Consider the following 70,094-nt stretch of genomic DNA (forward strand, 5'->3'; position numbering starts at 1 on the left):
TGGCGCAAGCTCTGGTCCGATCATCGTAACACTAAATTAGTAATACTAAATTTCTTGATTCATGCTACTTCTACAAAATTAGTTGACAAATTGATTTACAAAACAACATCTAAATCAATCATTTCAAAAATACATTTTTAAATCATTTGAAATTAAATGCCAAGATTGTACCAACACTTATTTTGTCAACCATTTTTGTCAACTTGTTTTGTACAACTAGATTAATTGAAATTTCTTTATCCCTTTGATATCCATGCAATTGGTCTGAGTTTTTTTTTTTTTGTACATGACGGAACAGTTTGATACCATACTGAGTTTTTCAAAACTATTGAAAATTGTACGGTGGAAACAATTTGGATTGCTGGTAGAGGTGGGTGCGGGTCGGTTTGAACCGTACCAAAATTTTTGGGTATCTAATAAATGAAATCGTCGGGTTCAAATATAATTCTGGAACCACTCGGGTTCGGTTCCGTTTGGTTCAGTTCGGTTTGGTTCGGTTCCGTACTAGAATTAAATTTTTTTTTAACATTTATAACAACATTATATAAATACAACTAATGACACATTCAATGATTTTGGAATGTCAGAGACTAGTAGACTACCTTGTTCAAATTGCTTCGGTCAACGGAGGTCACAGTGTCGGCTGACGATTGTATAGGTTTTAAAATGTCAGCGAGGCTACAAGAGTGAGTGCGAGAGTCGAGACAGCGTTATACACTTTAATGTAGGTGTTTAGAGTTATTTAGTGGGTTGGATCTTGTTAGGCTAAGAAATGAAACAATAAAATGGGTAATTGGGCCAAAAATAAAAAAAAAATTAGAAATGAAACAAATTATTGAGCCAAAAATTTGGATTTAGAAATTGTTAATTTATTTAGAAAAAATTAAAATTAAAATAATTTGATTTATTCAATATAAAAAAATTTATAAAGATTCGGTTCTTCGGTTCTTGGTCTAGAACCAAGAACCGAACCGTACCTGTCGATTCTTAATTTAGATACCCGTTCAGATATTTAATTTGACAAGAACCGTCGAGTTCGATTCGATTTGATCGGTTCGATTCGAAAGATTTGTCCAACCCTAATTGCTGATATGGTCGTTAGAAGTCAAGTGCCTTTACTACATGTTAAGATCTGGATGACGAAAAAATTTGATGTATAGCAGGTAAAATTGATGCATACATGTTATGCTGTTTGTATACAGTCCCTGTACCATCCTTTTATTTTCTAAAATAAATAAAGACTATGTGTTTTGCTTTGTCAACATATTTAGGATTAAAGTTATAAGTATATTGTTGGAGAGATATTGCTTTCAAAGGTACTTTAATAGCTTTTAGTCAATTAAGTTAAATAGTAATAATTGATGACTTAGAGAACTCCAAATGCTAACGGAACTTTTAGATTTTAGGGTTTAATGTTTTATTCTTTTCCTGAAACCACTACTGCATTATTGTCAATTTGTCGGTTTGTTTGTAACTCTTCAAAATGCCTATGTTTGTTTGTTTGTAACTCTTCAAAATGCCTGTGGAATTTCAAGCTTGCTATAGGTATACTTGCTTTGACAGCAACTATAATAGCTCTCTCACATTATGGGTTGGCGCCCATGATTAAAATAATCGCATGTCCCACATTTTGTAATAGCGCTGTATTTTTCATGGAATTTTTGCGTTTAATATTTTATTCTTCTTATCCCGAGAAGTACACTATGAAATGGGAAGCCACAACATCCTATTTACAAAAGAGACATCAAACACTTATTTTAAAATAAAATATTCAAATTTTACATGGCATAGAAAGTGTTGATTGTTTGATTAGATTTATTTTTTTATTTTTTTTCTATGTTGGATCTAGATAACATTTAGTGCAACATGACACACGGTTACATGTCCTCTTTTTTGAAATGTGAAATGTATCTAATGGGGCCATGTTCATTAGATTATTAACACTACATATTCACATTATTTCGTTCTATGCTATTTTATAGATATTATGCCATAGGACCAATCGATTTAGATTATAAGCACTTTAATATGATCAATGCTTTTAATTTATGACAATATCTATTATTTAATTGAATTGTTATTTTGATAAATTATATTAATAGAGTTCATATAGATTCAAGTTTTAGTAACTTGTTAATCATAATGAGTTGTGATAGCGAGAAACATAGTACGTGTTACTAAATCTTTTCCTAAATCTAATCATTAAGGCAACACTTCGATCATTTTGAGTGATTATAACTATGTTCCAAATGTGGGATCTCATGAAAACTGTGGCAGCATTGAATGGTGTCCAAATGAAATTGAAAGTTGAGCTCCCTCTTGTAGCGGGCGCCGTTGGATTTTCAGTTCCTGTAAGAAAAGTGAAAATTTAGTTAATGAAGTAAAAATCATTTAAAGAAGATAACGAAAGGTGTCACTTGCAACCCTGCCATCAGCCATCGTCTCTTTTGCTCTTGCTTGTTCTATTGTAGCTGATCAAAGACTTAAATGAAAACTTGATGGTGGGCAGGTGGAGAGAATGAAGGAAAATATTTTTACGAGCATGAGTGAGAATCCACAAGGGGGATTTAAGTTTGTGGAATCCGACAATACAGCCACACACTAAAGTAATGAACAAAATATTAATCAAAGTTTCCTCGTCGCTAATCATCGAAGACTTTTTCATTTTCTGATTAATGTGCATTATGAAATTGAAACATTGTGGGATGATTTCAAACTAAGATCCTATTTACAACGAGTAATGTTGATTCTAAGTTACCGAAATTGTTCTCATGTCCACAGCGAGTAGGTTAAGACTATCCAATTGCTGATATGACACGAAAACTTTACTTACGATTCTCTTGAAATGTGAAAGCTATAAGTAAAGTTATCTCCAAAATGGGTAAGATAATACTTCCCACCGTGAACAAGAGAATTGGAGTGTCTAAGTTACATCACTAATAATATTAAGGACCGACCTACACTGCTAGAAGAGACAGTGATAGGCCAGTGCGGGGTCGGGCCCACAATTTTTTGGCAATATTTTTTTCGTGCGGGGCCCACAGCACAGAGAGGGGTCGGGCACCGTTCGATCACCAACACCCTGGCCATTTGGATTTTTCCTAATATTAAATATAGGTTCAACAGACATCTGCTCTTCATCCAGTTTAACGTAAATACATACTGGTGGATTAATTCAACTAAAGTTTGGCCTAAATTTAGCCCTCCACAAAGAGCAACTCCTATAAATTCCTGGCCAACAAAAGAGTTTGACCCTTTACAACAAAAAAGGAGGATAACTAAAATCTGGGATTCAATTATAGGGCCTTCTTGGAAGTTTTGACGTACGGGTTATCAGCATCTTGCAAAGTCTCGATTTTGAGATTTTATAAGGGATCGATTTTGAGTGGATTTTCGTAGCGATTTTTAAAATTGTCAAGCCAATACTTAGGAATTTAATATTCACCGTTTTTGAAAGTTTGTAAAAACAATAAAATTACATATATGTCCCTTAGTAAAATTTTCATTTTATAGTTTTTTATATGAGATTTTTTTTACTCATAAGTGATATTTTATTTATAGGTAAAAAAAATTTTTTAACATATAAGCTAATATTTTTTACTTGTATGTAATAATTTTAAGTTACTTTTATAATTTTTAAAATATTTTAAGTGAATTTATTTATTAATTTTTTATTTTTTATTTTTTTAACTTTCAAGTAACTTTTTATATCTTATAAGTGAATTTTTGTCTTATTAGTAGTAATTTTATTTTATAAACAATTTTTCTTTTTTCTTTTTTAGCATAAAAGTGATTATTTTCTTATAAATAATTTTATAATTATAATGATTTTTTTCTCATCATTTTCAATTTAGAAAGTGAATCATATTGATTTGCGAAGAACATATGTATTAGTGGAAATCATGTTGTCAAATACAGTGTTAAGGAATTTTTGGATGAAAGAGATCAGGAGTATGATTGAGCTCCGTTTTCCAGTTACCAAAGTGTAATAGTGCTGATTAATCGATATCATTTAGCAACTTTAAAGTCGAGTAGATCGTGTTGGAGTACTTAAAAATTATTACTCTTTAAATTTATAAATGTTTTATATATTGCAAAAATATGCTCTTTAAAAATAAAGATTCTTTTGAAAATGTTCTTTAGCGTATGATACTATACAAAATATTAGAGTGTTATCGAGAAATAAATTTTTTTATTAAGATTTTATCTTCACTTATGTATAGTGTTCTAAAAGATGTAATGCGTGGTGATGCGTGAAGGCCGGACTATGGGCTATGCGAGCTTAGACGAGGTTTAGGCATAAAAAAGCGTAAAAAGACGTTTTCTTATTTTAATATTATTTTAATTTTCAATAAATCATAAAAAAATATTTAATAATTAAAAATAATACTTACTAAACATTCAAAACAAATTTATAAGAATGTTATACATTTTTCAAAGTTTCCAACAAAAATATAAGTTTCAAATTTAAATACAAAATAATAAATAAATAGTATAAAAATTTAAAATCTTATCTAACTCTTTATTGGACTCCAAATCAATATCCTCTTCTTATCCAATTCGTCCTCCGCGTCTTCTGATACAAGTAGTTATTTTAAATTAGGCAAAATGAAGAAATTAGCCATTAATAATTTTTTAACAACACAAAATTAAAAAAAAGAAAAAGAAAAAGAAAAGAAAAGGATGACAATGCTCGCCAATGCACACATAATTGCACGCGGTAAATGATTGCCATTGACCACCAAATAAGACGCAAATCCACTTGGTTGGGCGTTTTGGCCAAGATCACACAAAGGCGCCGCCTTTTAAAACACTGCTTATGCATCTTAGTTCAAATTTTCTTTTAAGATGCAATACATATGGAATTTTCATAATATATGGCAAAAACATTTAAAATAGGAAATTTATATGGTTATACTTTCAATACCTTATTTTTCAGTTTATTTAAAGAATAATGCTACAAGTACAAGGTTCACAGAATTTTTTCAAGATTTCATTTGGCATAATTTTATTGGCAGTTAGGAAAAGAAAAATCTGCAAATCCTTGTGAGAAAAAAATCATGTACTTGTGTGGTTATTTCCTTATTTAAATCATATTTGAATGGATTGCTCGATGACATTTAAAAAAATTTGTTAAATAAAAAATGAGGGGAAAATAATAAATATTTATTGAAAAAAGTGAAATAAAGAATCAAAATATAGAGTATTTTTGGAGTTACTAAGAGAATTAATTTTTTTTTTAAAATTTTGAATATGATGTTTATTATAATCTTTATTATAAATAAATAGTTTTTGAAGATGTTAATCGAAATTGAATCTTCCAAATCGAAATCAAAACAGAATCAAAGGTCTCGATTCGATTCCCGAACAAATAAATTAGAAATCAGAACCAATAATCGATAATCGACTGAGTCTGATTTGATTCTTGGTTCCTGAACTAGAACCGTGGGTACTCGAGTGGAAGCTATTTTCACATATAATTTTTTATTTACAATTTATATGTTGGATAAAAAAAAATGTAACTTAAAAATCCTAATTCGGGTAGTAATTAGTGATTTTTAGTACAGATTTTAAGCCAATTAAAATCAATTTTTGACCGTTATTTCACTATTACAATCGTCATTTTTCAATTCTTCTCTCACAGGTAGAATCCACTTTATATTTGACGATCAAAAATCAATTATCAAAATCCCTACCAAACAAGCTCTTAGTTTAAAACCCTAAACTCTAGCCCTAAAAAATAAGATTGGCTCTTACTTTTTAACATCTCGCTTCCCATTAGATTTTTGGATCTCAAAAAGTCATTACATGTTAATGTTTACGATTTGGGTTTTTTATAAATAAAAAGTTTCAAACAGGTTGTGGTGTAAATTGATAAGTCAAAGCGTTCATTCTTTACAATTCAAGTTTTTTAGTTTCTTGTATTTGTTTATAAACTTAAGTGATTTTTTTTTTTTATATAATGAATGGCAATTGAATTTCATATTTGCATTGCTCGCCCTGTATTGTTTCTTTTTTTATTATCTTGAGTTTGTGATTCTCTTTTTAAATATAACTTTTATTTTTTATTCAAACAGAACGAGTTCAATATGGAATCATAATTCGTTGATATTATATAGTTATGCCTCTAGGTAGTATTTTTTTTTTTATGTCAATTCGTTTTAAGAATATAAGAATTTAAGCATTGTTCATAATTAAATTATATGCTCTAGTATGCCTATCTTACGGATCGTATCTTATTAAAAAAATTAATTTTTTTTTGTCAAATTATAATTTAAATTTTGATTTTTTTTATTTTCTCCTATTTTTGTGGTTTTTACCATCCAATATTTGACTTCTTGAAGATTTTTTTATTTGAATTTTCTCCCTTGCACAAATACTTTCGTGTAGCAGCGTATTAAGTATGTGTACAAAAAGGGTCTGATTGAAATATTTATTAAATAAATTTATATAAAAATATTATGGGTAGAACCGAAATCGAATCGAAATCGATTATTCGAGTTTGGTTTTAGTATTTACAAGATATCTGAATGGTTCCATTTGCATTAAAGAAAAAAAAAAGGAAGTATAATGTGTGGTTCCAAGTATTGAAATACCCAGACCGACCTACCCGACGCCCAGGCATAGTTGCATTTGTGGGAAAGAAAGCTGATATGGAATTCTCTATTATGGAATGTTTGTTTGTTTGACATCCTTTACTTTAATTTAATTTATTTTTCATACTCATTTAAAACCACATATTCACAAAATAAAATATGCTACACATAAATTCAACATTTTTCTTTACTTTTTGACCCAAATTCTCTAAAAATACTTTTCAAAAATATATTTTTTAATTTTTAAGGCCACCAAACAGTGGCTTATAGAGATTTTTGCACATTCAATCATACAATGACAGTACACTATTAGAGGAGAGGGTACAGATGTTCGCCTTGAAATTAAATTTTACTTCATTTCCTTTTTCGAGTTATTTGTAGCCTAAATATGATTTTCTGTATTTATAAAGTTTTGAAAATTATAATTTCAACAAGGGTAATTAGCACAAAATATTCTTGCCTTTCAATGTTATTGTGCAACACATCCATATTTTTCATTTTTTGACATTTTCATCATTATTTTCACCTTTCATTGCGAGAAATGATATTTTTTTAATAAAAAAATTTAAAACGATAAATATACCCTCCTATTTAAATAAAATAAAAAGAACAGAAAAGAAAAATTAAAGAACAAATTGCAATTATTTTCCCAGACTTTTTAAAAAGCTGCAAATGAGTCCAAATAAATTATTAAAATAGTAATTAGCACAAAATGTTCATATCTTTTTTTTTTTTTTTTTTTTCACATTTCAATACAGAAATTATCATTTTAATCCATTTTCTCATTAAAAGATGTAGGGTTGGGCAAAACTCCCGAACCCGAACCAAATCCAACGATTCTTCTCAAGTTAAAAACTCGAACATATATCTGAATCGAAAATCGATGGGTACGATTATGTTCTCGGTTCTAGACCAAATCGAATCTTCTTAATTTATTTATTTAAATTGAATAAATCAAATTATTTTAATATTTTCTAAATAAATTAACTAATTAGGCGATTGATTGATTCTCCATCTCCCAAGCCCTAGCCTAGCTAATTTGTCCCAACTCTGCTAATTTCTAAATCTAATTTTTTGGCCTAATTATTTGTTTCATTTCTAATTTTTTAGCATTAATATCTACTTTTTGGTATTTGTATATGTTGATAAATTAATCTTATTGGACAACTTGTTATTTATATATTTTTGAATTGGATTTTTGTTAATTTTTAAAGTTATGATTGAATATGTTATTAGTTGTATTTATGTAGTATTGTTGTAAATGTTAAAAAACATAATTATGGTACGGAACCGAAGGGAACCTAACCTGAGTGGTTCCATAATTATATTTCGACCAGACGATTCCACTTACTAAATATCCAAAATTTTCGATTCGGTTCAGTTCTAAAGAGAATCGAACATGAACGTGCCCAGCCCTAAAAAGATGTAAAATGACGAATATACCTTCATATTTAAATAAAAATAAATAAAGAAAAGAAAAATATAGAAAAACTTGCAACTATACTCCCAAATTTTTCAAAAAAAAAAAAAATACAAATAAATTTCAAATGAATAATTAAAAAATGTGATTTAAAGAAATATAAATCACATTTTTAATTATTTATTGGAAATTATTTGTACATTTTTTTAAAATTTTGGGAATATAGTTGCAATTTTTTCTTTATTTTTTTTATTAAATAGGAGGGTATATTTGTTATTTTATAGTTTTTAATTGAGAAAATTGATGAAAATGATGATTTTCGCAATGTAACGTGAAAATAAGGGTAAAAATGTCAAAACAAAATGAAATGTATGGACGTTTGGCACAATAATATTGAAATGTATGAACCTTTTGTGCTAATTACCCTTTTAATAATTTATTTGGACTCATTTGCAGTTTTTTAAAAAGTCTGGGAGTATACTTGTAATTTTATTTTTTTTTTAAGTAGGAGGGATATTTATCATTTTACATTTTTTATTGAGAAAATGATATTTTCTGCAATGGTATGGACATTTTGCACAATAACATTAAAATGTATGGACGTTTTGTTGTAATTACTCTCTCAACAATTCTTGTGGTTTCATTTCCACTGCACAATTGATTAACATATAGGAGTTTCGAAGTTGAAAACACAAATAAAATTGGAAGTTTGATAGAGGAATTAAATTGGTGTATTATCACACAAAGAAAATTGGAAATTTTGATGAATAGTTGTAAAAAAAGGATCAATAGATAAGTTAAGATAAAGACAATCGTAGAATTTGATCAATATTTGTTAAAGACATTAAATCGAGTATTTGTCAAAGACAGAAAATGTTTTATGAGATGAAGCACAAATAACTGAAATTTATAGCTCAACGATTTAGTTTAATGGACAGTGTTGCGTGATTGCACTTATTCATGTATGGCAGTGAACATTAGGTACGGTTTATGCTATGTGGTTACATACCTTCGCTTTGTATAAATAAAATCGGATAGAAGTGAATGTTAAACCGATTAATGTGGTCCAAGTAATATTATTAATAAATTAATTAAAGTAGTTTATTATTGCTAAAATCGAAAAATCCTATCAATCCATTGAAAAGTGGCAATTTTATAACTGTCAATTTTGATGGAAAGTTGGAAGTTATTTTTATAGCCTATGAAACCACCTCTCTCTACCTATAAACATGAATAAAACCCATAAAATTAAATACATTCAATTATAGAGAGGTAAAGGGAAAGAACAATTTCTTTATTTCACTATTTTCTTTTTGTAGATTTAAATCTTTAAATTATTACCATGGATCAATGTATATTTCTTAATAAATTAAATTTATATTTAAAAATCACGAATTCTAAAGATCTTGATATTATGGTTTAATTGCTTACATGTGATATCAGAGCCAAGTTAGGGAATTCTTATTTTTCCTTTTAAAGATTAATGTTTTTCACTAATCGATCCTTAATTATTTCTTATAGAGTTATAGATCAAGGTTTTTGTTGAGAATAATGAAATTAATATTGTTGAAATTCACAACTTCATTCTTTTCGGCTTCATGAAAATCCGTTAATCAATAGCGTTAAACTATGAAATTGACTTGATCCATTTAAAGGAATGAACACACAAATGCAAGTTTAAACAGTAAATTGAATGACGAGTGGGCCTTGCTATTATTACAAAGAAAAAGGTGTAAAGTGCGCAATTGGTATGTGCAATAATAATTAGGTTTTTATGTTTATATGAATTTTCTTATAGATGGGTGGAAATCAAGTGGTGAAAATGATGTGATTTACTGCTTTGAACTAGATCTTTTTTAATTAATTATTACTTCAATAGCCTGCTATAAAGTGTATCCTGTTTGTATATAGAATCAAATTACGTGAAATAAAAGAATTCTTATAGTCAAGCGATGAGTTTATTAGGTTTTTTGTGGTTAAAGAAGAATATGTAAATCTGTAAATAAACATAAAGTGATAAATGCTTTATTTATACAATTAATGTTTCGATTAATGTTGTTTTTTACTCACCAAAGTTGCCAAATATTATGGTATTGTGAACACTAAATTACATAATTTATTCGTTAATTACTATTGATAGTTTGATGCTTATAAATGACTATGACATTATGATTATTGTTGTCAAGAGTATATTGACGTTCATAGATTATAGAATTGTTATGAATCATCCAAAAGTTGATTAGTTAATTTTATTAATTTTGAACTTGATCGTGGTTAATTGATATATTTAATTAGATATATTTTGTATATTCAAAGATAACAATATGTCTTATTAGTGTATATTTAATTACTAATAAGTGAAATTAAATTAGCATCATTATGTTTATTACGATAGTATAATGTAGTATCACTCAAAGAAGAACTACGGTATACATTTAATGTTATTTGAATATGAACTTAAGTATTTAAGTCAACGGTTTAAAATAAGCAGTAGCTGCGGTCAAAAGCAACAGTTGTTGCTGTCGGATTGTGCTGCTATTGCTGCGACCCTTGGCTGTAGTAGTTTGCAGTTGTTGTCCCTTTGGGGGTAGTGGTTGTTGTTGTTGTAGTCGCAATCAACAATGATTCTCAGCTCCATCCTCGTAGATGGGGCTGTAAAGGTGATACCATGATGAATTTGCTAGGGTTTGTGAAATTTGATTAACTTTAATTTTTTGGGCTTTTCTTTTAAAATTTGGGTCAATCTTATTGGATAAGGGCATTTGTTTTAAAAGATTGGAACTCAAAATTAAATTGACCCATAATGTTGGAGTTTTCATGGGTTGGACTACAAGGAAATCGAAGAATTGGACTGTAATGTGGTCTAATGAAATGCTTTAATTATTATCATTATTTAAATTATTAGGATGGGCTATAAGTGATTATAACTCATTTAATTATTACTTTTATAGCGTTCATGTAGATTAAATAAAATACCACTCCATATACTAAAATCATATGCATTAATATTATATAATTTTTCATCACTCTAAGTTAATTAGAAGTGGTTGAAAAATTATATTTAATAATTTGGTCCAATTAACTATTAAATGAAAATCCAACGATTTAAAATAATAAGTGGGAGAGGGTTTATAGGCATGTATTTACCCAAGACCTCCTCCATTGTCTGATTTGTTATTGAAATACGCATGTCTAGTATCAAATTACATCGGTCTTCCTATAGGAAGGCTACATTATTTTAGATTAATTGAAATTGTATCTAGAAATAAAATATTTTAAAATAGAATAATGGGGTGATTATCCCATAGATAACATCTTATATATTTTTGGATATATTAAAATTATTAGCGAAGGTTATTACACTTATATATGAAATTTTTGAAGGACTTCCTATAGAAAGTTTCAACAAAATTATTTATAGGCCAAATAATAATTAATATTCTTTTTTATTGGTGTGAGATGCCTAGTTCAATAAAATGAGTGGAAGTGTTCCAACTCTCCCACAACTACATTGACTTCCTATGGTAGGCGTGTTAAAAGTTGTAAAGATTTAAGATCTTTGATTAAAAATATAGTTTTGGATCTATATTTGCATACTCGTATACATGTATCATACAAAGATTATTGTTCATTTTATTAATACGCGAATCATTAATTTTATAGAAAATATCGCTTAATCCATTATTAGTGATACTTAACAAAAATTAACTTGTGGAAGAAAACTATATTGACTGAAAAAGGAATCTTAACATTGTTCATATAGTTGAAAAACACAAATTTGTGCTGATTGAAAATTGTTTTGGAGCCCCTATAGATGACTCCCATTTGTATATAGAATCAAATTGTGTTAAATAAAAGAATTTTTATGGTCAAGTGATGAGTTTATTAGGTTTTCTATAGTTAAATAAGAATATGTAAATATGTAAATAAACATTAAGTGATAAATGCTTTATTTATACAGTTAATGTTTCAATTAATGTTGTTTTTTAGTCATCAAAGTTGCCAAACATTATGGCATTGTGAATACTAAATTACATTATTTATTCGTTAATTACTCTTGGTAGTTTGATGCTTTTAAATAAATATGATATTGTGATTATTGTTGTCAAAAGTATATTGACGTTCTATGATTATAGAATTGTTATGGATCATCTAAAGGCTGATCAGTTAATTTTATTAATCTTGAACATGATCGTGGTTAATTGATATACTTATTGCATATGTTTTGTAAATTCAAAGTAACAGATATGTCTTATTAGAGTATATTCAATTACTAATAAGTGAAACTAAAGTGGCATCATTATATTTATTATGATAGTATAATGTAGTATCATTCAAAGGAGAATTACTGTACACATTTAATGTTCTGAATCTAAACTTAAGTAATTAAGTCGATGGTTTAAAATAAGCAGCAACTGTTGCTGTGAACCCTGGCTGTAGTAGTTTGCAATTGGTGTCCCTTTCGGGATAGTGGTTATTTTTGTTGCAGTTGCAATCGACAGTGGCGCCCGGCTTCGTCATCGTAGATGGGCGGTGAAGGTGATACCACGATGGATTTGCTGGGGTTTGTGAAATTTGGTTAATTTTAAGTTTTTGGGCTTTTCTTTTAAAATGTGGGCCAATCTTATTGGATAAGGGCTTTTGTTTTAAAAGATGGGAAAAAATCATGCATACCTGATTAATTTATATTAATTCATTTTATACTACTTAATTGTTTTAATAACCAAAATTACTACATAATCCCATTACAATCCCAATAGTACAGTATATGAAACTTTCCATTTTGGATCTGTAACTGAAAGTTTTCATGGACAAACAAAACGAGTGACATTATCTCCATAAGTTGAATATATGGCAATTCAAATTCAAATTGCAATTGATTGATACGATACAATTAACCGCACAATTGAGATTACTCAAAGTCGGCGATTGTGGAATTCAATGGATTTATGTTTTAAGCGTTTCTTAAGTAGGGATTACTGGTAATTGTAACAATTTGTAACATATCCTAATCTACTTCAACTTCGAACATTCCATTCTATTACTATTTGCGAAATCTACTTCAACTTCGAACATTCCATTCTATTACTATTTGCGAAATTGATAAAAAAAAAAAAAAAATGGGTCGTTTGTAGTTGATTGTGATTTTTGTCTTGAAGTCTTCCGTTCTTTCTTAGTCATCCCAAATTATTATTTATTTACTAAACATAAATGGTACGTCCAATGGATTTTATAGCCAGGGCTGTGTATGTGAAGCAAACTTTAGCGTTCAATTCACCACTGTATTGTGCAGACGAGATCACTGGAAAAGTATACAATCAATACTATTGGACAAATGGAAGAGACATATATGTTAGCACTTTGTCTAATTTCCCAGTGAAAGTTTTACATCTTATTTAGGTGTTATAAATTGATTCATTTGCATTTTGTCCATAATATTTCGGGTGAAATTCAATAAAAAAATGCTCCAATAATGGAGGAATTATTGAGGGGATTTTGCAATGTTTAACAGCTAGACTAATTTAAATAAGTATTTCAAGACTTAAGTTGATTTTTTTAAAATCAATAATTTGTACTATAGTTACCAACCTATTGTCAATGACAGGAGTGTCTAAAACTTCTTAGTTTTGTAGTGTCACTGGTCCTCAATTGACATATTGCATCCATTTGGAAGTTAACAACACACATTTTTCAGGATAAATGGATAAAAACTTGGTATGGAATTGCCTAGTTGAAAAAGAAAGAAAAACCTCATACATAATCTTGAAAATTTTACATTATCCAAAAATTTCTAAATGTATTTGGTTTGGATAAACAAAAAGTTATAAACTATGATCTAAATATTCACTAGTTGCACAAGAATTAAATTATTTTTTAGAATAAAAATGAGATCCAAATGTATCAACAGGGCAAACAATTGAGAGCAGTAGAGAAAAATTGCAGGTGTTGTATGGCTTCCATCCTCAAAATTCTGATTTTGAGATATAAAACATAAACGTTTATTGAAAATTACAAATGCTACTGAAATAAACTGGTTTTCACATAGTCAATATAATGTCTATTGCCATTCTGTCAATTGTAATCATCTGGTGGTTTCAAATGCACATCTAGAATAATGTAACATGAGAAACAATGTTTAAATTCTAAAATGAGATCTAATCTATTAGAGCTTAATCTTGAGTGTGCTTAGATGAATTTGAAAATTATGATCGAACCTAACCATTGAGAAACTTTTATCTATCAGGAAAGGATTTGCTTTATGCAATAGTTAATTCTTCAAAGAAATCATAATGGCGATTGTCAGACAAGTATGCTTCAAATGTGGATTTATAGATGTGATTGCAAGTGATCTTAATATCTCGTAATGGGGGTTAAGGACTAAACATGGGGGATAGAGAGATCCGCTCAACTTTATTTACCCCTATATTGAACAAATAACATAATGGCATGAAATCACACGACTATTCAATGTTATGCCTCCAATACACAAAGCACAATATGGATAGATTACAGATAATGATATGTCGGGATCAAGTCAGCCATTTTTAGATTCATTGAACAACATTACAGTACAAAAATTCCAATGCCATCCTTATTGTAACACTCGTGTATGATAAAGAAAATCATTGTAAACTGCATCTATTGATATCACATGAATGAATACTGTTGCTTGTTTAATGAAGTTCGCATGATAAGATACATTTCACTTTTAAAATAAAATAGAGAACGTAATGATATATTATGTTCCACTAAATGTTACATAGGTTGAACATGAAAAAAAAATATAATCCTAGATAACAAAACTTGTGTTCACTAATAAATGGTGTCAACACAAAAGGACCTTAATGAAACTGAAGCATATTATAAACATCATCTAGTATGATAAAAATCATTTGAAACTCCAACGTCAACACAAAACAGTGCTAAAATTATTTAAAATCAGAAGAAGTGTAACTGTGATTTTAAATCATTGTCTTGAAATTCTCCAAATGCATTATAACAAACAGGGTGACCTTCTTAATCTACACCATGCATATACATAATGTTTTCATGCCCTCTTTCTAGTGGTTTTTTCTTCCAATAGTTCTCCAATTTCAAATTCTTTTCTTTAGGCTACAATACTTCTCAGCATTGATAAGGCTTTCTATGACTTTAAAATCCCTGGCTCCGAGGAATTTAGGAGAAATACAATGCTTCTTTCGTCAACCAACAGTGGGCTACCCCAGATAGAAACCTCCTCCGTGGTGGTGTTCGTATTAGTGCTACTGTTTCCTCCTTCGTCGAAGGGGATGTTCTTCACCGGCTATTTTTCTTTATAGATGATGGGGATGGAAATTTTTAGTATAGAGTGGATTTCAAATTGGTTGAAGATGATTTTGTGGGTAGTTGAATTACAACAAAAATGGGGATTTGTAGCAATGATTATGGGATTTATGATATGTACGGTTATTTTAGAGCAATAAATGCAATCTAATTTGATGTTCATTATTTGGAGTGAGGTTATATTAAAGATTTAATTTTTACTCCAAATATTGCAGTATTATTTGAAATAAAAAAGATGGATAGTAAAATTTGAATACTTTATTAAAATGAGGTATATGGTGCAATTTCCACTTAAAGAATTGGAACTCAAAATTAAATTGACCCATAATGTTGGACTTTTCATGGGTTGGACTACAAATAAATTGAAGAATTGGGTTGTAATGTGGTCCAATGACATGCTTTAATTATTATCGTTATTTAAATTCTTAGGATGTACTATAAATGATTATAATTTATGCAATTATTACTTTTATCACTTTTATGGTTGATAAATGAATGGAGAATTATCACATGTCATGTAGATCAAATGAAATACCACTCCATACACTAAAATCATATGCATTGATATTGTATGATTTTTCATCACACTAATTTAATTAGAAGTGGTTGAAAAATTATATTTAATAATTTGGTACCATTATAATTTTTTTATATTGGCTGATTAATTATTAAATGGAAATCCAACGATTTAAAATAATAAATGTGAGAGGGTTTATAGGCATGTATTTACCCGCGACCTCCTCTGCTGTCAGATTTGTTATTGAAATATGCATGTCAAGTATCAAATTACATCGATACCCCAATAGGAATGCTACATTATTTTAGATTAACTGAAATTGGATTTATCAATAAAATATTTTAGAATAGAATAATGGGGTGATTATCCCATAGATAACATCTCATATATTTTGGATATATTAAAATTATTAGCGGACGTTATATGAAATTTTTTAAGGACTTCCTATAGAAAGTTTCAACAAAATTATTCATAGGCCAAATAATAATCAATTCTCATTTTTATTGTGGTATGAGATGCCTAGCTCAATAAAATGAGTGGGAGTGTCCCAACTTTCCCAACAACTACATTGACTTCCTATAGAAGGCGTGTTAAAAGTTGTAAAGGTTTAAGATCTTTGACTAAAGATATAGTTTTGGATCCATATTTGCATACATGCATTATACATAGATTATTGTTCATTTTATTAATACATGAATCATTAATTTTATAGAAAATGTCGCTTAATCCTTTATTAGTGAAATTTAACAAAAATTAACTTGTGGGAGAAAACTAAGTTGACTGGAAAAGAAATTTTTACATTGTTCATACAACTGAAAAACACAAATTTGTATTTATGCTGACGAAAGATTATTTTGGAGCCCCTAAAGATGATTCTACGAAATCTCAAAAGACCATATATGAAAAGTGGTGTCATTCTTAATCCGTTATATTTCGGCATCCACGCCAAATATATTGTAACATAAATATCAGAATATGGAGACTATTTCTTACATAATGAAAAGTCTACAAGAGATGTTTGGACATTAAAGCCGACATACTAAACAAGTTTCTATTACGGCGATTATAAACACGTGCATGAAACTAGGCACGTCTGTGAGGGGCCATATGTTAACCATGATTGGCACTTCAATGTCGCGAAGGTTTTAAGAACTGACATTGATTCCGAGAAGCAAATTGACATGGTCCTTAAGAGTTTTCCTGAGATGCTATCACAGTTTATAGTTGATTATAATCTACACAAGATGGATATGTCTATGATTGAATTATTGAAAGAGCTCCAAAATGTGAAAATTGGTCTAAAGGCTAGAAGTAAAAATGCTTTAATTGCGACAATCGAATCCTCTTATCCTAAGCCTTCCAATGGCAAGGGGAAAAACAAGAGGAAGAGGCTAAACAAAAAGAAGGATGGCAAGTCAAAAGAGAAGAAAACTATTGTCGATGGGAAACTAAAGGAAAAGTGTTTTAATTGTGGACAAAAGGGTTATTGAAAGAGGAATTGCCCAAATCACATAGCTAAGGAGAAGCAGGGTGAAGATAATGATCTATCCATTGAACTATGCTTAGTGGTTGATTCTACTAATGCTTGGATTATAGATTCTTAAGCCACTAATTGTGTTTGCAATTCTTTGTAGGGATTCCAAGTAACCAAGCACCTCAGTGAAGGAGAGTACACTTTTAGAGTTGACACAAAAGAAGTAGTGTCTGCCAAAGCTGTTAACACCTTTACTTTATATTTTGAAAATCATAGACATTTGATTTTGGTAGACTGTTATTAAGTTCCCAAAATTACACGAAACTTGGTTTTTGTTGCACTTTTATATCGTGTTGGTTACTTGGTACTTTTTCTCGTTCTATGAGGGTTATTAAGTTGAAACATGTTCATGTCATATGATCAATAGTCTCTATGTCTTGAGTTTTATGATTGGCTCTATATGCAACACTACTACTATCAGGAAAAGAAAGATGTTATATCTAGTCTTAATAAAACTCTCTTATGGCAACTTAATCTGGGTTATATTAATCTAACTATGATTCAAAAATTGGTAAAGAATGGACCTTTAAATGAGTTAGAGGGGGAATCCAAACCAACTTGTGAATCACGTATAGAAGGAAAGATAACCAAGAGGCTTTTGAAGGCTAAAGGACTAAAAGCTAAAGAAGTTTTGAAATTGGTATATTCCGATGCTTGTGGACCCATTAGTACTCGAGCTAGAGGTGGATATGAGTACTTCATTACCTTCACCGACAATTACTCTAGATTTGGATACATATACCATATGTCTAACAAACCCAATGCTTTGGAGAAATTCAAAGATTTTCGGATGGAGGTTAAGATACAATTAGGTAAGAGTATCAAGGCCTTTGATCTGATTGAGGTGGTGAATATCTATCCAAAGAGTTTAAGGTCTACTTATTGAATAATGGAATATTGTCACAATTGAATCCACAAAGGACTCCTAATAAAATGGTGTCTTAAAAAGAAGAAATTGAACTCTTTTAGATATGGTAAGATCAATGATGAGTTATTCCTTATTGCCTATTTCCTTTTGGGGATATGCACTACAAACAGCCATTTACATCTTAAACTTAATACTAGTTATGTCAGTTTCCAAGATACCACTTGAATTTTGGAATGGGCGCAAGCTTAATTTGCATCACATTCGGATATGGAGGTGTCCAATACATGTGCAAAAGGGAAATATGTATAAGATGGAAACAAGATCAAATGTATATCTCCTTGTAGAATATTCGAAAAGGAACAAGTGGTTACTATTTCTATAGTCTTCTAGATAATAAGGTATTTGTGAGTACAAATACAACTTTCTTAGAGGACAAGTATATAGAAAAACACAACTCAACTAGTAAGATTCTATTGAAAGAGGTGTTAGAAATTGTTTCAAACAACCGGGTTGCAAATTTTCACATAGAATCAAATAGTGATAGACTTGGAACATATTATAGAACCAATGGTTGCTCATGAGGTAAGTGAACAAGTGATGTCCGTAGAACCTCATGGACAAATCAAACTAGAGGTAGTAGAGAATTAGGCGCCCACTTTCACACCTCCACATACTTTTCATGATAGAGATAAGGAGGAGATTTGTCCCAACCAAGGATTCAACTAAGTGGTGGAAGGAGAAGAAAGACCTTTGGTCGGATAGGACGATCAACCATCTTCAACCATTACTTGTAGTGGGAAGGATGTATGTCCACCTTCAAGGTACTTGCTCTATGGAGAATCCTATCGAGCAAGATCCCATTTTGTTTAAAGAAGTAATGCAGAATGTAGACTTTAAATCATGGAAATTAGAACTCAGAGATGAAATCTATATATTCCAACAATGTTTAGGATCTTATAGATATACCGAATGGGGTCAAACCTATACAGTGCAAGTAGGTCTATAAAAGGAAACAAGGTATAGATGGGAAGGTTGAAACTTTCAAGTAAGGCTAGTGGCTAAGGGTTATATCTAAAGAAAAGTTATCGAATATGAAGAAACTTGCTCACTGGTTGCCATGTTTAAATCTATTCGAATCCTTTTATCTATTGCCGCTCATTATGATTATAAGGTTTGGCAAATGGATGTCAAGACAACATATTTTAATGGACATCTTGACTAGACCATCTATATGATGCAACCTAAAGGTTCACGAAAGAAGTCTAAATTTAAGATTTGATCAAACAATTAAAACCTATTTTGAACAAAATCTAGATCATTTTTGTGTGTAAAAGTGTATGCAAGGAAAAAAAGTAATTTTTCTAATTCTTTGAGCAGATGGCATTTTACTCATTGGAAATGATGTAGGGACATTGTCGTCTATAAAGAAATTGTTGTCACAGTAGTTTGATATGAAGAATCTTTTGGGAATTCGTATCTTATGAGATAGGAAAAACAAACTGATAGCATTATCCCAAGCTTTATATACTGATAAGATATTATTTAAATTCACAATACAAAATTTCAAAAAGTGACAACTTTCTTTTAGACATGGAATCAATCTGTTAAGGATCATTATCCCAAAACTCCAACAGAGATAGATTACAAGAAGAACGTTCCTCATGCTTCAGTTGTGGGAAGCATCATGTATGTTATCACTAGACACAATTATCTAAGGTTCCATGATCATATGTAATGTCACAAATTGTATACTCGATGGTACGAGTACAGTTAGACACAATTCGTGACGTGATCGAATCAGTACATAAAGTTTGGATACTTTTTGTTGATAATATTGCATTATTCTTATTGAGATTTGTTCAAATTTGGGAATCAGAACAATAATGTTTTTTGATACGGATTGAACGAGATTGCATAGATGACTCATTTGTGGCCACTCGAAATGAGACTCTACTCGATTATCAAACGAATCACCTAAATCTTGACCGAGTAATGTACCTTTAATTGCTAGTTCAAAATTTTTGAGGCACCAATAAGTGAAATCTTAATTACAAGATTGATCTCGGTTCTTTAGGAATGGGGCGAAACAGTTAGAGATCACATTCTTGCAATAATGGAATCCGTTAATCATCATGATGAAACGATCGATACTGCGAGGATTTTTTTTTATAGGCATTTGAACTTGATGATTGGATCATTGGACTCTATGTTATGATTAGTTTATAATGGATTAGCCTTATGAAAATGAGACTTGGAGGGCACTACATGTTGAAAGGGCAAAACAGTTATTTTGCCCATTTAAACATATTGATGATCAAACGGTGGTTGACTTGTGGAATGATGATCGGAGAATATTTTTATCAGATCATAATCTGCTTCCATAATTATCACTCAACTCGAGAGTGCAATTTGACTTTTTAGTAGAATAAGTTGAAATTAATAGATATATCTTAATTGGTCAAAAGTTGGCCCAATTAGAAACATCTATGGAAGCTTGGATTTTGTAAGTCCGATTAGATCCCTCTTTTGGCTGTAATAAAAGTGTGTGACTTAATTGGCCTATTACAATAAAGTTCTAGAAAAATTGTGCAATTATGAAACCCTAATTGAGTATTATAAATATTCCATTTGTGGGGACATTTCTCAAGGTTTTAAGGCTAGCGACAGTCTTTCATATTCCCCAAAAGGGAGGCACCTAAACGAGAAGATAAGATCAAAGGAAAGAAGTATTTGACTAGGCCATTAAAAATGCCTTCAAGGTTAACATATCACCCTTATGTGTGAGGATTTAAAAACAAGATCCAATTACCTCAAGGTGATCTAAGATCCATTATTCACTTGGGTTTAATCTTTGAAGGCAAGTTGAGTTTCTCATCTGAGATTAAATCAAATAACTAAAATTTTCAGGTCCAAATTTTGGATCCTTTGAAAAACAATCTTTGTTGCTTCGCATGTATCCATGTTTTATTTTAGAGGTTGGTTGTAGATTCCACGCCAACCTCCAAACCTACCTTATTCTTTCAATCACTAGCTACTCTTTCTTTGAGTAAAGAAAGACTAGAAAGAGCAAATAAAAAAAATTACTTCTTGTTTCAAAATAAAAGCTTGCAAACTAATGGGTGGTGATCTTGTTGTTGGCCAACCATTAAATTTCAACAGAGCAAGCACGAGCGGCCATGCCCTTTCATCGGGTGTTGCTCCACAGTGGAGGAAGCTAATTCAATTTTTTTCCAGCAATTTGAAATCAAGTCCTATGTTGACTTAGAAAATATTAAGAGTAAAGGATCAGATGTTTAATCGGGTTGAATTAAAGCAAGTAATAAACTTCTATTTTATGATAAGGATAAATGTCCCAAATAATTCTTTTCATTTTTACTTAAAAAATTTGGAAATCAAGTTGGATAGATCTCCCTTCACCACCTTGATGAGATGGTCTACATGTTCATAATTACTTTTCTTACTATAGGATGCTTATCTAGCCAGCTCTACCTAAACTTTTTTGTTCGCCCTAACATTTTCCTCACTTGTCCAACTATTATTTAGTTTTTGGATATCGAAAAGACCTTCCTTTCGGTAATTTTAATGTGTTCGATTTCTTTTATGTAATCCATTTCACTACAAAACCATTATTTAAAATTTTGAAGAGAAAAAGGTAAAAAAATTCCTAGCATTATTACTAACTCCATACTGTTAGCTTGATGCCCATTTTTCGAGTAGTGTTCTGTAAAATCATATTATGAATTGAAGTTCATTTATTTGCGTGTTATAATTTAAAGTGATTATCTAAGGTTTCATGATCATATAGGATGTCACAAATTGTATGCTCGATGGATCAGGTATAGTAAGACACAATTCGTGATGTGATCAAAATTATGTCGTTCATAATCGATTCATAAAGTTAGATGCTTTATGTTGATAAGATTGTATTGTTCTTGTTAAGATTTGTCTAGATCTGGAAATAGGAACAATAATGTGTTTCGATGCACATTGAACGGGACTGCGTAGATGACTCATTTGTGACCGTTTGAAATGAGACTTTACTTGATTATCAAACAGGTCACCTAAATCCTAAGTGAGTAATGTCCCTTTGATTTCTAGTTCGAGTTCTTTGAGGTTACAATGAGTGAAGTCTTAAATAGAAGATTGATCTCAGTGCTTTGGGAATCGGCCCGAAACAATTAGAGATCATATACTTACAATAGTGGAATCCATTAATCATTGAGATGAGACGATCGTCACTCTAAGGTATTTTTTTAGGCAAAATGAATGTGAGCTCAGTAGGTCAACGATGAGATCGTTGGACTTTACATTGTGATTTGGTCAAAACGAATTTACCGTATGAAAATGGGACTTAGAGGGTACTACACGTTGAAGGGCAAAACGGTCATTTTGCCAATTTCAACATATTGGCGGTCAAATGGGGTTGGCTTGTGGAACGATAATCAGAGGATATTGCTATTGGATCATAATTTGCTTTTACAACTATCATTCGATTCGAGAGTGCAATCTCGATTTTTTGGTAGAATAAATCGAGATTAATAGATGTATCTCAATTGGTCAAGAGTTGACCCAATTGGAAACATCAATTAGAGCTTGGGTCATGTGAGTCTGGTTAGGTCTCTCTCTTGACTCCAATAAAAGGTGTGTGACTTAATTGGTCTACTACAATAAAGTCCGAGGAAATTTTTACAATTTTCAAACCCTAATAGGGCATTATAAATATGCACTTTATTGGCATATTTTATAGGAGAATTAGGGTTAGCCACTTTTCACTTTCTTGAAAAGGAAATAAATCTAGTAGAGAACAAGGGAGAAGATCTAAGGGTGGAAGCAATTGATTAGGCCATTAAAAGCTCTTTCAAAAGGTTATCATCTCCCCTTTCTATGTGTAAGGATTTTATAATCTAATGATCTCAAAGTTACTAATATCCTTATTTACATGGTTTTAATCTTCAAAGGAAAATTAATTTTCTATTGAGGTGATTAAATTCCATTAACCAATAAACGGTATCAAAGCCAAGGTTATTGTAAGCCTTGAGTATGATTAATTTTTTTTAGAATTCTAGTGCAATATGCATTTTAGTTGGGTGGTGTTGGTTATTTGATTTTGACATGTTTATGCTTTAAATATGTTTAAAATTATTGTTGATACATTCATAATCACTTTTGGCCCTAGAATTTCTTTTTACTTCCATTGTAATTCATTTGTTATAGTTATTCTCTAGAAATGTTGTAAGCCATAAGGCACTAAGGTTTTTGTATTTTTTCTTCATTTTCACACTTGTATTTTGAGGAAGAAATGTAATATTTGTTGCTGTATTTTCAATGAAAATGAAGGAAAGATAAAATGCAAGAAAAAACCAAGAAGCACCAAAGCCGGTCAGAGCAGCTGCTGCCTTGCGAGGCAGCAGCAGGCTACTGCTGGTCGTCAAAGGGTTGCCAGCTGGCGACGGCACTAGTGGCCTCTTTTAGGGTCGCCGGAGTAATGTGTGTCTTGAAAAAAAGCCAAGAAACACTATAAAATTTTTCTAAATTAATGAACTAAACTAAAAATTAAAAAAATTCAGATTAAAGTTAAAATTAACTAAAACTAGTCAAAAATAATAGAACCCAGCAATGGTGCCAAAAAATTGGTCAATTTATTACCTGTAAGTGAACGAGATCGTGAACAAATAATAAAGTGGCGTGTAGAGTGTTGAATACACGAGAACTATGTGTTTGATTGAGTTAAAGCTAATAATTTCCTTAATCGAATAGTAAGGTCGAATTGTAACTAACACTATTAAATCTATCAACTAAATAGAAAGCAAAGTAAAAATTTATCAAATTTGCGAAAAGTATTGCTAAGATGTGGAATCCCCCTTGTTAATCAATTTTTAGTTCAACAATTAAAGTGACAATTTGTAATCATGCTTGTTGGTCCATGTTCATATTTTAATTGAAAACCTCTCTCGATAGTTATCAAATATATTCCCCTCATGTGACCTTCCTATCTCTCAATGAAAGATGCGAACATGATAAATACATTACACGAGTTAGAATATCTTTAAAAATCATGTAAAACATAGAGGTATATTTCTATCTTCCATCGAACCTCACAATGTTTATTACTATGTGCTAATGATTTTATTGTCTCTCTCGATAACAACAAAATCCACAAACAATTCAATTAGTGGCCAATTAATCAAATAGCTAACTAAAATATAATAAACATCCAAACAATTAAATAAATTTAGCGTCAATGAAATTATTCAAATTAAAAATTCATAACAAGGGTTCATCACATCCTAACAATATGAAAATTAGTTGACCATAACGTTGGAATTAAACAAATAAAAATGGAGAGACGTCACCAAATATTGACGGAACTTGAATAATTCCATCGCGTGTGCTCCAGTTGTCCGTGCCTTTTTCTTCGGCCTTCTGTTGGTGCATTGCATGTATTTTCTCTTAAATTTCAGCCCCACTTTTATTGTTTCCAGCAGCCATTTTATGTTTTTGTATGTATATTGCTTAATTCTCCTGTTCTCCCAACAACTACTTTGGTTTTCTGATGATATATATAATAGAATTCAGCAACAAGGCAGCCTCCAATTCTCTTTCTCTCGGCTTCTATGCGTGTCATTTCCCCTTGGCTCCCTTGGTTTTTGTGTGTGTGTGTGTGTGTGCGTGTGTGTATATATATATTGTTGACTCCAAAAAGTGTTGCCAACAGATGCCGATCACACCCGTGCACACGTGAGCGAATGTCCAACACGTTAAGACATGTGGACGGTCTAAAACGAGCGGTTCAAAGGGCGTGGGAGTAGCCCAACGACGCGGGACGGTGACGTTTGGAATCCGACAGGTTGTTCGTGATCCGATTGTACAATAATTACCAACCGGTGTTCGTAAATGTATATGTAAATGTGTATAAACTCGATTTGTGTATTGCAAGTAAATGAGAGAGAGTTGAGTAAAGTGTAGTTCTTTGTATTGATTTTTGCATTAGCCTTTTGATGTTACATAAGAGAAGTATTTATAGTGGTATATGTGAAATGAGAGCCCTTGGATGAGGTGGCACGTGGCCTCATCTCTTTGATTTAAACATCTTATCAGGCATGAGGTTTGACTTGCTAGCTTGCAGCACATTTATTGCTTGTGCAGAGCCCCCATACTAGTGATAAGACTTAACCTTTATGCTTATGACAAATGTTCCATCAATCATTCGAATAAGATCTTTATGCAGACGATCTCTTGGGAAAAGTGAACATGGAGGACACTTCCTTGTGGTTCGGAGGCTCCTGCAGCAGCTTCGGGGCTTCAGCCATTTCACACAATACTTCCGCTTGAGGGCTTCAGCTATCTTTAACTAGCTTCAGTATCATGGCTTTGGTTCATGGGCCTCGGCATGTAGACCTCGGGTATGTTCACAGGCCTCGGTAAAAAGGCACCTTGGCTAGTGGACTTCGACTTTAAGGGCTTCGGCCATTGCCCACCTCGGTAATACATGCCACCTTGGTTGGAGTGCCACGTGGTTCGGTCTGAATGGGCCATTGGCCCAAGTGGGTTGGCCAAGTATGACAACATGCAACAATAGTCCTCCAAGTCCAAGTATGGTCATTCATGTAATGCGTGGACTTTAATGAAGTAAAAATTGAAAGAATTTTTTGAACCCCAAATAATAGTCCCCGAAGTCCAAGTGTAGATATTTATGTCAGAGTTGGAATTAGAAATGTGTTGCCATGGGTAAACGATGAAGAGACCGAGGCTGTGTTGATGTTGAAGACGAAACTGAGGTGGTTGTAAAACTGAACCTAACTTGTTGGCTGAATGTTGAAGTTGAAGCCGAGGTGGTTGAGAAACTGAACCTGCAAGACTTGTTGGCTGAATGTTGAAGCTAAAGCCAAGGTGGTTGAGAAACCGAACCTGCGAGTCTTGATGGCCGAATGTTGAAAAAAAGCTGAGGTGGTTGGAAAACCGAACCTGCGAGACTTGTTGGCTAAATGTTGAAGTTGAAGCCAAGGTGGTTGGAAAACCGAACCTGTGAGGCTTGATGGCTGAATGTTGAAGTTGAAGCCGAGGTGGTTGAGAAATCAAACCTGCGAAGCTTGTTTGCTAAATGTTGAAGTTGAAGCTGAGGTGGTAGAGAAACCGAACCTGCGAGGCTTGATGGCCGAATGTTGAAGAAAAAGCCGAGGTGGTTGGGAAACCAAACCTGACTTGTTGGCTGAATGTTGAGTTAAAGCCGAGGTGGTTGGAAAATCGAACCTGACTTGTTGGCTGAATGTTGAAGTTGAAGCCGAGGTGGTTGAGAAACCGAGCCTGACTTGTTGGCTGAATGTTGAAGTTGAAGCCGAGGTGGTTGAGAAATCGAACCTGTGAGGCTTGTTGGCTGAATGTTGAAGAAGAAGCTGAGGTTCAATGGTAATGATTGTGCCTTGATAGCTGTGCCAATGATTTGATGTTCTGTGCTTGTGTTCGAGGAAAAGTGGTTGAACCGTTATGACTCCCAAGGCGCCTGCTGCCGTCGAACTAAAAACACAATTATAATGGCAGCTGGAGCTTCTAGAATCAGACGCGTTGGATGGGGCACGTGGGAGGCGCGCTTGAATCTGAGGCGTAGGTTTGAAAAATCGTTTGAATTCAACGCCTCAGATTTGATCTACAATGAAGGGTTCAGATTGACTGAGATTTGATCTGATGGCTGGGGTTTGTCCTAGACCTTTATAAAAGGTGAGAAAATTCTATTTTTCAGGATTTTTGAACACTTGCAATCTGATTCTCTCTCAAAATCTTGAACTTTCCGACGTCGAGGCTGCCTATTCTTTGATTTTCCGACCTATCTCCGTTCGCGTAGTTCTTCCCTTAGGTATTATTCGCAGAAAAGCCCTTTTTGTTGTGTTAATATTGTGAAATGGAGTCCACCTTGGGTAGGGAGCTGGTGACTGTAGCGTCGTTTGATTATGGGGTCAGTCAGAGGGGGGATGCCGAGACTGATAGGTACGCCATGACTGAGGAGCCAGTAGATTATATCGAAGAGTGGGACGCATCTAGGGTGCCTTCAAGTATGACGTGGAAGAGGTTGGGGGAGATTAGGGAGTATGTAGTGTCCCCCATACTATAGAAATATTATTTCCCAAGCCGAACGAGCAAGCTTGCTATCCGAGGCCCTGTTGTGTGGCAGTCAGTGAATACCTGTTTAAGGCAGGTATGCGTCTTCCTCTGCACCCCTTCTTTAGGGCGGTGCTGAGAAATTTCATGTTGTCGCCGACTCAGGTTCTGCTAAATGGGTGGAGCCAGCTGGTCGGCTCGTACTTCCTGTGGAAGGAGGTGTCACTTGGGGAGGACATACCTCTCCATGTATTCATGACCTTTTTCCAGCCCCGGGTCATATGGAAGGAGTCTAGGGGGTGGTATTACCATACACCTTAGGGGGTTCGTGCACCCTTTGTGGTGGGACTGCCTTCCTCCATCAAGGGGTGGAAGGAGTCCTGGTTTTGGATGTGAGGAAAGTGGCAGGCAGTGGAGGGGGACAAGGCCCTTTCTTGCACAATGCCGACCTAGTACTACGAAGCTCGTGAGTCTCCCAGCCCCTGCTTGTACTTCTGAATTGAATACTTGAACTTTTCTAAATGTTGGGACTTCCATTGCAGATAGTAGTACGAGGTTCGAGCTTAGCAGGGAAGAGTTCGAGGTGATAGAGGACATCTACAAGAGGTCTCTGAAGCTTCGCCACTTTAACCACCTAATCGACAGGAGTCGCTACTTCCTGGATTTTGGACTGATGGCTTCCAGAGGTATGAAGCTCCCACTGTTGTAAATTTTCTTGTTCTTTTGTTTTGATACTGATGTGCTGACTTGACATGCTATGCAGATAAATTCAAGAGGAGGGGGTACCCAGCTCCGGACATGGCTTCTATTCTGAAGGTCATATCTACTATCAAGGCGAGGCCCTTGAAGCCGACGTCCAGTGGGGCCAAGGAGGTCCAAGGTAGGGTGGAACGCTTGTCCAAGGACAGCATCCCAAGGGCTTCGGAAAAGGGAACTCCCCAGAGGCAAGAGAAGCCTAAGGAGCCTCAGGGTAAGGAAAAAGTTCCTGAGGAGGTGAAGAGAAGGAAGCTGGTGCACGTCACCAGCTCGCCAGGGAAATTTGGGATCTCAGTGTCCTACGAGGCTAAATCAACAGGTGAGTCGAAGCTGCTCGCATCCACCTCCAAAGCCATCAAAATAGAGATGGTCAGAGAGGCCGAGGCTGAGGAGGCTGCGAGGAGAGCTGCTGAGGCTGCTGAGGAGGAGGCAGCAAAATAGAAGCCTGTTCGAGAGAAGGGAAAGTCTCCAAGCTTCCTAGCGGGAAGGGAGGTGACCTTGGCCCCAGCTTTGGTGAAGTCTCTTCCCCAGGAGGTTCGGAGTGCCACAGAAAGCTTTTACTGGTTTTGGACGGATAGGTGGCGGCTGCATGCCTCCTCCTGCGATGCCATCGACCTGACGAGGGCTTTCGTGAGCCAAAGCATCAGAACTTTTGGCCTCGCATTTGAATGCAGGGAGGCCCTGAGTGATTTTCAGACAAGGACCCAATCTTCGGAGGAGAAGACGGCCTCTCTCGCAGAGGAGTTGAAGGCAGCTAAGGCCGAGGCGGAAGAAGCCAGGGCCCAGAAAGTTAAAGAATTGGCCAAACTTGAGTCTACCTTGGCTTAGATTGAGGCCTTGAAAAAGGAAGTGTATGAGTCACAGTACGAGGTGGCCTCCCTGACAAAGAAGGTGGAGGTCTCCAATGAGCACCAAAAAGTGACCGCTGAGGCCCTAGAGAAGGCAAATACCTCCTTGGCGTCATCCCAAGAGGCTTACCAGTTCTTGGAGGGCCAAATTAAGTGGTATGTGGATGATGCCTCCCACGCAAGAGAGGAGGCCCAACAGGCGAGAGAGAAAGCGGTGCAGGAGTACGTGACAACTTCCATAATACAGAGGAGTATAAGAGCTTCAGTGCTTACTGGAGAAACTTTGCCTACGCTGAGGTGATGGAGCGGGCAGAGGAACTGTATCCCAATTTGGATCTGACTCAACTCAGGTCTGAATTCGTGGACGAGGTACCTCAAACCCCTGCTGAGGAGGTGTTGGGTGATGAAGTAGCTGAGACAGAGGAGATAAATGCCGATGCTCAAGCTGCCGAAGCCCCAAGTGTTGAGACACCTCCGCCATCTACCTAGGCTTAGATTAGTTTTCTTTTAGTCTTTTGAATGTAATGGCCTGAGGCCCACCTTTGTAATCTTTATTGAAGATCAATATGATGCCTTTTTGATTCATTGTTGTTTCTTTATCCAAGTGTATGCGCCTCGTTAAGCAAATGAACTTAAAAGTTGACAGAAACACTAACTAAATAACTTTAGCTTGGTACCTTAACTTCAATCACTTTAAACAACTGGATTGAACGACTGTATGAGCCTTGGACTTAAGCAAATGAACTTTACTTAAGCATAATAACTGTATGAGCCTCGGACTGAAGTAAATGAACAACTGTATGAGCTTCGGACTTAAGCAAATGAACTTTTCTTAAGCATAATAACTGTATGAGCCTCGGACTTAAGCGAGCCTCGGATTTAAGCAAATGAACTTTATTTAAGCATAACTGTATGGGCCTCGGACTTAAGTGAGCCTCAGATTTAAGTAAATGAACTTTATTTAAGCATAACTATATGGGCCTCGGAATGCACGTGAGGTGGCTTCTCCCATTGGCGTTCAGCCTGGCCAAAAGGAGGCATGTGCTAGCGCCTCAGAGTTCAAAAGAGGTGGCCCAGAGGTGGAATGCGAGCCTCTTCTCCGAGGTGACGACATATCTCAGACATGGTAGATGGTGCAGCCATGTTGAGGCTTCTCCCCTTGGCGTTCAGCCTGGCCAAAGGGAGGCATGTGCTAACGCCTCAGAGTTCAAGCGAAATGGCCCAGAGGTGGGACGCGAGCCTTTCCTCCGAGGTGACGACGCATCCCAAACATGGTGGATGGTGCAGCCATGTTGAGGCTTCTCCCATTAGCGTTCAGCTTGGCAAAAGGGAGGTATGTGCTAGTGTCTCGGAGTTCAAGTGAGGTGGCCCAGAGATGGGACGCGAGCCTCTCCTCCGAGGTGACGACGCATCACAGATATGGTGGATGGTGCAGCCATGTTGAGGCTTCTCCCCTTGGCGTTCATCCTGGCCAAAAGGAGGTATGTGCTAGCACCTCGGAGTTCAAGCGAGGTAGCTCAGAGGTCGGACGCGAGCCTCTCCTCCGAGGTGACGACGCATCCCAGACATGGTGGATGGTGCAGCCATGTTGAGGCTTCTCCCCTTGGCGTTCAGCCTGGCTAAAGGGAGGCATGTGCTCGTACCTCGAAGTTCAAGCGAGGTGGCCCAGAGGTCAGACGCGAGCCTCTCCTCCAAGGTGTCGAGGTAGTACAACACGTTAATTTAATCACTGAATTTTATTGAACCATAGAAATGTTACAAAGGCTAGGAAAGGTCATCCAGCGAGATAGTACATTTATTGGTAATAGATTCTGAGGTGTTCAATGTTCCATGGACGGGGTTGTGCCTTGCCGTTCATGTCTTCAATCCAGTAAGTCCCAGGTCAAACCTCTTCTCTGATTTTGTATGGACCTTCCTAGTTCAGGCCTAGGAAACTGGAACCAGGTTCTTTTGAGGACAGAAAGACCCTCCTAAGTGCAAGGTCATTGATTCGGAATGACCTCTTCTTAACTTTCGAGTTGAAGTACCTTGTCATCTTTCTTTGATATGTGCCGAGCTTCAATTGGGAGTCATCTCTTCTTTCTTCGATGAAGTCGAGGTCGCACCTCCGAAGCTCATGGTTGGTTATCTCGCTGAAGTGCAAATGTCTTGGAGATGGAAGTCCGACCTCCACAGGGTTCATCGCCTCAGTGTCATATGCCATGAGGAAGGGCGTTTCCCATGTTGGGATCTTGGTGGTGGTTCGGATCGCCTAAAGGACTTGGGACAGCTCATCAACCCAGGCCCCTTTTGATACACCAAGCTTCCTTTTCAAGACGTACTTGATTGTCTTGTTCATGGCCTCAACTTGGCCATTTGCTTGTGGGTGGTGAGGTGTGGAGAAGTGCTTCTTTATGTCGAGCTCTTCGCATAATTCTTTAACCTTCTTGTTGTCAAACTGTCTGCCATTGTCTGAGACAATTGAGTAGGGAATTCCGAACCAACAAATAATATTTTTCCATAAGAACTTGGAGGTGTTAGCTTCAGTGATTTTTGCTAGTGGTTTAGCTTCGACCCACTTTGTGAAGTAATCAATGGCCACAATTACAAAACTTGCACCTCCTCTACCTTTAGGTAGGCGACCTATAAAGTCCATACCCCATTTTGAGAAAGGCCAGGGGCTGGAGACGGCAGTTAAATCCTACGATGGTTGTCTTTGCACAGGAGAGAAGCGCTGGCATTTATCGCATTTTCGTACAAACTCGAGGGCGTCCCGCTTTAGGGTAGGCCAGTAGTACCCCTGTCTCAATATTTTTTGTGCCAGAGATAGACCTCCGGAGTGGTTTCTGCACATGCCCTCGTAGACTTCTCTTAATATGTAGGTAGCCTCTTCTCCTCCAACGTACCGTAAGAGTGGAGAGGAGAAGCCCCTCTTGTAAAGAATGCCATCAATGAAGAGGAAGTGGGCTGACCTCCTCCTTAGCTTGTAAGCCTCATTCTTGTTAGTGGACAGTACTTGGTCTTTGAGGTATGCTATGATTGGCTGCATCCAGGTGGGAGTTCCAGCGATCCACATTATAGTAGGGGCCTCGGTCGAAGGCAGGAGGAGGTGCTCAATAGGTACTACTGTGAGTAGCTCTGACTCTTTGCTACTAGCCAGCTTCGAGAGTGCATCCGTATGCGCATTTTCGATGCGGGGGATCTGAATCAACTCAAACTTTTCGAAGGATGGGATGAGGTTCATCATCATTTTCAGATAGGAGGCCATCATTTTGTCTTTGGCTGAGAAGTTACCATTGACTTGGTTAACAACTAGCTGAGAGTCACTACTGATGAGTAGCCTCTTTACTTGCATTTCTGTGGCCAGCCTGAGGCCCGCAAGAAGTGCCTCATATTCTGCTGCATTATTGATAGTTTTGAATTCGAACCTCACCGCTGAGATGAGTTTGTGACCTTTGGGACTGACGAGGGCAACCCCGGTACCTGAGCCGACATCTCCAACTGACCTATCGACGAAGAGGTTCCACGTGGGGGGCTCGACGGGTTCCATGATTTCATCCACCTCGGGTAGGTTAGCGAATTCAGCCACAAAGTCAGTCAAGTCTTGCCCTTTGATGGCTGTCCTAGCCTTGAACACATGGTCAAATTCACTTAGTTCTATTACCCATTTCAATAACCTTCCTGAGGCATCAGGCTTTTGGAGTACCTGCCTCAGGGGAAAGTTCGTCAGGATATGGATGGTGTGAGCTTGAAAGTAGGGTCTCAATTTCCTAGAGGCCGTGATCAAGGCCAAAGCGAGCTTCTCCATATCGGGGTAACGGGTTTCTGGTGATAGAAGCGCTTTACTTGTGTAGTATACGGGGAGTTGGGTGGACCCTTCTTCCTGTATCAAAACCGAGGTGATGGCCTCATTGGAGACGGCCAAATATAGTTGTAGGATGTCACCGGGCTTCGATTTGGAGAGGAGGGGGGCCTGCCCCAGGTGCCTTTTTAGGCATTGGAAGGCCTCTTCACATTCCTCAGTCCACTGGAATTTCTTCCCAGCCTTCGGCACTTTGAAAAATGGGAGGCATTTGTCCGTAGCTTTGGAGACGAAGTGGCTAAGTGTGGTCACTCGTCCGGTAAGACTTTGCACCTCTTTTGGCTTTTAGGGGGACCTCATCTTGCATAGAGCCTCAGTCTTCTCGGGGTTGGGCTCAATTCCTTGTTGGTTGACCATGTACCCCAAGAACTTGCCGAAGGCTATACCAAAGGTACACTTGAGGGGGTTGAGCCTTATCCTATACCTTCTTAGGATTTGGAAAGTGCTGTTGAGGTGCGTTATGTGGTCCTTAGCCTCCAAACTTTTTACTAGCATGTCGTCCATGTAGACCTCCATTGTTTTGCCAATGAAGTCCATAAACATCTTGTTTTCAAGTCTTTGGTAGGTCGCTCCAACGTTTTTCAACCCAAAGGGCATCATTCTATAACAATAGAGGCATCGGTCTGTGATGAAAGAGGTGTGCTCTTCATCGGTCGGGTGCATGGGGATTTGATTGTAGCCGGAGTATGCATCCATAAAGCTCAATAACTTGTGCCCAACCATGGAATCTACCAATTGGTCGATCCTGGGGAGTGGAAAGCTGTCTTTCGGGCAAGCTCCATTGAGGTTGGTAAAGTCGATGCACACCCTCCATTTGCAGTTGTGTTTCTTAACTAAGACTAGGTTGGAGACCCACTTCGGGTAGGTTGCCTCCCTGATGAAGCCATTTTGGATGAGCTTCTGAACCTCTTCCTTTATGGCCTCATATCTCTCGAGATTGAGGGCTCTCCTTTTTTGTCTGTGCGGGGCAATCTTAGGATCGATTTTCAGGTGGCTGACCTCGAGGTCTATGCCTACCATGTCATTATGACTCCAAACAAAGACATCAAGGTTCCTACCTAGGAAATCCTTAATCTTTTCCTTCAGAATGTTGGATAGGCATTTGCCTACCTTTAACACCTTTGATGGGTCTCGGGGGTCTACCAAGAAGCTTTCAAGTTCCTCTACTGGGGATGCTTGAGACTCGTGTTCCATTATGCGGGGGTCAATCTCATCAATGACCAGCACCTCTGGATTAGGTGGTGCGTCGATCATATCAACATCTTCTTGTTCAATGGGAGCATCACCTGGGACATCAGCTATGACCACATCAGCTATGATTACATGGACGTCCCGGGGCTCTACCTTCTTGATGGAGTTTAGATAGCACTCTCTCGAGCCTCTTTGGTCACCTCTCATCGTTGCCACCCCATTTTCTGTCGAGAATTTCATGCATAGGTGGTGGATGGAGGTGACTGCTCCCAATTCCTTGGTAAGCCGACCGGCTGTCGACAATGAGGAACTCCATGAAGTTCATCGTTGTTTGTGGGGATTCTCCCATCTCCACTGCAAGTGTTATCTTTTCCCGTGGAGTGATGCTATCTCTGGTAAATTCGTACAATAGAGTGGTGGTGGACATCAACTGATGATCCAATATCATCTTGTCAAAGGTGGATCCGAATAGAATATTGACAGAGTTGCCGTTGTCAACTAACATTCGTTTGAGCCTATTTCGAGCTATGACAGCTCTCACCACAAGTGCATCGCAATGGAGGTAATGAACCCCTTCGGCGTCTTCCTGGATGAAGACAATGGGTGAAACTTGGTTTCTCCGAGAGCTACTATCCATAATGTAGCTTGTCAAAGGGGGGTGTTTAGCCTCCCGAGCATAATTCCTTTTGGTGTTTCGTGTTTCACCGCCAACATACGGGCCTCCAAATATGGTATCCACCTCGTGGATAGGGGCCTCACATGAGCTTGCCGATTTCTTCGGTGCCTACGCCCTTCCTTGTGCCTCTCTGCATCATGCTCCCTTCGTCGTGGGGATACATCCTTTTGACGAGGAGCGGTCTCCTCACACCCACGTCGGTTGTCGTGCCTAGGCGGGGGCTTGTTCGCCCGGGGCGAATCATGTCTGTCTCTAGTGGGTTTCTGTCGAGAGCGGTGTGCATAGTCTCTGCAATCTGCTGTGTCATGCCCATAGGACTTGTGGTGTACACAATATCCTGGGGGGTTCGAATTTGACCTATTTCTAGGTCCTAAACCTCGACCTCAACCTCTCCACCGACGGGGTCCCTATTGGGCCTCCATCTGATGGGGGTTAGTAATCGGGTTGACATCTTCATATGCCAAGGTAGGAACCACATTCAAAGTGGTGGTGCAAGTGCTTGGCCAAAGTTCTCATTTCCGGCCTGGTTCATTTGGTAGCCCATTAGGTGGGAGGTCGGGCCTCTACCGCGCTGTCTTTGAGGAGGCGGGAGGCCTCTACTTGCCCTGTTCCTATGCTCAATCAATTCTTCATTGATGATCTCCCTTCTCATCATTTCAAGTAGGGCATCATAGGTGGTGGGGTCTTGATTCTGCACGTCCCTCCAGAATAGGATATTCATGTTCAGACCTCCCCTCAATGCGGATAGTGCCTCTCGGTCAGTGACTTGTACGCAGTACGTCATCTCATCGGTGAAGCGTGATAAGAAACTCTTTAGGGACTCCCCATGTGCTTGTCTCATGTCTTGGAGACGTTGGATAGGGGCCTCTCCTCCTTTGCTCACCGCGAACCTCTTCAAGAATGTTGTCTTGAACTCGGGTCAGCTTTTAATGCTCCCAGGTGGCAATCTGTTATACCAAATTTCAGTAGCTCTACTGAGTGTTAAATGGAAGGCTCTGCACTTCACGATTGGGGTGGCTCCCCTTAGGCTCATGTGAGTTTTATAAGCATTCAGGTGCTTCTCCGGGTCGCCTCTTTAGTCATACTTTGGTATTTTTGGCATAACATAGGGGCTCGGGACCTAGGCATTCCTTAGTTCCCTTGAGAATGGTAGATTCTCATCATCATCGTCCAAGTCACAGGACCTTTGCTGTTCATCAGAGTCGTACTCATCAGCCTCATACTTTGATTGTTGGTGAGAGGTTCCAGGGCGGTCCCTAGCCTCTTCCTCCCTCCTCTGCTGCCTATTTCTAGGTAGAGCAACACGGGGGCATTTTCATGCCTTCTCTTCGGCTACTGGGGTATTGGAGGTGGAGGAGGTGGCCTTGTCCAAGATTGTTGAGCCTGCTGTTGCCTGAGCCTCGGTTCGGCGGGGCTGATTCTGTCAAAAACACTTCCTGCCCTCCTATGTCTTGAATCTTACTCATACGGAGGTGGAAAATTATCATGGCTCATTTGGACCTCGGTGGGTTGGCCAGAAGCGTAGTTGGAAGAAACATCAACTTCCACTTCCCTTTCAAATGGGCTTCCACCTCGGCCATAGTCTGGCAAGGCAGCTCTATGACTTTGAACTTCATCCTCTTGCTGGTAGTGCCCTTGGGGGGCGTATGGAGGAATGGGGAAGCCTTCCTGCCCTGCATTGGGGCCATAAGCTCCCTTATAGCCAAATTTTGGCTAGCAATATCCCTCATGTTGGCTGCCATGGCGGCCATTTCTCTTGATAGTCGTACCGTCGCACGCATCCCACCTCTTCTTTGGTGGTGGTGGAGTCTCTGCCAAGCTGCTGGGGTAGCGGGTTGAGGAGGCACGTTCATGTTTTCTCTTACCCTCCTAGGGGGAGTATCTTTATTGGAGCTCATTTTCTTTTGTCAGACTTCAGATTTTGCTAAGTAATGGGGCTTCCTCCTGTTCTTTTTCAAGAACAAATCCTTTTTCAAGGGGGGTTGCCCAAATGTTTTTTCAGTAAGCTTTTACCACAAGGTTGCTCGTGGTTATGGTATGGTTTCTCACAGACGGCGCCAATTTATTGACCCCAAAAAGTGTTGCCAACAGATGCCGGTCCCACCCGCGCACACGTGGGCGAATGTCCAACACGCTAAGACACGTGAACAGTCTAAAACAAGCGGTTCCAAGGGCGTGGGAGTAGCCCAACTGCGTAGGACGGTGACGTTCAGAATCCGATGGGTTGTTCGTAATCCGATTGTTTAATAATTACCAACCGGTGTTCGTAAATGTATATGAAAATGTATATAAACTCGATTTGTGTATTGCAAGTAAATGAGAGAGAGTTGAGTAAAGTGTAGTTCTTTGTATTGATTCTTGCATTAGCCTTTTAATGTTACACAAGAGAAGTATTTATAGTGGTATATGTGAAATGGGAGCCCTTGGATGAGGTGGCACATGACCTCATCTCTTTGATTTAACCATCTTATCAGGTATGAGGTTTGACTTGCTAGCTTGCAGCACATTTATTGCTTGTGCAGAGCCCCCATACTAGTGACAAGACTTGACATTTATGCTTATGACAAACGTTCCATCAATCATTCAAATAAGATCTTTATGCAGACGATCTCTTGGGAGAAGTGAACATGGAGGACACTTCCTTGTGGTTCGGAGGCTCGTGCATCAGCTTCGGGGCTTCGGCCATTTCACACAATACTTCCGCTTGAGGGCTTCAGCTATCTTCAACTAGCTTCAGCATCATGGTTTCGGTTCATGGGCCTCGGCATGTGGACCTCGAGTATGTTCACAGGCCTCGGTAAAAAGGCACCTTAGCTAGTAGACTTCAACTTTAACGGCTTCGGTCATTGCTCACCTCGGCAATATATGCCACCTCGGCTGGAGTGCCACGTGGTTCGGCCTGAATGGGCCATTGGCCCAGGTGGGTTGGTCAAGTATGACAACACGCAACAATAGTCCCCCAAGTCCAAGTATGGTCATTCATGTAATGCGTGGACTTTAATGAAGTAAAAATTGAAAGAATATTTTGAACCCCAAATATATATATATATATATAGAATCTCCTCTTTTCCGGCTTGCGAAGCGTGTATGTTATGTTTTAAAACAAGCAGCCCCAATTAATTCTTCCCAGCAACCGAAGTCTCTCCCCCAAAGAACTCTCCTTCCCGCTGCCACAAAGATTGACCCCAAATTGAAGTCCAATTTTTTCTCCCAGCCGCCCCCGACCTTTTCTGTGTAGTGGACATGTATTTATATAAAACTCAAACCTAGTTGCCACCAAATTAAACTCCAATTCCGTCACCTGTGTGTGGTCCGAATAAAATTTGTATCCTTTCATAATTCAAGGCCCATTTGAATTCCATTCCCATTACAACTAGTGTAGGACCGAATTTAATTCTGATCCAGTTGGACCGAATTTAATTCTGATCCAACTGACTTGTGACTTTTATTCCAAAGTCCAAATGCGGCCCATTCATCTTTTCCAAGTAATGAAAGTTGGTCCTTGTACTTTGAATTTTGCCATTTTTCACCAGTTTTCGCTTCTTTCCTTCAATTCCCTTTTCATGCTAAAGTTTACCTATTAAACATAAAATACAAAAAATTAGGATATAATTTGTCAAAAGAACCATCAAATATCATTATTTTAGATATCGAATAAGTGTATAAGATACACTTATCAGTGGAAGTGTGTTTTCTTGTTAGGATTTGAAAATTAGGGTAATTTGGATTTTTTGGACCTCTCTTTGATACTTGGGTCAATCTTGTTGGATAATGGCCTTGTTGGTTTTAAGATTTGGGCCTAAAAATTAAATTAACCCTATTTCCATATTATATGAGGTGGATTACAAAGAAAATTGAAGAATTAGGTCGGGATATGGCCCAATGTAATTATTTTTATCCATGTTGTAATTTAAATTCTTAGGATGGGCCATTAGTGATTACTATTTATTTAATTATCGCTTTTACCGTTTTATAGATGGATGAATCTTAATTATTATCGCATGTCATGTAGATTAAATGAAATACCCCCGGTGCACTAAAAATGATATGCATTTACATTTAAATATTTTTTATCTCTAAATTAATTAGAGGTGGTTGAAAAATATTTTATATAATTAGTGTCATTATAATTGTCTATATTTCACGGACTAATTAAGTGAAAATTCAACGGTACAAAATAATAAGTAGGAGAGGGTTTATAGGCATATAAAAACCTACGGCCTCCTCCGTCATCCAATTTGTTATTAAAATACATAAGTTTAGTATCGAATTATATCGGTCTCCCTATAGGAAAACTACGTTATTTTAGATTAACTGAAATTGTATCTAGTAATAGAATTTCTTTAAAAATGAAATAATGGGATGATCATCCTATAGACGACGTCTTATATATTTCGGATATTTTAAAATTATTGACGGAGGTCATTACACATATATATGAATATTTTTGAGGGACTTCCTATAGAAGATTTCAACAAAATTATTTATAGGTCAAATAGTAATCAATCCTCATTTTTTTGTGGCATGAGATGCCTAACTCAATAAAATGAGTGGGAGGGTCCCAACCTTGCCAACATCTACATTGACCTCTTATAGAGCCGCGTATTAAAGGTTGTAAGGGTTTAAGATTTTCTATTACAAATATAGTTTTGGGTTTATATTTGCATTTTCATATACATGTATCATACAAAGATTATTGCTCATTTTATTAATACGCGAATCATTAATTTTACAGAAAAATGTCACTTAATACATTATCAGTAATATTTAACAAAAATCAACTTGTCGGAGAAAACTACGTTGACTGGAAAAAGAAATCTTAATATTGTTCTTACCGCTGAAAAACGCAAATTTGTGCTGGATGAAGTTTATCCCGAAGCCTATAAAGATGACTCCACAGAATCTCAAAAGGCTGCATATGAAAAGTGGCATCATTCTGATGAGATAGCCCGTTGTTACATTTTGGCATCTATGTCAAATATATTACAACAGAAACATTAGAATATGAAAGCTGCTTTTGACATAATAAAAAGCCTTCAAGAGATGTTTGGACATCAAAGTCGACAGGCTAGGTAAGCCTCCATCAGGGCAATCATGAACACACGCATGAAACCAGATGCATCTGTAAGGGACCATATGTTAACCATGACTGGTCACTTCAATGCTGCAGAGGTTTTAGGAGCTGACATTGATTCCGAGACGCAGATCGACATGGTCCTTGAGACTCTTCCTGAGATGTTCTCACAATTTATAGTTGATTATAATCTACACAAGATGGACATGTCTCTGACGAAATTAATGAAAGAGCTCCAAAATACTGAATTTGTTCTAAAGGCTAGAAGTGGAAGTACTTTAACTGTTACTGTCGGACCCTTTCATCCTAAGCCTTCTGGTGGCGTAGGAGGAAAGAAGAGGAAGAGACCAAACAAAAATCCAGATAGCAAGTCAAAGGGGAAGAAAACTACTGTCGATGGGAAACCAAAGGGAAAGTGTTTTATTTGTGGACAAAAGGGTCACTAAAAGAGGAACTGCCCAGATTACCTAGCTAAGGGGAAGCAAGGTAAAGACAATAATGCCTTATTCATTGAGTCATGCTTAGTAGTTGATTCTACTAATATCTAGATTGTAGATTCTGAAGCCACTAATCATGTTTGCAATTCTTTGTAGGGGTTTCAGAAAATCAAGCATATCAGTGAAAGGGAATACACTCTTAGGTTTGGCACAGGAGCACTGATATCTGCCAAAGCTGTTGGCACTTTTACTTTATATTTTGAGAATTGTAGGCATTTGATATTAGATGATTGTTATTATGTTCCTGAACTTACACGGAACATAGTTTCCGTTGCACTTTTATATCATGTTAGTTATTAGGTACTTTTTACCCGTTCTACGGTGGTTATTAAGTTGAATAATTCTATTATATGTTTGGATCATATGGTTAATAGTCATTATGTCTTAAGTCCTTTGATTGACTCTATACATAACACTATACTGCTAAGAAAAGAAAGAGGTAGTCAAGTACTAATGAAACTCTCTTATGGCATCTTAGATTGGGTCATATCAATCTAAATAGGATTCAAAGATTGGTAAAGGATGGTCCTTTGAATGAGTTTGAGGTGGAATCTATACCAACTTGTGAATCTTGTATAGAAGAAAAGATGACCAAGAGGCCCTTTAAGGTTAAGGGACTAAAAGCTAAAGAGGTTTTGAAATTAGTACATTCCGATGTTTGTGGACCTATTAGTACTCGAGCTAAAGGAGGATACAAATACTTCATCACCTTCACAGATGATTACTCTAGATTTGGACATATATACCTTATGTCTCACAAATCCGAAACTTTGGGGAAATTCAAGGAGTTTCATACGGAAGTTGAGAAATAATTAGGTAAAAGTATCAAGGCCCTTCGATCCGATCAAGGTGGTAAGTTTCTATCCCAAGAGATTAAGGTCTATTTATCAGATAATGGGATATTATCCCAATTGAGTACACCAAGAACTCCCCAACAAAATGGTGCCTTGGAAAGAAGAAATCAAACTCTTTTAGATATGGTAAGATCAATGGTGAGTTATTCCTCATTGCCTATATCCTTTTGTGGATATGCACTACAAACAGCCATTTATATCTTGAATTTGGTACCATCTAAGTCAGTTCCCAAGACACCTCTTGAATTGTACAATGAGCACAAGCCCAATTTACACCACATTCGGATATGGGGATGTCCAGCACATGTGCTAAAGAGAAAGATGGATAAGATGGAATCAAGATCAAATGTTTGTTTCTTTGTAGGATATCCAAAAGGAACAAGAAGTTACTACTTCTATAATCCTCTTGATAAGAAGGTATTTGTTAGCACAAATGCAACCTTCTTAGAGGATAAGTATATAGAAGAACACAAGTCTACTACTAAGATTTTATTGGAAGAAATGTTAGAACATGGTTCAAACAACTTTGTTCCAGATTTTCGCATAGAATCTAATAGTGATGACTTGGAACCTCCTACTGAACCAATGGTTGCTGATGAAGCAAGTGAGCAAGTGATGCCCACGGGGCCTCATAGGCAAATAGAACCAGAGGTGGTAGATAACGAGACACCCATTGTTGTATCTCTACATGTCCCTTCAAATGGAGATAATGAGGATGTTGTTCCTAACCAAAGACAGGATCAAGTAGTGGGAAGAGAGGAAGGACCTTTGGTCAGACTGGATAATCAGGCACCTTCAACCATTACTCGTAGTGGGAGGGTTGTGAAACCACCTTCTAGGTACTTGCTCTATGGAGAATCCTATCAGGCGATCTCTGTTGAGCAAGAAGAAGATCCCACTTTGTTTAAGGAAGTAATGGAGGATGTAGACTTTGAATCATGGAAATTAACCATGAACTCAGAAATGGAATCTATTTATTCCAACAAGGTTTGGGATCTTGTAGATGCACCTAATGGGATAAAGCCTATAGGATGCAAGTGAGTTTATAAAAGGAAAAAAGGTATAGATGGAAAGGTTGAAACCTTCAAAGTAAGACTAGTGGCCAAGGGTTTTACCCAAAGAGAATGCATCGACTATGAAGAAACCTTCTCACTGGTTGCCATGCTTAAATCTATTCGAGTCCTTTTATCCATTGCCGCTCATTATGATTATGAGGTTTGGCAAATGGATGTTAAGACAACATTTTTAAATGGACGTCTTGAGGAGACCATTTACATGATGCAACCTGAAGGATTTGTGAAAGAAGATCATGAAAGGAAAGTTTGCAAGTTGCAGATATCTATTTATAGACTCAAGCAAGCGTCCAGATCTTGGAATGTAAGATTTAATCAAACCATCAAGACCTATGTAAGATTTAATCAAACCATCAAGACCTATGATTTTGAGCAAAATCTAGATGAACCTTGTGTGTACAAGCGAATACAAAGGAAGAAAGTAGTTTTTCTGATTCTTTATATAGATGACATTCTACTCATTAGCAATGATGTAGGGACATTGTCATCTGTTAAATGATTGTCACAGTAGTTTGATATGAAGGACTTGGGAGAAGCTAGTTATGCTTTGGGAATCCGTATCTTGTGAGATAGGAAAAACAGAAGGATTGTATTATCCCAATCTTCATATATTGACAAAATATTGTCTAGATTTGCAATGCAGAATTTCAAAAAGGGACAACTTTCTTTTAGACATGGATTTCATCTATCTAAAGAACATTGTCCCAAGAATGGAATGGAGATAGATTACATAAGAAAGGTTCCTTATACTTCGGCTGTGGGAAGTCTCATGTATGCTATGCTTTACACTAGATTAGATATTTGTTATATCATAGGTATTGTTAGTCATTATCAGTCTAATCCAGGACCAGAACATTGGATAGCAGTGAAGCATATACTCAAGTATATTCGGAGAACGAGAGATTAAATGGTTGTCTATTCAGGACATGATCTAAATCCTATTGGATATACTGATTCCAATTTTCAATCTGATCGTGACTCAAGAAAGTTTACATCGGGATCAGTATTTACACTGGGAGGTGGAAATGTGGTATAGAGGAGTATCAAGCAATCTTGTATTACTGATTCCACCATAGAGGCAGAATATGTAGCGGCTTGTGAAGCTGCTAAAGAAGCTGTATGGTTCAAGAAGTTTCTTTTGGACCTTGACGCGGTACATTTGGCAATGGGGCCAATAACGCTTTATTGCGATAATAGTGGGACGGTTGCCAATGTTAAAGAACCCAGGAGTTATCGGCGTGGCAAGCACATCGAGAGAAAATATCACCTTGTTAGAGAGATTGTTCATCGAGAAGACGTGGCGGTTAGGAAGATTGCATCAACAGATAATCTTGCTGATATGTTCACTAAGACCTTACCAACTAAGGCTTTTGATGGACATCTTAAGGGATGGGTATTCTTAATATGTCACCCATACTCTAAGAAGGGCAAGTGAGAGACTGTTAGCTTGATGTCCATTCTTCGAGTAGTATTCTGTAAAATTACATTATAAATTGACGTTCGTTTATTTGCGTGTTATAATTTGAAGTGATTATCTAAGGTTTCATGATCATAGAGGATGTCACAAATTGTATACTCGATGGATCGGGTATAGTAAAACACAATTCGTGATGTGATCAAAATTATGTCTTTCACAATCGGTTCATAAAGTTGGACGCTTTATGTTGATAAGATTGTATTGTTCTTATTAAGATTTGTCTAGATCTTGAAATAGGAACAATAATTTGTTTTGATGCACATTGAACGGGACCGCGTAGATGACTCATTTATCACCGTTCGAAATAAGACTCTACTTGATTATCAAACAGGTCACTTAAATCCTAAGTGAGTAATGTACCTTTGATTGCTAGTTCAAGTTCTTTGAGGTATCAACGAGTGAAGTCTTAAATAGAAGATTGATCTCGATGCTTTGAGAATCGGGCCGGAACAATTAAAGATCATAAACTTACAATTGTGGAATCCATTAATTATTGAGATGAGACGAACGTCACTCTAAGGTATTTTTCTAGGCAAATTGAATCTGAGTTCACTATATCGATGATGAGATCGTTGGACTTTACATTGTGATTTGATCAAAACGAATTTGCCGTATGAAAATGAGACTTAGAAGGTAATACATGTTGAAGGACAAAAGGGTCATTTTGCCAGTTTCAACATATTAGCGATCAAATGGGGATTGGCTTGTGGAATGATAATCAGAGGTTATTGTTATTGGATCATAATTTGCTTCTATAGCTATTACTCGACTCGAGAGTGCAATCTCGATTTTTTGGTAGAATAAGTCGGGATTAGTAGATGTATCTCAATTGGTCAAGAGTTGACCCAATTGAAAACATCTATTGGAGTTTGGGTCATGTGAGTCTAGGGTTGGCAACAGTTTGGTTATGGGTCGGTTTAGCCAAAACCATAACCGTACCATCAATTTTTTTACTATACCATAACCGCACCATAACCACGTAAATCAGTTCGGTTCGGCTCGGCACGGTTCGATTCGGTTAATAACCATAAAAATAAATTATTTTTTATAGATTCATCCGTCAAATTGATATAAAACAATTGATGAAAAAATCAATGAAAACAAAAACACAATAATTTAAACAAAAATGCAAACATTATCAAACAATTTTCTAAACAAAAATGCAAACATTACCCCAATTTTCAATTGCAAAATACAATTTAACAAACAATATTATAAATATAACAATACTAAACTTTTTCTTCATTCTTGATTGTTGTGCATCGAAGTTACCTGATTCATTCTTCCGCACAAGTCTTACTAGCATAAATCAGCACTCAAAATTGATTTCTATATAGTAAATAATAAATGTATGTAGAGAATACAAGATACTACCTATTCCATAATGGTCTTAACTAAGATTTAAATTAAAAAAAAAAAAAACAATTCATATTGCACAACCCTACCCAGCACCTTGCTACAACAATATCAATTCATCAAAAGATCCATCAATGCTTTAATAAAAGAAAAAAAAAGAAAGAAAAAGAAAAAATGAGCATTAATAAATACACTACAATTCAAAAACATTAGAGCAAATCTGATATAAAAGAAACTAAGGCTTAAATGTAATATAAAATCAATGCTAACCTCAAGAATTTGGTTGGAGTTGTCGACCACGCCTCGAAATTGGCTCAAGTCTATACTATAATCAGTACTGATTGAATTTATCCTCTCTTCGAAAAAATTTGAAACAATTTCTGCATCAAATCCCGAAAATGCGTCCCTGGAATTGGATATAAAATGCAATTAGATTACAGATACAACAAAAATGACTGAGGTGAATTTTTTGTTCCAATAATCTTGATTAAGAAGGCCCCTCACCTGAGGTTCTGTCTTTTCTTTAAAACTAAAGTCCAATCTGATTCAAACTGAAAGTCGTGTGGAAAATTTTTCGGAAGCAATGACGGCTTGGACAGTGGAGGTAGTGGAGCCGTGCGTGAGTTTGTGGTTTGTGGAGATTAGAGTTTGCATTTATGTACTGTCATACTAATGTTATTATTATGGGCTAATGGTAAGTGGACTGGCCTACTGAGTCAGATAGATGTAACGGGGGGGGGGGGGGTTTTTTTTTGGGGGGATTTTATTTTGGGTTGGATAGAAATATAGTGTAAAGCCCAATAATCAATTCAATTGTGTTTTTTTTAGCAGGTAATCGGTTCGATTTCGGTTCGACAGCGTAAATATCATACCCGCACAGCCACGAACCGGTTAATTAAAATTAAATACCATATTCGCTCCATTGCACCATCAATTCGATTTTTCACCCCATTCGATTCGGTTAACCTTGATTTTCGATTTTGATGGTTCAAATTGTCATCTTTATGTGAGTTCGGTTAGGTCCCTTTGTTAGTTTCAATAAAAGGTGTGTGACTCAATTAGTCTACTACAATAAAATCCAAGAAAATTTGTGCAGTTTTCAAATCCTAAATGGCATTTTAAATATGCATTTTATTGACATATTTTATATGAGAATTAAGGTTAGCTACTTTTTATTTTCTTGAAAAGGAAATACACCTAGTGGAGAACAAGGAAGAAGATCTAAGTGAGGAAGTAATTGACTAGGCCATTAAAAGCTCCTTCAAAATGTTATCATCTCTCCTTTCTATGTGCAAGGATTTTATAATCCAATGATCTCAAGGTTACTAAAATCCTTATTTACATGGTTTTAATGTCCAAAGGAAAATTAATTTCCTATTGTGATGATTAAAATCCATCAACCAACACAAACAAATAGGACTTATATTCCCCTATAAGATGGACATGACTTATTTGGTATTGGGCTGATTTGTCGGGATTATTTGGTAAAATGATAGCAAATACCTTTATGTCTAAATGTGGTACCATTTCACCATATACGTGCGCATGCTGGGCAATTTTGGAGGGACTCAAATTTGCTTCAAACATGAGTTTGGCCATTATGATGCTAGAAATTGATTGCAACAATGACGCAACTTTGGTAAATAATCCAAGCTTCTACTTACCCGCCTTATTCGATTTCGATGCCTGGCAAACGGTATAACATGCACTTGTTTCTTTTTAGAATTTAGTTTGGTATTATTGACCACTTGATTTCATTCTAATCGCGTTTACTCGGAGATTTGATGGAATAGAACGTTTGTGCTCGTTTGTTTCAGAAAGAAGGGGGAACAAAACCTTACTTATATTGCACATTACATACTAGTATATAAAATATGGAAATTGCTTCCCGCACACGCAAATTTCATAGGGTCAATACAGGGAGGGGGAGGGGGGAATTCATTTGTACATGTAGCATCATTCATAAAATATCGCAAAGTTTAGAAGTTAAATCAATAAGAGCTCGTTTAACAAAATTTTTGAAGAGTCAAAGCTGCTCCAAGATTAAAATTTGAATTTGTTTTTGAAAGTTTGTCTTTTGCCTTTGCTTACGGTAGAAAAGTTATTTTAATTTTTGTTTGAAAACTAAAATTAAGCCCTAGTTTGGCCTACTTTCTTTCAAATTTTAATGTTTGGAATTATTTTTTTTTGTTGAATGTATAGTTGAAAAAAAGGATTTTTTTTTCTTTTTAAGTTACATGTAATATTATTTAATGGAATATTGTGTGATTGAAAAATAAGAAAAAAGAAAAATTTGAATGAGAAAGAGGGTCAAACGGGGGCTTAAAAGAGCTTCCTATTCCTGAAATCCTTTTAGAGTAAGTCACATTAGATCATCTTCTTTTAGAAACTCTTTTAGAATAAGTACTTTCATTAAATTAGTTAAACGTTTCTCAAAAACAACTTTTGAGTCTCAAAATCACATTTTGACTTTTTAAAAGTCACGTCAAATGGACTCATAAAGTAACTTCTTTAGAAAGCACTTCTACAAAAACTCGAAGCAAAAGTCGAACTCTGCCAAATGGGCCCTAAAACTAACGGTCTAGATAATTATGGGCCAATGTTCTAGCCTTTAACCAACCATAATCGCAAGACAGCCCACTCATATTTCATGGAACAGTGACCCGACCCACTTACTCACGATGGAAAATTCGCAATCTATTTTCCCATTTCAATTTGATTTTCAGAAGCTCTAATTTCATGCAAACAATTCGTAACATAAATCAATTTTTTTTTCGTAATTGACTGTAATTTTCTCCTTTCAAATCTTGTCAATCGGTTATTGTAAGAGAAAAAAGGCTCAGTGGTTGGTAAACCATGTCCTTGAGAAGCAACAGCAGCAGCAGCAGCAGCAATTATAGTAAAGAAGACGATCGGAACAAGGATACTTCTTCTTCACCTTCTACGTTTGATTCAAGATTTAATCAAACTCTCAAAAATGTTCAAGGGTATGTGTTTAATTTGTTACTCCTTAGATCCAACAGTAATTAACTTCCAATTAACCCAAAATTTTGTTACCCAGGGAAATCCCATTCCCCAGTTGGTCACGGGTTTCTTCTATTTTCGTACAGATTTGAATATGCATTTGAAAATTAATACTGAAAAGCCAAATATAATTAAATTTTTGAGTTCGTATGAATTTTGATCTGGAGATTAATTTAATTGCTATTGTTTTTTTTAGCTGATAATTAATGATCTAAATTCTAATTTCAGTAGATTTGATTGTTTACATTGTGGATGCATGTAAAAGTCCCCCTTTTTTTTTCGGGTGAAAAATGGGATCATGGAACAGCGATGTATGTTTGCCAATAGTGCAATATTTCAGGTTCTTAACGGTGAATTATGTGATCTATTGTTTAATTTCTTTTAACATTTTTTTCTTCTTCAACTTGGATTTACTGATATAAATTATTCACTCTATTTGGCTTCGTCCCCACTTTCAAAATTTTGATCAAATTCTTAACTGTTGCTTGCTTTTTTTCTTTATTTTTTTGGTAGGCTACTCCATTCAAAGTGATTGATGCAGTACACTTCCTTCAGGAGTACCTTTTTATTTATTTATTTTTTCCTTCTACTTATCTTTGGATGATTCTTTAGATTTAATAAATTTTTTAGTGAAAATGCCTAAATTTTCAATAACTGGGCTTTGCATTGCTTTTTCTTTTTATTTTCACAACTTTGTTACAATTGATTTACTGTTTGATTTGCTTATTGCCATCATTGCATAATCTACTATTTATTAGGATTCAAAATCTATGAAAGACTTAAATCTTAAGATTTAGGGCTTGCTTGGGAGTTTTCTTGTCTGATTTTGGGTGGCACCATCTATGAGGGGTTGAGAAGATGGGGGTTTGCTAGTTTTTTTTTTTACACAGATTTTGGATTGTTTAAAATCACTTAAAATCGATGTAGTGTAATTTTGATCGTTTTTCTCAATCCACCAAATCTGCGTGTTTTGGCTACTTCTCATATTCTCTTCTAATTTTACCATTTATAAAATAATTATTTGCACGCAACATATTTTGTTCAAAATTAATTTATAAATAAAAATAAATTAATTCAAAAATTATTTATAAGCAAAAACATTACTTTATAATTAAAAAATTTACATATAAGCAAAAAATTAGTATAAGATAAAAATTCACTTTTGTGTAAAAAAAAAATGTTTATAAACTAAAATACTACTAGTAAGAGAAAATTTACTTATAAAATAGAAAAAATTACTTAAAAGTAAAAATTCACATATTTGTAAAAATAGTTTAAAGTAACTTATAATTGTAAAATTAACTTATAATAAAAAATTACTAAGCCCTTGTTTGAGCCACATTATAAGAATAAAAATATATTTTTGAATAGTGTATTGATGGGAAATGTGGGGTTAAGAAATAAGGAAAGTTTTGGATTTGCGTCTAATATTATTTTATTGAAAAATGTGTGGTTGAGATAATATCAAATCACTGTTGAAAAATGTATTTTTTTTTTAAAAATGTGACTCAAACATGGCCTAACTTAAAATTATAAGTAAAAATTTACATTTAAATTTTCTAGTTAAATATTAATTTATATGTAAAAAAATTACTTATAAGTAAAATATCACTTATGACTTATGAGTAAATAAATCATCCAAGAAATTATAAATGAAAGTTTCACTAAAGGACATATATGTAATTTTATTCTTTTAAAAAATTTTCAGAGCCGGTGGATAATAAACTCCCGAGCATATGTTGGACTATTTTAAAACCACTATTAAAATGACTCAAAACTGGCCCATTTATAAACGCTCAAACCGTACTTTAGAAAATGCCCATAATCGTCACCTTGAAACACCCAAGCAAGCTCATCACCAAATGTTCAACAATTTCCCAGATTCTAAAAGAAAATATCATCCGTTTTGTTCTGCTTACAATTGTCTTCTCTTAGTGGTTATGTTCCTCTGATGCAATGATAAATAAATTCAGTTGAGTAAAGTGTTTTTTCTTTATCCACATTTTAAATATTGTACTTATTGATATGTACAGGCTGCTCAAAGGTCGAAGTTTTCCTGGTAAGGTATTGATAACACAGAGGTCGGATCCTTTGGATCAATCAGCTCTGCAATCTCCAAATAATGACAGAAGGTTCTCGAACGATGATACTGAACAAACGGACAAGTTTGATAGATCTGTTGAGGTAGATAATTTCTATCATTATCTATTCATTACTCATATATATGTGTGTGTGTGTGTATTACATAGATATGAGAATTAAATCCTAACAACAGATTTAACTTTTATTTATATTAGGATGAAATCCAAAACAGAAGCAATGCAAGTGCCAGTTCATCAGCTAACAAGACGAAAGCATCAACATTGAGTACTGACAATACATCCAAAGTGGTTCAGAAAACTGCAATGGGAGCTAGATCTACAGATTCTGCAAGGCTAACGAAATTCCAGAAAGAATTATCTGGAACTACAGTCATCTTAGGTATTGAAATGTATTTTTGATCATTCATTCTTCGTTTTGTATGTTTTCCCATTTATGGAAATTACAGACACTTTAGATGATAATTATTGCTATTTGCATGAGGTGGTGCTGGTGTTAAGTTGGGATGATATGCAATATGACTTTGATTTGTATCTTAAAATTTCACTTATTTTCATCTTCTCAATAGGATATCTTTTTTATTTAATTTTCTCCTGGCAACTTACAGCCTTTGCTTCTTTCGTTCTATCACATGCAGAAAAATTGCGCGAATTAGCTTGGAGTGGTGTCCCACCTTATTTGCGTCCTACTGTATGGAGGCTTCTGTTGGTATGCCAGATTTCCAATTTGGGTTTTAGACTTTAGTAAGATTTTTGGATAGGAATTTATGGTACTTTTAGTTGCGACTATTTTATTCACAAATGTCTATAGTTTTACTCTCTGTTCTGAGTATCCCGTACACAGGAACTGATGGGGGTAGTGCATCCCTAGTTTAAAAATATTACAAAAATGTAAAACTATACTCAAAGGCCGGTCTGCATGTTCAATATCATTTTCAATCTGCCTGACAAGTAAATTTATATTTATGAATGACTCATGGAGTATTTTAAATCTTACTGAACCAACACCTGTTAAGAGAGAAGTGGATCATTAAATAATTTTTGGCCTGTCTTCAGATTCTAATCCATGAAAGTTGCATTGACAAGGAGTCAGAGAACAGTTACAAAGCTGTACTCAATCATTTAATTAGTCTTTGCTTTTAGAATTACAATATAAAAGGTATAGGTACATCAGCTTTACATATTGACTATTTTACTTACGGATTTAGTTAGGACTAGTCAACGCTTTCTAGGAACTTTATTTAAACAGTTTTGTGGGTTAATGTTACCATCCTTAGTAAATTTTGAATTCTGAAGCTGCTTATATTTTCTTTTCTTTTCCTTGGAATTTGGTTCCATGATATTTCTATCTCAAAGTTTTACAGTACTTAGCAGACCGATTCCAGAATTGTTTTATTCAAGATTTTCTTTTTGGCAATTTGAATTTTAAACATGAACTGACAACAGGGATATGCACCCTCTAATTCAGATAGAAGGGAGGGAGTTCTGAAAAGAAAGCGCCATGAGTATCTTGATTGTGTTGCACAGTATTATGATATTCCTGACATAGAGCGGACAGATGAAGAGATCAGCATGCTCCGTCAGGTATGATATGCCTTTGTAAGTTTGTTTTTCCCATGTGTCTACTTCACAGTGTTATGCAGCCACATAATGATTGCTTCACTTTTGCTGGTTAGATCGGTGTCGATTGTCCTAGAACTGTTCCCGATGTATCTTTCTTTCAACAAGCAGAAGTTCAAAAATCATTGGAACGAATACTGTATACATGGTTAGATACTTCTCTTCACCTTACTTTTTCCTTAATTGTGGCGCTTCTTTTGATGGCAAGGTTTGCCTACAGTGTAAAAGAGATTCTTGAGCCTCCCAGTGTGAGAAATGATTAACTTGTCATTGAAGCTCTTGTCAATAAATAGATTCAATGAGTTTGATCACTGTAATTGAGATCAAATTATAAACTGGGTTCACTGAAGATTTTAACAAAACTTTTTTGGTAAAAGGAAGTCTACTTCATACTAATGCCCGACGTAATAAGCCTTTAAATTTTTTGACGAGTTGATTAATACTCCTTAAATTTCCGCCCCGCATTACTCCTCCTCTCTGTGTGTGTTTGCACGTGCATTTTCTTTAGCATCTCTCCAAGTTTTGTTCCTTTGTCTTCTCCCTAAAAGTTATATTCTAGGGAATATTCTGGGAACAAAAAGTGGAGATCATTGATGACAATTTGTTGTTATGATTTAGCCCTTGTTTGGGCTCCATTTTAATGTGATTTTGGAAGAAAATGTATTTAGAATAGTTATTTTTTATTTTGGCGAATATGTGGTTAAGGAAAAGTTTTAGATTTACGTGTAATATTATTTTATAGATTAATGTATGGTTGAAAATGAGTTTTGAAAAAATATATTTTGGAAATAATGGAGCCCAAATAAGGACTTATTGGTATCATCAAAAGAGACTCATGTGAGGATTTCATAAATTTATAATATTGCTTATTCGGTAGGAAGGCAACAAGCATGCTGCTTATTATGGCTCTAATCTGTGGTTTCAAGTTGTTAAAGTATAACCTCTATCTGAGCTCTTTTTGACAAAAAATCCATGATGATATTGATTTTGGTGAAAACATTTAGGGTCCGTTTGATTGCAAGAATGGAAATTGGGTGGAAAGAAAACGAATTTTAAAGAATTAAATTGCCTAAAACTTGTTTTATTGGGAATTGTCAATTAAATGTGTTTGCTTGGTCCTCTCTCTGCTATATCAAGCCCATTTTCAAATTCGAACCGCTATAACCGAAATACTTTTTCATTTGTACATGGGTTTAGTTCGATGTCCTTGTTCCATTTAAACTATAGAAATATAAAAATACATAAAGCTGCAAAATACATTAGTTTCCCAATCTTGAAATCTTTATTGCTGGCCTATCATGTCTGTTTGGCTAAGGTGCACTTCTTTATCTACTTCATGCATAAATGCTATGCTATTGATAGCTTACTTCTCGGGTTTATTAACATATCTTTTTCCCCTTTACAGGGCAATTCGGCACCCTGCTAGTGGTTATGTGCAAGGAATAAATGATCTTGCCACGCCTTTCTTAGTTGTTTTCTTATCAGAATACTTAAGTGGTAGTATTGATACTTGGTCTATGGCTGATCTTTCTCCTGAGAAAGTATCTAATGTAGAAGCTGACTGTTATGGGTGTCTATCAAAGCTGCTTGATGGTATGCAGGACCACTACACATTTGCTCAGCCAGGAATTCAGAGGCTTGTGTTTAAGCTAAAGGAGTTGGTTAGAAGGATTGATGGTATTAATCTTTCATGAACTTTATTCATTAATATCATAGCAGTTCTTTTTTTTTTTTTTTTTTAAATTCTTATAAGTGTATCTGTAATTGTATGCTTATTATTTGGATAAAATAAAATAAAATAAAAAAACACAGAAAAATATTAGTTGCATAAAAATACACTACAAAAAAGCCACCTGGTTGCTAAACCTCTTGATTATGCAGTGTAGACTTCATTCTTCCTCGCCCACAAATGACCTCAAGAAGGTAAACCAGCATAATCAATGTGTGTATTATTTTTGTGCGTGTGTTAAAGCTTCATGTTTTAAATATAGTGGGATACACGAGGCAATAATACGGTGGAGAGAGGCTTGTAGGTGTCATTGTGTGGAATTTGGATAGGATTGAAGTTGGATGGGTGATGAAATGTAAATGATATAATGGTGACAAGAATATTACAATTTATATATATATATATGGAGGAATGCATACACACGAGTAAGAATTTCTATATATGAATAAGCATTTAATTTAGATTTCATTAATGATAATATTAATTGAGGGCATTCAACAATTATCAGATATTAGTGAAGGTATTGTTGTCCCAAAAATTATATTCATGTGATACTTAATGGCCAACACTTTCTCCTTTGACATGTAGATCTCACATGTGCCACTTTCTCTCTAGTCAGTATTATATTATACATACATCTGGAAGTTGTCTTTGTTTCTGCTATTTAGTGCTTCTATGCGGCTGGCCAAATGTTCATCATAAATTTTTAAATATGTGCTGCAATTTACCTATGGAGATGCTTTGCAGAACTGTAATTGAGAAAACCTTTTTCTTGTATAGTTTAAACTCAAGAAGCACATGCACGAACTGAATGACAGTAACTCATTAGAAATAAAATTAGACATAACAAAAGTTTTTTCCCTCCAAAAAAGCCTGATTTTTGTAAAAAACCTTTATGCAGGAAATCAAATATATGTGCCTCTAGTTAGTTTAAGCACTTCGTTAATATATCTTGTTACTTTCTTTACTTTCCTTCCTTCCATGGTTGTGTCAATATTTGCCTCTTATATCCTTTATCGTGTATACATGTTTTCTATCTTTGTCGGAGGTAACCATGTGGATATAGGTAAAAAGTTGGTGGTTAGAAAATGAATTGAAAACTGGAAAACATATTACTGGGTTGACATATTCATTTTTGGCAATTTTGTCACTTTTATCATTGGTGAATTTACCAAATTGACAAGTTGCTTTTTCTGAATTTCCCAGAACCTGTTTTAACCCACATGGAGGAACAGGGGCTTGAATTTCTTCAATTTGCTTTCCGCTGGTTCAATTGCCTTCTTATACGTGAGGTTTGTATCAATGCATGCAATCATTTCACGATTTCATAATATTGTTCATGTGCTTATCAATGTATTATTTACTCTATAAAATTGGGAAAACATGTTATATGAAAGTGTTAATGCTTTTGTTTGGGTTCTGTATTTGAGTTGTGAAATCGACATTGATAGTTTTCATAGCGAAAAGGATACCTAATGGATTTATATACTCTGTAGATTCCTTTTCATCTTGTAACCCGCTTGTGGGACACATATCTTGCGGAAGGAGATGCATTGCCAGATTTCCTCGTGTACATATTTGCAAGCTTTCTTTTAACGGTAATATTTGATTTTGCACATGTCTTTGAAATTGAATAACACATAACTTGCTATATAGTTGATGGAATTTCATATTTTTAGTAGTTATTCCAACTAATGCTTAAAACCATGCCTACCTCATGTGAATTTTTTTCTTCCTCTTATAGTGTTACTCAGCATAATTAAATATTGACTCGGTAATATTTGATCTTTTGGTATGATTGTCACTGTCAAAGAGTTGGAAACTGAAGTTTGTTAATTATATATTTCTAGTGGTCAGAGAAGCTTCAGGAGCTTGAATTTCAGGATATGGTCATGTTTCTTCAGCACCTTCCAACTCAGAACTGGAATGAAATGGATCTTGAAATGGTGCTGTCTCGGGCTTACATGTGGCACACGATGTTCAATAAGTCTCCGAGCCATTTAGCTGGTTGAAGAGCAAATAACAATATCTGTAAGATGGGCCTTTTTGTGTTACCTTTATTTGAAGTTTTCACAGAATATTTTTCAATTCTCCGTTCTGTATTATGATTTGTAATATTTGTGTTCTTGGTTACTGAAGAAAAGGGAAAGGGAAAATAAACTCTGATGTCCATTTTTTGATTATATTCAATTGGCAGGCGTTAGTTTAATTCATATTTATTGAGGCAGATCCAGAATACATTTTGTTTGAACTTCTGATTTCAATCTTGTAAAGACATTGTGGAGGAAGTTTTCGATTCTGGTTGGCAGTTTTGTGGCTACAGCAGTGCTGTTAGATGTGTGATTGAAGGAAGGTTGATGGGTTTGGGTCGATGTGGTTGTGGTGGTATGTTGTGGCAGGTGGCAAATTTTTTAGTAGAAATTTACTTTGTACTTATTTTGCTTTGGAGCATGTTACATGTACATCAAGGCCTACATAGTGATTTACACAATGCTACATGATATTTTATCATTGGATAATTTAAAATACAGTTAGCTTTTTCATCCAATTATTTTCGTTCAACTCATATTTTGGCATTGCTTCTGGATCTTCCTTCTTGTACAAACAACAAAATCCTTTTGCTTTTCCTTTATAAATACGGACTGTTAAATGGTTATGTGCATGCTTTATGGATGAATAAAGTCCACCAAATATGATCATCTTCGTTTGATTTTTTAAGGAATTACTTGTTTCAAACATGTTAAAAGACAAAAGGAAGTTGAACCATGTATGTTCTTTGCAATAAACATCCTATAGTGCAAGCCAAACATTGAATCATGTCTATCTAAAAGATATGGTGTTAAAAGCATCAGTTTAGATTAATACACTTTATGTGTTCAATTAAATGAATCATGTGACTTTACATTTAAATACAGATATCATTATTTAATTCTATGCAGTTGCGAGTGCTTTGAACACTAGTGTTGATGAATAACATTACTCTTACAATTGATCATCTTGGCAGATTATGAAGGTTTCAATTATTAAATTCAAAAGCAACTTCTTCCCAATAAGCTGGGAGTTAACTGCATGATTTTAGTTTACTTACACTGTTGGTACTTAGTTCAAAAAGCAGACTGGTGGTATATTTGTTGTAATTTATCTTTGGGCTCTGAAAGATAGACTATAAATTGTAACTGAGTACTCAAAAAAAGCTGTTAATGTCTTTCTTAAGCCTTAACCTCATTGACATAGAAAAGCACAACTTTCATGTACTAAACTTGCATCGTGGAATAATAACTTTCCCCTCAAACCCGATGCTATCAGAAATTCTTCAAGTGTCCAATTATAAAGATGATTAATTGTGAGAAAGCCACCTGTGATCAAAGCAGTGGACAATCCACAAACCACTCACAGTAAGAGATGGTTGAACCTCTCTTCCTACCATAGACCTACCGGGAATGATTGCGAACTTCTATCTAATTCTGCCATGCAGAAGTCGATAGCTTCCTTATACTATGCTTCAGGCACTAAAACCATCTCAGCGGTTTTTAATTAAACGTATCTGTCTATGAATTTTCATTGGTCTCGATTGGTTTATCATTATTTTGTCAAACAAAAAGAAGATTTCATGAGTGCATTGCTTAGAATCCAAAACAGAAAAAGAGAATGTAACTATGTCATACTGTGAAATCTAAGCTTTTCATATCATGAACAAGCATAATGAATGAATGCATAATCTCTATTTTCTAATTAAGATGTGACAGCTTGGCTAAGCTTAAAAATAAGTAAAAGTTACTGTTAAGTAAAAGTAACTCTTAATCTAACTTATTTTCTACTTTAATCATTTAAAAATTAACATTCCTTAATTCGGATAAAAGTTGTTTGGCGAACTCAATCATTCCATTCCTCTCCAACAAAGTATCATGTCATTGAATAAAGTCAGATTCGGGTCCTACCACAGCTCCTTCCTTACAAAGTTAAATACCTGAATCCTGATGCATAACAGATAAATTGAACTTCTATTCAAAGAAAACAAAAGAAAAAAATACAAGCGAAGTCGACACATGAATGAGATTTTCATAATTATGAATTGCATCTGGACTACCATACCAAACAAAGTGCTGTAAAGATAATATCAGCAAATTATTAGCAGAATTTCTACACGTTAAAAGTAAATCAAAATAAGCCGCATCATTAAGCTCACTAGACAGTTCATACAATCAATCTAGTCAAGCTAACGGTTCAGTACATTTTTGGTGTGTTTAGGCACCCCCCCCCCCCCCCTCCCGAAAATCAGAACCTCAAAAACTGAAGAACGACTAAGCCAAAGGAGATATCTTACGCCACTATGCATAATACGAAACAGATGACTTTTTGTTGAGATTTGTTCAAAAATCAATTTAGTATAATATGTGGAATGTGAATGGGATAAACAAAAACCAAAAGGAGGCCCTTTGTTATGGCTCATGCGAAATTTAGTATAATATGTGGAATGTGAATGGGATAAACAAAAACCAAACGGAGGCCCTTTATTTTGGCTCATGCGACAAACGGAGGCCCTTTATTTTGGCTCATGCGACTTGGGGGCAAATTCTGGGTGTTCCATGCGACCGCATGGATTAATACCATGCGGTCGCATGGTTATGGAATCCAACTGTTGCCTGGACATTTTTGGCCGTTGCAAACTCAAATTTGGTGGCGTTTCTTACATATTTTGGCACAATTTCATGCATATGATCAAGGCCTATAAATATGGGATCATTATTCATGCCAAAATGCATTGGAAACACTTGATCAAAACCCTGATTTGCTTTCATATTTAAATCTTCTTTGTGTTCCCAAAGTTTTGGAGGATCGCACTTATGCTTTAGTGCTAGATCCTTGACAAGGCCTTGATATAATTCTACGAATTGTTTGCCAAAATCCTTAAGCATCTCAAACAATTCCGAGAGGAGGTAAATATAGTTTGAGGACAACGATTATGCGTTCGAGCCTTTGTACTTGTTCTTTACAATTTTCTGGTGTTAATCATCTTATTGTTGCATTCTTGTGATATTATTCTTGTCTCTTCTTCATCCCTCCAAATATTTTCAACAATTTCAAACTATATTTATCCTGCAATGGAGAACAAGACAACCATGGCGACCATTAAACTTATAAATCAAGATCTGGTTCGATTGGATGGTTTTGATGGGATGAACTTCACGCGGTGAAAAGACAAGTTGAAATTCCTATTAATGACTTTGAAGATTTTCTATATTCTTGATTTAGATTTGACGCCTTTGTCAGAACACACAAATGGAAAAACCGAAGCAATCAAGGCAGAGAGACAAAAATGCCAAGAAGATAAATTGATTTGCCGTGGTCACATCTTGAATGCACTATCGGATCATCTATATGATGTGTACATGAATACTACATCGACGAAGGAAATCTAGAATGCATTAGAAAGTAAATACAAAGCGGAAGAGGAAGGTACAAATAAGTTTTTGATTTCTAAGTATTTTGATTTTAAATTCTTAGAAAATGTTCCCCTTCTTTCCTAAGTGCATGAGTTGCTAGTGACTTTCAATAAATTAAAGACGGTGAAGATTGAAATCCCGCAGACTTTTCAAGTGGAGGCTATAATTACGAAACTCTTGAGAACTTGGAAAGGATACCGGAAGAAAATAATGTATAGTTTCAAAAATTATTCTTTGGAACAATTGCAAAAAATCTTTGGATTGACAAAGAATCCTGATTGCGTGACAAGAGCGAAATCTCTTTGGAGGGAACTTCCAAAGCTAATACTATTGAGAAATCTGATCTACCTACAAAATCCAATACGGGAAAGCCTTCAAGGAACTTTAACAAGTCCAAGAAAAATACCAAAGGAGGGTGTTTTGTTTGTAGAAAATCTAGTCACTACGCTAAGAAGTGTAGACATCGAAAACAAAACAATTGTGAGGGTAAAGTGAATTCCATCCAAGAGGACAAAATTGTGGCCGCCGTAAGTAAAATAAATGCTATCAAAGGAAAAGTATCCGGGTGGTGGTATGATACTAGCGCCGCATTACATGTATCATATGATAAATCCTTGCTCAAAACATATCATAAGATAAATGAAAATCAAGAGATTTAAATGGGTAACGAAGTGCGGTCCAAAGCAATTGGCTAGGAAAATGTTGATATTATCTTCATTTCCAGAAAAAAAACGTTACTCTAACAAATGTATTGCTTGTTTCGGATATCAATCGGAACTTGGTTAGTGAAAATCTCTTAGGCAAACCGGGCATTAAAAGTGTATTCGAGTCCGAAAAACTTATAATATCCCTTAACGGGAAATTTGTTGGAAAATGTTATTCTTGTGAAGGAATGATCAAATTATGTACCGTTGACAATGAAATGAATAAAACTGATTTTGCTTATATTGTGGATACATTTTCATTATGGCATGCTAGATTAGGTTATGTTGGAATAAGCACTATGAAACACATGAAAAATTATGAATTGATCTCATATAATGGAAATGATGAAAGACAATGCAAGATATGTGTAGAATCTAAAATGATCAAAAAGCCTTATCATAGTGTGAAAAGGACTTTAACATTTTAGAACTTATTCATATCGATATATGTGAAATGAATGGCACGTTAACTAGGGGTAAAAATAGGTAATTTATTACTTTCATTAATGACTTTTCTAGATAAACGTATGTTTACTTGATAAACCATGAAAGTGAAGTATTTGATATATTTAAATATACAAAAACGAGGTTGAAAATTATCTAGGAAAGAAAATTTAAACCTTAAGAAGTGATAAAGGTGGTGAATATTTTTCTAACAATTTTAACTTGTTTTGTGAGTAACATGAAATTATTCACCAATTTTCTGCACCTAGGACACCCGAACAAAATGGCTTGGTTGAAAGAAAAAAAAGAACCTTAATTGAGATGTTTAGTGTCATGTTTATTCATGCTAAGTGCCATTTAATTTGTGGGGTGAAACTTTATTGACTACATATAGGATACATAATAGGGCTCCTTCAAAATATACTAAAGTTTCTCCTTATGAATTGTGGAATGAAGAAAACTGAACATTGGATACTTCAAAGTATGGGAGTATCTTGCTTATTGCAAGAACAAGAATTCTAATAAGATCAAATTGGGTTCAAGAGGCATTAAATGTACCTTTGTGGGATATGCGACTAATAGCAAATCTTATAGATTGCTGAATTTGGAGTCCAATGTGATTATCAAATCCAACAATGTGGAGTTCTTTGAGGATTCGTTCTCTTTGGATAATGAATTGAGGGAAAATCTTGAAAATATCCCTAACAAGTGGAATACGTGATGAAATATCTTTTAAAGATGGTGATGAATATAATGAATCACGAAGAAGCAAGAGAACTCGGGTTGAGAGATGTTTGGGACCGGATGAAATTGACCCTCAACTTAAATTTTTTTTTTTTTTTTTTTTTTTTTGTAGAAGGAAATGAGTTTAATGTTGTAAGAAAAATTCCTTTTGTTCTACAAGTGAAAAACGATTCTAAGACTTATAAAGAAGCTATGGCTTCACATGACAGCATCTTTTGGAATGCAATTAAGGATGAAATGGATTTGATAATATCCAATAATACTTGAAAACTTGTTGATTTACCATCGGGATCCAAACATATTGGATGCAAATGGGTATTTAGGAGAAAATATAATGTTGATGGAACCCTAAATACCTTCAAGGCCAGATTGGTGATCAAGGGATATCGACAAAAAAAAAAAAGGAATCTACTATTTTTGATACTTATGCACCGATAGCTAGAATAACATTGATTAGAATATTATTCGCTTTGGTTTCGATATATGACTTGCATGTTCATCAAATGGATATCAAAACGGCATTCCTAAATAGAGACCTCGATGATGAGGTATATATGGAACAATCCTAAGGGTGAAATCTTTATACGGTTTGAAGCAGACACCTAAGAAATGGCATGAGAAATTTGACTTAACAATTATATCATTCGGGTTTAAGCATAATAGTGTAGATAAATGTTTATATTCCAAAATATGCGAAAATTATGTGATATTTATATGCTTATATGTTGACGACATGTTGATTACGAGTAATCACATGGACGGTATAGAAGAAACAAAGAGGCTTCTATCTTCCATATTCAAGATGAAAAATCTTGGACAGGTGGATACCATTTTGGGTATCAAAGTCACAAAGACTTTTGGGGGTTACCATTTGAGTCAATCACATTATATCAAAAATGTGATAAATAAGTTCAAACACTTGAACTTAAAGGAATATAGTACCCCAATCGATAGGGATGTCAATTGGGTCGAGCCGGCTCGACTCATGGGCTGTTCGGGCTCGTCGAGCTCGAGCCAAGCAGGGGGTCCCGTCCAACAAGCCGGCTCGTCCAAAAATGTGGAAAAAAATAAATTTTTATCAATAAAATTTGAAAAATTTGCAAAAAAAAATAAAATAAAATTCACGAGCTCGCGAGCCACTCGTGGGCTCGGCTTGGCCCATGAGCAACGAGCCGAGCTTCCCTACCAATCGATCCAAATCTGACACTTGTAAAGAATAGTAGAAAGGCAATTGCTCAATTGAAGTATGCAAGTGTTATAGGGAGTCTTATGTATGCAGTTCAATGCACAAGATCGGATATAGCTTATGCAATAAGTAAACTTAGCAAATTTACTAGCAATCCGAGCAATGATCATTGGAAGGCTATTAGGAGAGTTCTTGGATACTTAAAGAAGACCAAGAACTTGGCCTAAATATAATAAATTTCTTGTGGTATTGGAGGGATTTACAGATGTTAGTTGGATACCTAGCACGGGTGAAAGTAAATTTATCTCGAGTTGGGTGTTTACTCTTGGAGGAAGAGCTGTTTCTTGGAAATCAAAGAAATAAACATGTATAACACACTCGACCATGAAATTTGAATTTGTAGCATTATCAGATACCGCGAAAGAGGTTGAGTGGTTTAAGGATCTCTTCTATGAGATACCTTTGGGATCGAAGAATATGTCTTCTATACCTTTCGTGTGTGATACTCGAGCCACGTTAGCAAAAGCATACGATAACATATACAATGGAAAGTCTAGATATATGAGTTTAAGACATGACTATATAAGGAAATTAATCAAAGATGGAATAATTTCCCTAAATCATATAAACTCAATTGAGAACTTAGCGAATCCTTTAACTAAATCACTAAATAGAGATTTAGTAGCATCTACTTCGAGTAAGATGGAGTTAAAACTCCTTCCACAATAAAGGTCCACCAATGGCTGCAACCCTACTTGTCATTACTCAAAAGGTAATCCACGAGTTCAAAGGGTAAAAATAAGTCATTCAATATGTGGGATGGTTTCAGCATTATTAAAATCTGCAGTAACCCTATCCTAATTAAACTAATGTTGGTTGTTACAAAATTGAGGGTTGAGCATTAAAGCTCTTAATGAAGTTTAGTACTAAAATACAAGTATATCTAAAAGTAACAAAGGTATTGGAAGAATTTCACCTAAACAAACTTCGAGGTGGCGCTGCCTCAATTGAGAATTGGAGTTTCTCTCTTAAGAGTTTGTCGAATAAGATGAGCGCAAGGCTATAAGAGCACTAAGCAAGTTATGATGAACTTGAGAACACGTGGTACTCGTGTGTGTGTTCTTACCAATATTGTTACATGGAATAACTGATTCGAAGCTATGGCTACCTTTGATTTCGACTTTACTTTGTTTGAATTACACTATTATTATATTTAAATCAAAAAGATATCTAATACTTATAGATGAGTATCGTATGATTTGAATATAAGATTATATTGAATTTTGAACAAATGGGAAATTGTTGAGATTTGTTCAAAAATCAATATAGTATAATATGTGGAATGTGAATGGGATAAACAAAAACCAAACGGAGGCCCTTTATTTTGGCTCATGTGACCGCATGAGCCATGTGGCCATGCGGCCACTTACCAAAAACTCGGGGGCAAATTCTAGGTGTTCCATGCTACCTCATGGATTAATACCATGCAATCACATGGTTATGGAATCTGACCGTTGCTCGACCATTTTTGGCTGTTGCAAACTCAAACTTGGTGGCATTTCTTACATATTCTGGCAACATTTCGTACATATGATCAAGGCCTATAAATATGTTATCATTATTCATGCCAAAATGCATTGGAAATACTTGAGATTCATCCTTTATTCCACATCAAAGATCAAAACCCTGATTTGCTTTCATATTTAAATCTTCCTTGTGTTCTCAAAGTTTTGGAGGATCGCACTTATACTTTAGTGTTAGATCCTTTACAAGACTTGATATAATACTACGAACTGTTTGCCAAAATCCTTAAGTATCTCAAACAATCTCGAGATGAGGCAAATATAGTTTGAGGACAGCAATTACGTATTTGAGCCTTCGTACTTGTTCTTTACAATTTTCTGGCGTTAATCGTCTTATCGTTGCATTCTTGTGATATTATTCTTGTCTCTTCTTCATCCCTCCAAATATTTCCAACACTTTTCTACTTCACAATAGCTAATCTTTGGAAAAAGTATTCTTTGCAGTCCAATCAATTTCTAAGCATAATACAATAAATTAAAAGAAAATCGCTTCAGACAACCAAACTTCTTATAATACCTGCTTGATAATTTTTAGAGAATTGCGAAAGGCTCTAAGACTCATGAAGCATAAATCAAGTTGAGATCGAGCCTTAATTGGCAGGCTTACGGACTCAGATGTGGCTTGCAAGCCTTTAATACCCCTTTTTTTTTTTTTTTATTAAATAATACGCTTATAATTCACTTGCATTCAGATTAATGCCCAAGAAAAATGGGTTGCAATGCATAAAAAGGCTTGCAACCCTCAAGGCCGTATGGCCTCATAAGCATACATACTGTTGAATCACTTTGTCTAAAAGCTAAAATTGTTAAAAAAGGAGAGACGTGTTTATTTAAATTCAAGAGATCAACCAGGATTGGTGCCACAAATATATATATTAAATATATTAATCAGATAATTAGCAAACATGACATAAGAAGCCATCCAAACTCTTACTCCAGATTAAAAGAAAAAGGAAAAAGAAAAAAGAGAAGAAATCTCTTTCCACATTTATTCAACCTCAATTTTCCTACCCAACATAGACCTTTCTAATTAAATTATATTAGAATATTTCTGTAACCTATAACTAGGTTATGTTTTTCCCTAAAATAAAACAGCCTTTTTTATTATTTTTTTTTGGGGGTGGGGGAAGGGGGTGGGTTATAAAATACACTTTGCTAAGCTGAATGCAATAACCCAAAGAGGGAAAAGAAAATAAATTTTTAAGTAAAGAGGTAATCTTTAAAGAATAGCTTGAGGGCTAAATCCAGTTCATTCCGTCTTTGTAACTCAGCCAAAACATTCAATAAATCAGCCTCCAAAAGCCTATTGAGTTTATTGCTGAAAACATGCTCTAATCTGGATGGGGATTTATGTGCCAATTTTAATGACTTTACTGCTTGAATTGTGTTAAGAATAAAATCCTACATCGATTAAAGATGAAAACATAGCCCAACTTATAAAGAATTATACTACTTCCTTTAATAAGGTTGACATTTTAAGATGGAATCCAAGTTTTAATATGATATCAGAGCCCATTAAACTCTAACGAACAATTCGATCCGATTAAAACTTAATAAATGAGCATACGATTTTTGGTCTGTTCAAACGAACTACCATCTTGCGGGTCGGACAAAATCCAACGTCGATCAAAGATGAAAATATAGACCAATTTATAAAATATTGGACTACGCCTCTTAACAATATTGACCTTTTAAGATGGAATCCAAGTCTCAACAAATTGCCTTAGTGGAGAGCACTCTTGTTCTCCACATGGGTTTTTTGGGCCCATTTCTTAAGCCGTAGCTGATTCTTACTGTACGCGGAGTAGGATTAAGTGCGGAAATTCGGAGGTTTTGACAAATACTTGAATGAGAAAACTCAAGTTTGAAAGTGCTCATTATGCCTAAAGATCGAGAAAACAGAGCAGCGTGGTATTTTTACTCGCATATTAAGGTTGGACTGGGGAGCAGTTATTTATTCATTTCTCTTTTATTTCAAATTTAGTGACCTCATTGACATAAAAATAAAATAAAATAAGTAAAAAAATTCTCTGACAGAATTAGTGGCGAATCCAGAATTTTAAGTGAGCACTGGCAGACGTTGACCGATGATCGTAATAAAATATTAAAAATTAAATATAATAATTATTTTGAAAGCAATTGAACATATAAATTTTTGTTACAAGCTATCACGGATTTCAACAAATGATATAGTGGTAGGGTTTCGTAAAGAACATAGGTTCGAATCCTTTCAATTGCATTGAAACAACTAAAACAAAATATATATTATTCTATTATGCTTTGTATCAAAATTCATTGAGTGTCATGGTGGTTGAATTATCAATAACTTTAAAGATATGTCACGGGTTCGAATTCCCACTCTCTCACATTAATTTTAGTAAAAATTGAAGAACTATAAAAATTGTACAATAAATTTGGTTAACAAAAGATTCAAACCCTACACCTCTCATTTTGTAAGTAGAGGCTCTAACCAATTGAGTTGTTAGAGATGTTTAGAACAAATATGAATTACCAAATATATATAAAATGTTTATCAACTATTGTCAACAAAAAAAAGCTCTCGACAAATCCAGCTAGGGCGGCTGCTCTAGCTCGCCACCACCTGGATCCTTCACCAGACTGAATACTTGTCATGTGTTTACCGACCATCAATATTTTTATATTTTGGACCATAAAAAAGTTGAATTCTCATTTCATTAAATTATATTGATATTCAATCCATGTCTAAAAGCTTCTTTGATAGTGCCAAAACGTAGAGAAATGTTGCTACAAACATGTTTTGAATATTATACAAGCTTAGCTTGCAAGCGATCATGATCGAGTTCCTCTACTGCACATGAACCACATCCACTTTTTGCTACAATTGTGCAATCAAAAAGATAATTGTATTGTATAATCAAGTTCTACACATTGAAGTCATTACCTACTGTAATCATATGCAATCCATGAAAAATCAATGCTCGACATTCAATGACATGACTCAATTTCTCGAGGGGAGAATTCTAGTATCTTAAAAACTACATGATTTTCAAGCCGTGCAAGGTATCTATGTTATATATCACTCAGATTCAACCAAGTCTACAGCATAGATTCGAGACAAGCATAATGAATGAATACATAATCTCTATTTTCTAATTTAGATGTGACAGCTTGGCTAAGCTTAAAAATTAAGTAAAAGTTACTCCTAAGTAAAAGCAACTCTAATTTTCCTATCAAAATAAGTAACTTATTTCCTACTTCAATCATTTAAAGATTAACATTCCTTAATTCGGATAAAAGTTGTTTGGCGGTCTCAATCATTCCATTCCTCCCCAACAAAGTATCATGTCATTGTTTGGTGTTTTTAGGCACTCCCCCAATCCCGAAAATCATAGCCTCAAAAACTGAAGAATGACTGAGCTACAAGAGATCTTACGCCACTATGCATAATACGAAACAGGTGACTTTTCTAGGGGCATATTCCAGTAGTGCAAAAGACAAGAGTGAGGTATATTCAACCTTGCTGGTAGTCGCAGTGCGAGAGTTTGATTTCTGAAACATGGATTGAGACTCTTTGTGGGCACCAGTGTACAGGCAGTTCTTGTTCCCTGACTTGTTGGGGCACATCCCGCGATTAACCTCTCTCATGATGCTCCAGGGGCGGAGCGGTGGGGGATCCTTAAAGTTGGGGTTCAACCTTTTTAAACAGATGACTTTTCTACTTCACAGTAGCTAATCTTTGGAAAAAGTATTCTTTGCAGTCCAATCAGTTTCTAAACATAATACAATAAATTAAAAGAAAATCGCTTCAGAAAACCAAACTTCTTATAATACCAGCTTGATAATTTTTAGAGAATTGAGAAAGGCTCTAAGACTCATGAAGCATAAATCAAGTTGAGCTCGAGCCTTAATTGGCAGGCTTACCGACTCAGATGTGGCTTGCAAGCTTTTTATACTTTTTTAAATAATGTGATTATAATTCACTTCCATTCATTTTAATGCCCAAGAAAAATGTAAGAATAATCAGACAAAATATTGAATAAAATGTGAAATTTTCATTCAGGGTTTTTAGATAGACAGATCAGTCACTATTAGTAACCTGTTTAATGTTCATCTATTTCCTTCTAGCAAGTTATCTATATTGCTTTAAACGTGTTCTTTACATAACCAATATTTTTAATTATAAAAAATTAAGTATATAGAAAGTAGAAAAAAATAATCTCTAGAAACTGATGGCTTGTTAATACACAAAATCAATAAAAGATATTACTGGAAACGCAATTAAACAAGTCTTTTATGGTAATTAATTTTATACATGAAAATTTAACTTACTTTCATTGTTGTGTATGTATATATTAGCTAACTTGAACTTGCAACTGGCAGTGAGCTCTCAAGAACCCACAGAAAAGACCTTTAAAATTGAATGGTGATTATTATAACTTCGCTAGCAGTCCCACAGGATCACCTCCAGTCGGGGTGGCGGTGGATGGACGAAGGGGAATATCGAAAGAGCTTAAAGGTTATGGTGGTGGTAGTGAAGGTGGAGGAGGAGGAGGAGCCTTCTGAAGTTAAAAGGGAGAGCCGGAGACGGAGGGTGAGGGTGAGGGAGGTCGTGACTTGTATGAGAATGGGAAATATGAGCTCTTTTATCAGCTATACCAACCGAATGGTTGGTGCTAACGCCGTTAGTTTTGGCTTCTGCTGGCTCTTTCTTGTTTTTAATCACTTTCAAAAAGTAGTTAACTGTCATAATAAGCAAGGTCAAGCACCTGGGTTTACACCGGGATTTGAATATACACAGTATACTATTGAGCATTTAGTGTTCCACTGTTCGGATTAACATATTCCGATACGAAGTTTAATGTGATTCAATTTGGTGCAGTCGGTAATGGTCGAACTGATGACACCAGTGTAAGACATTGTATTATTATAAAGTTTGAATACAAAACATCTTTTAATTAACTGACTTCTTTTTGTTTGTGGGTTTTGTTGTAGGCTTTTTCGCAAGCATGGGAAGCAACATGCAAGTCTTCGTCTACTTCTTCGACTATGGAAGTTCCTTCGGGAAAGACGTTCTTGATCAATCCTTTATACTTTGATGGCCCTTGCAATAACAAAATTATTAACGTTGAGGTATTATTTCAATCGTTTGTTAATTGTTCGAACTAGACCGTTAGATGCCGATTAGTAATCGGCAAGTGACAATGTGAAAAAAATTGAAAAAAAAAAAAAAAAAGGCCAAATTGGTGAACCTTTCCATTGTTTTTTTTATTTTTGAAGCTGAACGTCTCGTTTTAAATAAGACAATTACTTATAAGGCGAAAATGAATCTGCGTAGATATATGGTAGTAATTTGGAAAATTTTGGTTTAATAGATTTTTTAGAATTAAATATAACAGTAGGATAGGACAGGCCAATGACCCGGTTCTGGCCTATAAAAAATGAAGGACCGATCCAAACACTCCTCTGTGACCTGTGCCGGTTCAGGCAGTTGACGGGGTGGTTAGAGCCGGTCGCTCAATTTCACATGATTGACTATTAGTATTTACAATTTCATGTTATATTATGCTTCGGATTTTATTTTAATTTTTATGAACTAAATTTGCAGATAAATGGAAATATAATTGGACCAAGTGAACCATCCGAGTGGAGATGTAACAATAATGCTTGTGATAATTAGATGGATTTCAGATACGTCGATAATTTGTCGATCATTGGACATGGTGTAATAAACGGTCATGGAAGTAAATGGTGGCGTACTACAAAGGTAAATTATTTAGTTTAAGATTTTAGATATATGATCATGAGATTTAGTGTTGATTCCAATTCCAACCTCGTTAATTGTCTAGTACTTCATAATACTAAGGCTCCATTTGGTACCCATTTTTTTCAAAATGTATTTTTCTTTCTCTTCTTTTCAAACACACATTTTTCATTAAAATAATATTACACGTAAATAAAAAAACATTTCCTTATTTTTCAACCACACATTTCCCATCAATTTACTATTCAAAAATACTTTTTTTTACAGAAAAATGGCGCCCAAACACCCTATAAAAATGTGTGGTATCAATTCAATTATCAATTTGTCTATAGTGTATTCGTCCTTATTTTTCAACTTCAATTTCAAATTTCTAACATATTCTATTTCCAAATTTTTGCAGCTCGACTCAAGGCCAAGTGTAAGTTTTTTTCGAATCTTATACTAACTCTTTTGATATTCACAATTTTTTTATAATAGACTTTACCCCTCAACGAAATTCTTCAATGACAGGCTCTAAAGATATCATCAGCTGACAATGTTACTCTAAGGGGTCTTACCTTTAAAGATGTTCCTCATATGCATGACGTTTAGTTGTAAGCATAAAAAGGCTTCCAACCCTCAACGTCGTATTGCCTCATGAGTATACTGTTGAACCACTTCGTCTAAAAGCTAAAACTGTTAAAAGAGGAGACACGTGTATTTATTATATTCAAGAGATCAACCATGATTGGTGCCACAAATATATATATATATATATATATATATATATATATATATATA

At 35.3% G+C, this 70,094-nt stretch overlaps 1 protein-coding gene across 2 annotated transcripts; it reads left to right on the plus strand.

Moving 5' to 3' along the window:
* The first annotated feature begins 47,646 nt into the window (after window positions 1-47,646).
* LOC111378921 (GTPase-activating protein GYP1-like) lies at window positions 47,647-55,974 on the plus strand. 2 transcript variants are annotated; one of them, XM_023002202.1, is made up of 11 exons: window positions 47,647-47,981; window positions 50,052-50,202; window positions 50,316-50,499; window positions 50,756-50,826; window positions 51,564-51,701; window positions 51,794-51,885; window positions 53,143-53,414; window positions 54,673-54,758; window positions 54,963-55,064; window positions 55,317-55,497; window positions 55,664-55,974. In XM_023002202.1, exons 1-10 carry the CDS (start codon window positions 47,851-47,853, stop codon window positions 55,476-55,478), a joined length of 1,389 nt encoding a protein of 462 aa, XP_022857970.1. In that variant the 5' UTR covers window positions 47,647-47,850; the 3' UTR covers window positions 55,479-55,497; window positions 55,664-55,974. The 2 variants fall into 2 exon arrangements, with proteins under 2 accessions (XP_022857970.1, XP_022857969.1); XM_023002201.1 differs by having other exon boundaries at window positions 55,317-55,974.
* Window positions 55,975-70,094: the final 14,120 nt, after the last annotated feature.

Source organism: Olea europaea, unplaced genomic scaffold (assembly GCF_002742605.1).
Source record: "Olea europaea var. sylvestris unplaced genomic scaffold, O_europaea_v1 scaffold190, whole genome shotgun sequence".
NCBI classification, from domain to species: Eukaryota; Viridiplantae; Streptophyta; class Magnoliopsida; order Lamiales; family Oleaceae; genus Olea; species Olea europaea.

Coding starts and splice junctions, on each gene's coding strand:
- LOC111378921 (XM_023002201.1), top strand. CDS start 47,851: ATGTCCTTGAGAAGCAACAGCAGCAGCAGCAGCAGCAATTATAGTAAA. Junction 47,982..50,051: donor ACTCTCAAAAATGTTCAAGG/GTATGTGTTTAA, acceptor TGATATGTACAG/GCTGCTCAAAGGTCGAAGTT. Junction 51,702..51,793: donor AGATCAGCATGCTCCGTCAG/GTATGATATGCC, acceptor TTTGCTGGTTAG/ATCGGTGTCGATTGTCCTAG.